Genomic DNA, 72,089 nt, shown 5'->3' with positions numbered 1-72,089 from the left:
GATAAGGATCGCCTTGATAGCAAAACCAGAACGAAGGAGCCAAAATATTAAAAAATATATAGAAAAATTCTGTAGGCCAACTTTTCTGATGAACATAGATGCAAAAATTCTCAGCAAATATTAGCCAATCAAATTTAACAGCACACCAAAAAAATTATACACTATGATGAACTGGGATTTATCTCAGGGATGCAGGCAAGGTTAAACTTATGCAAACCCATAAATGTCATACGTAACACCAAGAGAATTAAGAAAACAAAAATTTTGTATGTCTTAAAAAGAATCTTCTAATATACAACAGAACGATTTTAAACAAAATGCCATATAACCAAGATAGGGCAAGCTTGAATGGGGAGTGATTGTCTAATGTGTATAAACATCCTTTTAGGTTGGTGACAGTTCTGGATCTAGATTGAAGTGATAGTTACACAATACTGTGAATGTCACTGAATTGTTCACTTTTAAATGGTTAAAATAGTACATGTTATTTTATGTAATTTTTCCCCAAATATTAAAAAAAAAAAAAAACATGTATACATGTAGCTGACCAAATTTTGCCCAGAGGACCCAATTGATTTGTCAACCCTTGGTTAATTAAATTATAAGAAATTTAATTCTGACATATTTAAAATAGCAAATACTGTCATTTTTATCATTTACTTTTGAAAAATGATACTTTTAAAAATATATGAGGAAATTTAGGTAAGGACTTAAATCATTGTGGAAATTTTTCTGTCTAGTTAATAATTATTATAATTAATGCAAATTTAGTTTGCTACATACAGCAGCTGTAGTGCTTTAGCAAGTTAATGCATCCGGCCTTTCATCAGCCACATGAGGTAGATAATGGCATTACTTCATCTCCGTTTCACTGATGGAGAAGTTGAAGCATAGACGTGAGACAACTTGCCAAATCCCACATAATTCTGTAGTGGTTTTGCAGGGACTTGAATCCAGGCTAACTGGATCCAGGGTGCAAGAGCTCTTAACCACCATGCTATGCTGACCACCCTTTTGAGTTACAGTTATTTTCAAAATGCTACATTTGTAGTTTTCATTTTCTTGCCTCTATATTAATTGTTTATTATTATGAATGTATAATTACATTTTTAGAAATATCATTTTAGTTATCTATCACCTCATAACCAACTACCCTCAAATGTGGGGACTTTGAAAAACAATAAACATTTTATTAGAACTCTCATAGCATGAGTGTTGGGTGGGCTCAGCCAGGTGGTTCATACAGAGTATTTCTCAGGTTGTTACTTTCATATGGTAGCTGGGGATGTAGTCATCTGAAGGTCATTCATTCACATACTTAGTGATTGACGTCAAAAGACTGAAACTCCTTTTTGACTGAATAATCCTGACTTTCTAGTCTCCTCTGTGCGCCCCTCCCCAAACTGTCATTTATCATCAAGACTTTGGCTGTAACACAGGGCTCCAAAGTGTACAGAGGGAGAAAAAGAGAGAGAAGGACAGAGAGAGAGGAAGAAAGAGATATAAGTAAAAACCAAGATAGACAGACAGAGACAAGGAGACAGACAGAGATAATGTACTGCGTTTTCTAACACAGTCTTCAAAATGACGCTGTCACTTCTACTATATTTTCTTTGCTGAGACAGCCACAAGCCTTGCTAAAGTGCAAGGGGAGGGACCATGGTTTGATTAGAATGTCAAAGTATTTGCAGTCATGTCTCTAAATCACCAGAATATAAGCTGTTGAGTTAGTCAACAGAAGTCACTGTGTAACTAGCAAATTCATTATATATTGAAAATAGAAACATAGTAAAATCATAAAAGTGTGTGAATTTAAAATTTTACAACTATTGAAACCTTTATTATGCATTCTAAAATATTTATTCATAGATATTTTAAATATAAAATAGGTTTCCTATGAACAGGAATCAAATTAATCATACGGCATAGAATACTGAGGTTATCATAAGTGGCTCAATTCTTTCCCATTTATTCTACTGCAGACACATACACATCTACAAGAAAAAATGATATACAAAAACATACGTAGCCTAGTATAAAATGATGGAAGATCCAGGCATAGTGGTTCATGCCTGTAATCCCAGCACTTTGGGAGGCCATGGTGGGCAGATCACCTGAGGTCAGAAGTTCGAGACCAGCCTGGCCAACATCTCTACTAAAAATACAAAAATTAGCCAGATGTCATGGCGGGCGCCTGTAATCCCAGCTACTTGGGAGGCTGAGGCATGAGAATTCTTTGAATTGGGGAGGCAGAGTTTCTGGTGAGGCGAGATTGTGTCCCTGCACTCCAGATTCCTCATTAGAGTAAAAACAAACTAACAAACAAAAAATGAAGGAAGGATGTTTACCGATTGTTAAAATCAGAGGGAATTCTGTGAATAGATGCTTGTAAGAGCTGTGACAAAGTGACTTTTGGGAGGAAGACTAATGAGACATAGTCTCTAGAAGCAGGGAAAAAAATTTACTCTGCAGGATGCAGTGACATCCTGTTAAAAAATAAGTAGGGAAAAAATGTGTGGAACTAGAGATCTCCCTAGACTGCAGCAGAGACAATTGAAAAAATTGTGAAGGGATGCTCTTACAATACAGAACATGAGGGATGTTGCAGAAAGCAAAACCTGTTGAAGATTTCCCCAAGAAAACTACATGAGGAACTAAGCAGAAATACACAATTGGAAGATTTGCACTCAACGATTCTAGATAGAGGAAACTATCAGAATGAGATTTTGATTTTTGATTTTTATATTTATTTTTTAAGGCCTTGCTCAGTCGTCGAGGTTGGAGTTCAGTGGTGTGATCACGGCTCACTTCAGCCTCAACTTACTAAGCTGAAGTGGTTCTCTCACCTCAGCCCCCTGAGTAGCTGGGACCACAGGTGCATGTCACCACGCCCAACTAATTTTTTTATTTTTTGTAGTGATGAGCTCTTGTTGTGTTGTCCATGCTGATTTCAAACTCCTGGGCTCAAACAATGCTCTCATTTCAACATCCCAAAGGGTTGACATTACAGATGTGAACCACCGTAACTTTACAAAATGAGATTTTCAATAAGCATGATTCAAACGTTCAGAGACGAAAGAGTCACTAACATAAAACAAGAATGGGATGAGGTGAGGATGAATATAAAAATAATTAGGTATTCTTGAAATCAGAAACATTCTCCCTAATTATATGAAATGTTGTTTGATTACATAAAATAAAGTGGAACTGAAAGATTGACTGATACAGCCCCCAAGAAGAATCACTTAATGACCTCGAAATTACCAGTAAACTGATTAAAATCTAAAAGTGTTGCTTGTTAACACCTTCTGTTAAAGCTTTCCTGATTAGTTTTTCTTCCAAAACTCTCTTGTTTCTAGTTGTTTTCTTGGTCTTAACTACCCATTACATGCTTTGTTGAAGTATTTATGCCCTGTTTCAATGTGATTGTCTCAATTTTTATTTCATTCTGTTCTACCTCTTGCAACCTGCATGTCCTCATTATTATTGATCAATCCAACTGCAAAGTTCACCTTATCTAAGGATTATTCATTAATTTTTACTTGTTTATCTGACCTTTATGAATTTTGTCTCTTTGCCAGTCACTCTGAGCCATGGTCATGATGACTTAGGATTCTGGATCTCTTATGAATACAAATTTATCCTTAATAAAGTCTCTATACTAAAGAAGAATCTGATGAAAAATATCACTTGAAAAAATGAGTGCAGTACATGAACAAGGTTCTGACTGGATCATAAACACAAAAAGTGATTAATCAGTTTATTAGTTAGGGAATAACAATGAAATCAATTCTATATCTTCATATACTTTGGATTGGAAAAATTAATATTTATCATAGGTAAAGCACCACATAACTGGCGACTCCAGTGCTGGTTTGTTGGGAGTATGAATAAAGTGGTGATAGGTGAAGGGCATCCACGGGCCCAGCACAACAAGAATCCCCTCTAACTAAGTCTGAGCCAGCAACTACTGAAATAAAAAATCCAACCTACTAGTATCGCAATTTTTAATATATATTTGGACATTAGGCAAGTGACCACCAGTGGAACTGCGGACTCAGTGTGCCAGCTCTAAGCTCACCTTTGTCTGAACCTCTATATGCCCCCAGATTCAGAAATGTTATTTTCAAAAGAAAGTCATGTGTCTTACTCATCTGAACTTTACCAAGATTCAGTGTCCTAGGGTACAACTTTAAAATAAAAACAAACGAGAAATTTGAAATTTTATGCTCCACCAGTTTTCAATTTACTGTAGCTCGGATCCAAATATAGCTTTATCATACTGAAGCAGGATCCTGTAAGCATTCCTCCTTTGCCAGCTGGTTGAAGGTTAAGCTTCATCAGTAGAGGACACTCGAGTGATGGTGAGGTGCTTCATACAGGAAGGTGCATCCCTTCCAAGACTGACACTTTTGTTATTCAGGAATGTTTATCATTAATATTGAAATTTAAGAATATGAATGTTAAAGAATATACTTAAGAATACTAAAGAATATACTTAAAGAATGTAAGAGGAAAACTTCTAATAGCATATTTATCTTTTAAGAAATATTGCATTCTGCATAGAAATTAATTCAGAAAACTCCTACATAAACCATTTGTCCTTGACATAGATAGATTCAGCTTCATATGTTATTTTAAAGATTAAAATTATAATTATGTTATTTTTGTGTTTAACTTCTGTGGTGCTTGAATATCCCTGTCTTTATGCAGCATATGCAAAATTAAAAAAAAGAACATCTCAAATTTGAAGAATGTTATTTCAATTATATCATTCTATGTGATTGCTTAGAGTTTCTGTGCTTAAATTTTTTTAACTGCGGAGATATATAACAGCTTGTAGAATCAATCTCCAAGAAGCAGACACATCATATTATTGCAATTTTTGTAATCCAATTTACTATGGAATTTTTATGACTCTCCATCAAGCATACCATCGTGTTCACATATTTTCCTAAGTATATATGTACATATCACTTTATGTAAAAAGGCTTCTCAGAATTAAACTAGTGAAAGTATTATGTGTTCACTCATGGATAGACATAGATATATGTATCTGGATATATGGTCTAAGAATTTCAAAGAAGATCTATTTTAAGAACATACTTTACTAGGAAAGTATATTCTGATATATTCCGATACATTTTCAGAAGATACTTCATTAAGAAAATATAAACAGACTAGAATTTAGCTTTTGAAGTACATGCTGAACATCATTATTGCCTCAGACCAATACTTATCCATGTTTCTCCTTATTTTTTTTTAAAAAAAGACATGACTATAATTAAAGCGCACAAATGCATTACTTTTTTCCTTTCTTGCACTTTGTTATTTTTTTCTTTCTAGTGGCATGATTATATGTTCAAAGTTTAATAAAATAAAATATTCAGTGTATATTTCTTTTCTAGACATTAAAATAATTTGTTTTGTAACCAATTGTTGCTAAAAATATTTTTTTCATAGAAAAGAGTACTATAAAAAACCTTTTCATGTGTTAGAATGATCATTATGCCTCTCTTCCATCTGATTGTTCAGGCACATCTCTTGTCAGACAGAAGAACTGCTCTAAGTTGGTTTTGTCCTTCTCTGTGATTTGCTTTGCAAACCTTTTTCTGAATCCAGATGCTGTAATGACCAATATTTAAAGGCAGGATTTAGAGAGCTTTTGCCATTTATTATGCTTTCTTGAACATAGATTTTAAAAATTATTGTACAGGATATTTGGCTCTTTATTCCATCTACAATTTATTTTTCCATGTTATAAGGGGAGAATAAGTAAAATGATTATATATATTTCTGGTTTGTGTATCCTCAGTATTCCAGGTATTAAAAAAGTTGGAAATGTCTGACTTGACAAGTTAAGGCCAAGAAATAGTGAGATATTATTTCAGGACAGAAATCATGTAACATTATAATCTAGAGGGACTGGACTAAACTTTCTGAACCATATCTATAATTCCTAACTAAAGGGAACTAGCCTTGCATTTTATTTTTTGTATTATTATCCAATTACAAAGGGTCATTACTAAAGTGAAAATAATAACTCAAGCATACTTCAGGCCTCATGTGGAAAACATCTTTTGTCTTTCTAACCAAGGATTTTACCAGGTTGCATAGTTTTGGATAGCAAGTCAGTTACAACCATCAATAATTTTGAAATGAAGCACATTCCCATTAACAAATATTTTGTATTTCATGAAGGACTTGAATTTTACACTCCCGTGTAACATAACAGACTTGCATAAACACCATGTTAAGAGACTTGGCCAAGTTTAGCTTAGCTTATATGTGCACTAGGTCATGAATTTGCCTTTAAAGGTCACCCTAGCTTCCATGGCAGGTCTTGACTCAAAAGAATGTGATGCTGCCTGACTGCAAAACATACATACACTGCCTAATCCACCTTGTCTAATAATTTTCAATTATTTCCCACTAATTTTTTATGTAATTTTTCATTTTCACATATCCCACCAGCTACTTTTTGTTTTCCTCATTTTTATTCATATCACTTTTCTCTTTAAAAGCCTCAGTTACCTTTGTCTTAATTAAAGTTGAGCTCAATTTATACTGTAGTCTCTATCTCCTACTTCATTAGTAAGAAAAAAACGTGTCTCGCCATTTTTAAGAAGGATCTTGCTCTGTTTTTCTTGACAGGGACACATACAACCCATATTATTATATTTGTTTATACAGAATAGTTTTCTTTACCTCTGTAACAAACCTGCACCTCTTGCACATGTACCTCTGGAATTACAATAAATGTTGGAAGTAAAAGATAAAATAAAATAAAAATAAAAAGGGGTTTTTTAAAATGCACAATAGAAATACACTATTCCTCATCTTCTCAAATAGCCTGAGTTTTCAGTGAATCTCATTTTTTTCAGTTTAGAAATATACATAAGTAAGCATTAAAATTGAGTTATTTTAGGATTTCTGAAATTAAAATTGTATTTTACTTAATGTTTATTGAAGAGTAAAATATTTGAATAAATCAGAAAGTCATAAGTCTTGTGAAATATGGAGGAGAATTTTACCACACCCTGATGAATATTGGTGGCATTAAATGTCATGACCTTCCCTATCATGGCTGCCTGCCTTAGATCTCAAACAGTGCTACTCTCTTTTTCTTTCTTGTCTTAACAAACTTTTGATAATCAAACCAGCAAAATATTATGACAAAGAGAGTAAAAATTGCCTCGCATGCCAGCAGAACCAAAGAGCAGTACTGGAACAATGTGAGACTGTTGGCAGGTGGCAGCAAGTACTTGGCTCCTTTGTGGCCCATGACCAACTTGATCCAGAAGACTGTTTGGTCTGTGGGCTTCATAAGCTGATCATAATGAGTGACTGAAACCATATAACATTCTCTTTACAGTTAAAGAAAATCAAATAGACATAAACTTACAGAATATAAAATAGAAATATGTGAAATTTTTGTGTAGATGTTAAAAATTAGTGCCACATATAAGTGGGTGCAAAATAAAATATTTTATTTCCTGTTGGTTATAGAGATTTTGGTTTATGGGTTAGAATTTGTTGGATGCGTAAGATTTCACGATGTGAAAAGAGAATTTAAGAGAGAACAAGTGTTTCTATGCTAGAAATTAAAATTAGTTAAGTCCAAAGGATAAAAAGAAATCATTTGAGAGTACAGAGGTTAAATTAGTCATTAATGAAATTGTAATGAACCTGGTGTGCAAATTTCAGAATAATATCAAAGTCTAGAGATAGGAGACAAATCTATGACAAAGTTCAGGTCCATGTCAGGGCAAAGCTGATAAGAAGTTGGCATTGATCAGAAATTAGTATTGACATCATATGAGTGAATTAGTGATTAAAAGTGTAAAAGTAAATGGCCTTAGTTTGAATCATGACCTGATATCTGCTGGCCCTTTTTCATTTATTTATTTTTTTTGAAAAGTATCTGTTCCTAGTTTTTTGTTTTTAATTGTTAAATTGAATCAATAAGAATGGTATCTTTCTTATCTGAAGTAGTAATGATTCTTAGGATACTTGGTAGAATTATTCTCATCATAAAGAGACTCTAAGTAAATGTTCACTATTGTTACTGTTTTTCTTACATTGTGATTTTAAAATCTAAGTAGGGCTTAATATTTTACTTTGAGGCATTGTAGTTCCATTTATTAACAGTGCTGAAATAACTATGGACTATTAAATAAGGAATAAGGATGAATGTAAGCATAAGCCTTACCAAGTGGAAACCAAAGGGTGCTAAAGCATGGCACTGTAGCAATAGCAATGGAGGTAGCTTCTCTTTTTGATATTTAAAAAACAGAGTGGGAAGACTATGTATTTCAGAGGAGGGAATTAAACCTGATATATATTTTTAATACAATTGGGAAAAATTATAACCAAGAATTTGCATAATACAAATTACCAATATAATGCATGTCATTTCATATACAGTCAATAGTTATCAACTAATTAAAAATTATCTTTATTTTTCAACACAGCATTATATTTATTAAAATTTATAATATTACCAATTTAATAGTAATAGCAAAACTGAAATTAATGTATGCACTGAAATAACTTAGAAATCCTATATTTCTGGTTTCAGACATTTTGGTTATTAAACAGGAATATTCCAAACTATCTCTTTCAAGCCAATTATTTTTCTATTTTATAAGTCTTCCAAATAAGCAAAAGCAACCACAACCATAAGAACAAAGAATATGGCTACATTTATATAGTATGTTCTTTTTCCAATAATTTGTAAAGGCAAATTTGAAAGCTCTAGTTGTTTACAAGTTATCAGTGATGAGATAAAAATGTTGGCATAAAATTTTGGAAAGCATTAAATACAATAGGAATTAGAGATTGATTATGTCATGCTGATTTACTGAAAATAAATTACAAGAGTTTTAAAAACAAGGAAAAAAGGGTAACTAAAGTGAGATGATGGACATGTTTATTTGTTTCATTATGGTAGCCTTTTAACTAAGTATTTGTGTCCCATACTATCACTTTCTATACCTCCAATAGACAAAATAAAATTTATTTAAAGACTAATATTTGATGAGATCTCATCCTAAAAGACCCTTATAACTGTGCTGAAAATTAGTCAGTGCTGTAATAACATTTATGCTTCTTTTCTTCAACTTTGTTCTCAGTCTTCCTTATAATCCTTCTGTTACCTTATTCAGCATTTCTTCTTATTTCACTTTTTGGCTATTTTAAAACTTATGCCCTATCCTAAAACCGCTGACAAATGTTTCCACTGAAACCGCCAAAAAAACAGGTTGTGATACTCACAGTGGTTTATTGATGATTTCCTTTAAGCATTACCAAAAAAAAAAAAAATGTACTCAGCATTGTGGTCAAGTTTAGAGTCACTGCTGCTTCCTTGGCCTTCATGTGAGAACTTATCAATACATGCTATGTAGTTAAGAAAATTGCATTCATGAAGAGTCATTAATGACTGCTTTTAATGCATTGAGCAAATCTGTAGCTGACATTGTTTTTGAGTCTACTCTAACAGCTTCCCCCTTAGTCTTCATGTGAATAAACTTATCGGGTTGATCTACAAACAAAGGAAGTCCCACCATAGGGATGCCATGGTAGGTCCTCTCACAGGTGCCATTGGCTCCACCATGAGGTATAAAAGCTTTGGTTTTTAGATGACCTGGGATTCGATAAATGTTTGAGTAATTATTCGTGATGAGTCTTAGAATTAAAATGAGCAATGCTCAATAGGAGGCAATGAAACGGGCAGTTTTCTCTAGATAACAAATTAGTGTAACCATAAAACTGCATTAAAATTACTTTCAGATCTCAGAGAAAGAAGCACTAAGTCATCTGGGGTGAGAAGTGAAGGATACACATTGAAGAAATGGTATATGACTTGAGACTTGAAGAATAAATACAAGATTGTCAAGTGGACAAATAGAAAGAGCACACTGTGGATAAAGAAAACTGCATATCCCCTACTGCAGCCCCCCAAAAGTAGGATGCATGCTAGAACATGTTCTCTTAGAGAAATAGTGGAGTCAGTGATGTGATAGGGCATGGTGTCCACGGCAGCAGGGAATAGGGTGGTGGTGATGCTTGAATAGAGGAAGGACAGGCCACGCTCCATCACAAAATGTGTTACCACTTCATAATGAAGACTGGGGATTTATTTGCATCAAAAATGCAATTGCTGGTAATAAAAGATGGGCTGTTATTTTTCAGTTGCATTTGAAATATCTAGCTATTAGGAGAAAAGGGTAGGTGGAGCATTTGAATTAGTAGACAGACATCCCAGAAAATTATTGAAAAATTATTCATGAGAAGTAACTACACTAGAAATAAAGGTAGCCTGTTTCTGGCCATAAGAAAATGACTGTGTATAACAAATGCCAACTGTTGTAGTTTATTATATTTTTCCCCAGGACTGGAACATAAACGACAAGAAGTTGAATTTTATTTTTGAGTTTTTAAATAATAAATGGTGAATCAGAAATTTTCTGTGGGACTATTTTCATCCTGATTGGCTGTTACTCAAGTTTTCAAAATTTATTCTTCAAAGTCGTACCAAGAAAGTTATTCTGGACCACCCACTTGTACAGCTGAGTAATTGTACTAAGGTATCTGATTTCCTGTCATCAAATTTCCATAGATCCATATAGATAAGTGAACCTACCCATGAGAACACATGGACACATAGAGGGCAATGACACATACTGGGACCTTTCAGAGAGCAGAGGGTTTGAGGAGGAAGAGTGTTGCGGGAAGTCAGAAACCCCAAACAGAGGGACCAGCTGAAGCCATGGCAGAAGAATATAAATTGTGAAGATTTCATGGACATTTATTAGTTCCCCAAATTAATACTTTTATAATCTCTTACACCTGTCTTTACTGCAATCTCTGAACATAAATTGTGAAGATTTCATGGACACATCACTTCCCCAGTCAATACCCTTGTGATTTCCTATGCCTGTCTTTACTCTAATCTCTTAATCCTGTCATCTTCGTAAGCTGAGGAGGATATATGTCACCTTAGGACCCTGTGATGATTGCCTTAACTGCACAAATTGTTTGTAGAGCATGTGTGTTTGAACAATGTGAAATCTGGGCACCTTGAAAAAAGAACAGGATAACAGCAACGTTCAGGGAACAAGAGAGATAACCTTGAACTCTGACCGCCGGTGAGCCAGGTGGAACAGAGCCATATTTCTCTTCTTTCAAAAGCAAATGGGAGAAATATCACTGAATTCTTTTTTTCAGCAAGAAACATCCCTGAGAAAGAGAATGTATCCCTGAGGGTAGGCCTCTGAAATGGCCACTTCGGGGGGCGGCCGTCTTTTATGTTCGAAGCACTGTAGGTATGAAATAAGCCGCAGTCTCTCATAGTGCTCCCAGGCTTATTAGGATGAGGAAATTCCTGCCTAATAAATTTTGGTCAGACTGGTTGTCTGCTCTCAAAGCCTGTCTCCTGATAAGATGTTATCAATGACAATGCGTGCCCAAAACTACTTTAGCAATTTTAATTTCGCCCCAGTCCTGTGGTCCTGTGATCTCACCCTGCCTCCATTTGCCTGTGATATTCTATTACCTTGTGAAGCACGTGATCTCTGTGACCCACACCCTATTTGTACACTCCCTCCCCTTTTGAAAATCACTAATAAAAACTTGCTGGTTTTATGGCTCAGGGGGCATCACGGAACCTGCCGATATGTGATGTCTCCCCCAGACATCCAGCTTTAAAGTTTCTCTTTTGTACTCTGTCCCTTTATTTCTCAGACTGGCCGATGCTTAGCAAAAATAGAAAAGAACCTATGTGAAATATCGGGGGTGAATTTCACCTGCTTTCTGGCTGAATTTCCCCCGATAGGAGAGAATCAAGAAAAATAACTAATGGGTACTTGGCTTAATACCTGGGTGATGAAATAATGTGTACAACAAACCCCCATGACACAAGTTGACCTATGTAACAAACCTGCAATTGTACCCCTGAACTTAAAACTTCAAAAAAAAGAGAAAGTACTTTGTTTTATGAGTCAAATTCAAATTAGAGCATGTCTGTTGGAATTCTAAAAAGGGAACGGGCACAGTGGCTCACGCCTGTAATCCCAGGACTTTGGGAGGCCGAGGCGGGTGGATCACGAGGTCAGGAGGTACAGACCAGCCTGGCCAAGATGGCAAAACCGTGTCTTTATTAAAAATATAAAAAATTTAGCCAGGCATGGTGGTGGGCACCAGTAATCCCAGCTACTCAGGAGGATGAGGCAGAGAACTGCTTGAACCCAGGAAGCAGAGGTTGCAGTAAGCTGAGATCACACCACTGCACTCCAGCCCAGGCAACAGAGAGAGAATCCGTCTCAAAAAAAAAAAAAAAAAAAAAAGAATTCTAAAAAGATGGGTCACCTACTTAAATGCTTTCCATATGGCTGACAAGGAAATGAGGACAAGGCAGGTTAAGTAATGAGAACTGCCAGAAGACTGAAGTGAACAGAACATCTACATTTCCTTGACAGGATTTTATATTGAACCAGATTAAATAAAATCATGATGTTTTATACATAGTGAGTTAGATATTGAGATAGTAAATGAAAAATTCAAATATTTAAGTAATCATTAGACAGACATAATTCCAGTGTAAAGAAGAGTAAGAAATTACTAATGGTCCACACCTTTTATTATTATTATTATTATACTTTACGTTTTAGGGTACATGTGCAGAACGTGCAGGTTTGTTACATATGTATACATGTGCCATGTTGGTGTGCTGTACCCATTAACTTGTCATTAAGCATTAGGTATATCTCCTAATGCTATCCCTCCCTACCCCCACCCCACAACAGTCCCCAGAGTGTGATGTTCCCCTTCCTGTGTCCATGTGTTCTCATTGTTCAATTCCCACCTATCAGTGAGAACATGCGGTGTTTGGTTTTTTGTCCTTGCAATAGTTTGCTGTGAATGATGGTTTCCAGTTTCATCCATGTCCCTACAAAGGACATGAACTCATCATTTTTTATGGCTGCATAGTATTCCATGGTGTATATGTGCCACATTTTCTTAATCCAGTCTATCATTGTTGGACATTTGGGTTGGTTCCAAGTCTTTGCTATTGTGAATAGTGCCACAATAAACATACGTGTGCATGTGTCTTTATAGCGGCATAATTTATAATCCTTTGGGTATATACCCAGTAATGGGGTGTTTTAGACATGAAGTCCTTGCCCATGCCTATGTCCTAAATAGTATTGCCTAGGTTTTCTTCTAGGATTTTTATGATTTTAGGTCTTCTGTGTAAGTCTTTAGTCCATCTTGAGTTAATTTTGTATAAGGTGTAAGGAAGGGTTCCAGTTCAGTTTTCTGCATATGGCTAGCCAGTTTTCCCAGCACCATTTATTAAATAAGGAATGCTTTCCCCATTGCTTGTTTTTGTCAGGTTTGTCAAAGATCAGATGGTTGTATATGTGTGGTGTTATTTCTGAGGCCTCTGTTCTGTTCCATTGGTCTATATATCTGTTTTGATACCAGTGCAATGCTGTTTTGGTTACTGTACCCTTGTAGTATGGTTTTAAGTCAGGTATCATGATGCCTCCAATTTTGTTCTTTTTTCTTAGGTTTGTCTTGGCTCTGTGGGCTCTTTTTTGGTTCCATATGAAGTTTAAAGTATTTTTTTTCCAATTTTGGGAAGAAAGTCAATGATAGCTTGATGGCAATAGCATTTAATTTATAAATTACTTTTGGCAATATGCCCATTTTCACGATATTAACTCTTCCTATCCATGAGCATGGAATGTTTTTCTATTTATTTGTGTCCTGTCTTATTTTCTTAAGCAGTGGTTTGTAGTTCTCCTTGAAGAGGTCATTCACATCCCTTGTAAGGTGTATTCATAGGTATTTTATTCTCTTTGTATCAATTGTGAATGGGAGTTCACTCATGATTTGGCTCTCTCTCTTTTTTTTTATTGGTGTATAGGAATGCTTGTGATTTTTGCACATTGACTTTGTATCCTGAGACTTTGCAGAAGTTGCTTATCAGCTTAAGGAGATTTGGGGCTGAGACAGTGGGGTTTTTCTTAACATATAATCATGTCATCTGCAGAGACAATTTGACTTCCTCTTTTCCTATTTGAATACCCTTTATTTCTTTATCTTTCCTGATTTCCCTAGCCAGAACTTCCAGTAATACGTTGAATAGAAGTGGTGAGAGAGGGCATCTTTGCCTTGTGCCAATTTTTAAAGGGAATGCTTCCAGCTTTTGCCCATTCAGTATGATATGGTCTGTGGGTCTGTCATAAGAAGCTCTTATTATTTTGAGATATGTTGCATCAATACCTAGTTTATTGAGAGTTTTTAGCATGAAGTGGTGTTGAATTTTGTCAATGGCCTTTTCTGGATCTATTGAGATAATCATGTTGTTTTTGTTTTGTTTTTTGTTCTTCTTCATTGGTTCTTTTTATGTCATGGATTAGTTTTTTGATTTTCATATGTTAAACCAGTCTTGCATCCCAAGTATAAAGCCGACTTAATCGTCGTAGATGAGCTTTTTGATGTGCTGCTGGATTTGTGTTGCCAGTATTTTATTTAGGATTTTCACATCGATCTTCATCAGGGATATTCACCTGAAATTTTCTTTTTTTGTTACGGTTCTGCCAGGTTTTGCTATCAAGATAATGCTAGCCTCATAAAATGAGTTAGGGAGGATTCCCTCTTCTTCTATGTTTGGAATAGTTTCAGAAGGAATGGTACCATCTCCTCTTTGTACCTCTGGTAGAATTCAGCTGTGAATCCATCTGGTCCTGGACTTTTTTTGTTGGTAGGCTATTAATTACTGCCTCAATTTCAGAACTCTTTTTTTCTTTCTCTTTTCTTGATGGCTCTTAGGGGTTTAATTATGAAATAAGATGAATCCAGTTGACTATCTTTGATTGTAGTCCATTCCTGGGTTTAGAGGAGCCCCTTCTGATTACTTTCTCCAAGCCTGTGTGTCTTTTGTTAAATGTTCTGGCCATGGGTCTTCCTCAGGTAGGGGCCATAGTTGGCACACAAAACCATACCTTTGACCTATCAGCCCTAATCTGCTGTCTTTGTGCTTCCTGAAGTTCAAATGAAAGTGGGAATGCTAGGTGGGTTGGGTTGGAAGCTCTTGCAGATGTGACCCATCTGGCTGTGAAAGGTGGGGACAAGTGAAGTTATTTGCCCTGCTGTCAGTGTGTTACCGGGGCAATAGGAGTCTGCACCGCCTGGTGACAAGTGGCAGTGGGGGGTGGAATGTCACACATCCTGCCATACTTGGGTTTCCTGGGGTAATAGGAGGCTGCACAATCTACCTGAACTCACACAAAGCAAGACTACTGGGCTGGAAGCTCTAGGAGGTATTACCTGCCTGGTTACTGGTGACAGGTTCAGGTGGAGCATGGTCTGCTGTTCAGGTGTTTCCTGGGACAATAGGAAGCTGAGCCCTCCAGCTGAGTTCACACAAAAAGGATGCCACTTGGCTGGAAGCTCTAGCAAGCATTGCCTGTCTGACTAACATCAGCAGAATGGGTGAGGTTGTGTGCCATGTCATCTGGGTGTTTCCTGGGACAACAGGAAGCTGCACCCTTCTGCTGCATTCAGACAGAAGTGAGACTGCTGGAAAACAAAAAATATTCTGAAATATGAAATATGTGATCCTTTCTCCCTCTCTCAAAAATTCTGTCTGCCAGGTGCAGTGGCTCATGCCTGTAATCCTAGCACTTTGGGATGACAAGATGTTTGGATCACCTGAAGTCAGGAGTTTGAGACCAGACTGGACAATGTGGTAAAACTCCGTCTCTACTAAAAATACAAAAATTAGCCAGGCATGGTAGCACATGCCTGTAATCCCAGCTACTCAGGAGGCTAAGGCACAAGAATTGCGTGAACCCAGAAGGCAGAATTTGCAGTGAGCTGAGATCGCGCCACTGCACTTTGGCCTGGGCAACAGAGCAAGACTCCGTCTCAAAAAAAAAAAAATTCTGTCAATGACTACATTTCCAAATTTGCCTGTGGTTCTCTTCTTAGCAAAATGAGACTATTAAAGTTGATCAGGGTTTTAAATAGCATTCCTTTGACTTTCTAAGAACCTATTGAAAAGTCTCAGCTGAAGCATAGCTTCATCTAAAAAATATTAAATGCAATTGGCTTTCTGTACTAAACATTCTTCTTTACACACTCCTCACCAAGGAATATCTGTAATGGAGCCCTTTCTTTAATATAGAAATAAATACCATTCAACTTGTTTAAATATAAACATGTGAGCTACTTGAGCACAGGAACTATATCACATTCTCTTTTATTCTCTACATACCACTAATGAGTGGATTAGGTAAGTGCTGTAAATTGTATATTAAATGTGTAACATAAAAAAACACAGAAGCATAAATAGCTGAGTAGATAGATAAATTATTATCTAATTCGTATCTTGAAATTCTATCACTTTACCCAACAATGAGTCTCCAAGGAAGTTATAATTATTTACATAGAGAAGTATTATTACTAAATTAATCACCGAAGAAAAACAAGTTGCAGAAAGATCATAATTTTCTCAAATGTAGCATTCATTTTTTGTATCATATTTTACCTAATTGCATTATCAGTGTTTTGACCATTCAGGTAGAAACCACATCATTGTCTTTGTTGATACAATACTTTCAGCATCAGATGTGGTCAGTAATCACAAATTCAAATAATATTCCTCACATTTACTATTATCAATGCAAGCCACAGCCCTATAGTTTCATACTTGGTTTCCTAATATATACTTTTAGTTATTTTTCCTACATTTACAGTCTTCTGTTTACTTGCCAATCTTTTTTTAGCTGTCAGAGTGGCTTGCTAAAGAAACAAAACAAAAATGAACTTTTGACTGGCTTTCCTTAAAACTAGATTAAATTATATTGCCCGTAAATTAAAATAGAAACCTCTATACATCACACAAAGCTACACAAGGCCTCCAATTTCAACCAAAATTTTTCTTTTATAATCTCTGGTATACAATTTACTCTAAAATTCATACTTGTGGGAATTATTTCCAAATATCAGGACTTCTCTCATTCTGTGATTTGTTTCCTTTAGCCACTCTGTCTAGAGTCTACCAAAGCTTTCATCTCACCGTATATGTGATCTGTCACACTAGCTTTTTCTGATTGCTCCATAGATGGGTAATGGTTTTCTCTGGGTTTCTGATCATATTGCACCATTTACATCACACATCATAATATTCTTCAGAGTAAAAGCATACCTTATTTTATTGCACTTTGTTTTATTATGGTTAACACATATTTAGTTTTTAGTTTTTTTTTTTTTTTACAAATTGTGTGTTTGTGGCAATTGCACATCATGCACGTCTATTGACATCATTTTTCAAATGGAAAGTAATGAATTTATATCTCTGTGACCCATTTTGCTAATGTTCACAAAATTTCAAGAGTTTTTGCTAATATTATAACTGTCATGGTGATCTGTGATTGGTGATTTTTCATATTACTATTGTAATTGGTTTGGGGCATCACAAATTATGCCCATATAAGATGTCCAACTTAATAAATGGGTGTCTACTGAGTGCCCCACCTACCAGTTGTTTCCTAGTCTCTCTCCCACTCCTCAGGCCTATTTCCTGAGACACAACAACATTGAAATTAAGCCAGTTAATAAACTTATGAAGGTCTCTAAGTAGAAGAGAGAGTACCACACCTTTTACTTTAAATCAAAAGCTAGAAATAATTAAGAAACATGAGGAAGGCATGTTAAAAGCTTAGAAAGACTTAAAGTTAGGCCTCTTGCATCAAACAGCCAAGTTGTGCATTAAAAAAAAAGATAAAACAAAGTTGATAAAGGAAATTAGAAGTGTTACTCCACTGAATGCCCAAATGGTAAAAAAGTAAAACCACATTATCATTTATGTGAAGAAGTTTTAATCTGGATATATCAAACCAGCCACAATCATACCTTAACCCTAACCCTAATCCAGAGGAAGACCTTACCTCTTTTTAATCTATGAGGGCTGAAATAAGTGAGGGAGCCACAAAGAAAAATGTGGAAAGCTAGAAGACGTTGGCTCATGAGGCTGAGAAAAAAAAAAAAATCTATCTCTATAACAAAGAAGTACAAAGTAAAGTAGCAAGTACCAATGTAGAAGCTGCAGAAAAGTATCTAGACAACCTAGCTAAGATCATTGATAGTGGTGATTACACTAAACAACAGAATTTGAATGTTGACAAAACAGTCCTTTATTGAAAAAATATGTCATCTGAGACTTTAATAGCTAAAGAGGGGAAGTCAATGCCTGGCTTTAAAGTGCTAAAAGACAGGTTGACTCTTTTGTTAGTGGCTAATTCAGCTGGTGACTTTAGTTGAAGCCAATGTTCATTTATTATTTTGAAAGTTCTAGAGTCCTTGAGAATTATGCATTGAGAGCCCTTGAGAATCTGCTTTGCCTGTGTACTATAAATAGAAAAGCAATGCCTAGATGACAGCACATCTGTTTAAAGCATGACTCACTGAATATTTTAATCTGAATGTTGCGATCTACTCCTCAGAAGATAAAATTTATTTCAAAATATTACTGCTTAATGACAATGCACATGGACACCCAAAAGTTCTGATGGAAATGTACAAAGAGATTAATGTTGTTTTCATGCCCACCAACATTACTTCTATTCTGCAGCCCACTAATAAAGGTGTAAATTTACTTTCAAGTTTTATCATTTAAGAAATACATTTTATAATGCTATTGTTGTCTTAGATTGTGATTTCTGTGATTAATATGGGCAGAGTAAACTGTAAACCTTCTGTAAATAATTTACCGTATTAGAAACATTTCTATGTGAATTATTTCTGATTCATAGGAGCAAGGTCAAGATATCAATATTAACAGGGGTTTGGAAGAACTTGATTCCAATCCTCATGGATGACTTTGAGGAGTTTAAGACTTTATAACTACAGATGTGTTTTCTTCCATTTCTTTCATCAATGTTTTATCATTTTTATTGTAAAGATCTTATATTTTCATGGCTAAATCTATTCCTACATATTTCGTTTTTGTAGCTTTGTAAATGTGATTTATTTTTTTCACTTTTTTTTACATTTAGATATTGGAATACAGAAACACAACTGATTTTTGGGTGATGATTTAATATCTTCTGACTTTACTGGATTTGTTGATCAATTTTAAGAGCTTTTGGTGGAGTCTTTAGGATTTTCTGTGTATAAAATCATGTCATATGCAGAGAGGGATAATTTGATTTTCTCCTTTCCAATCGATGGCCTTTATTTCTCTCTTGGCTAATTGCTCTGGGTAGAAATTCTAATGTTATATTGAGTAAGAGTGGTCAACGTGGACATCTTTGTCTTGTTCCAGATCTTAGAGACAAAGCTTTCCAACTTTCCTTTTTTAGTCTGATGTTACCTGTGCATTTGTCATATATGGCCTTTATAAGTTTGAAGTGTTTTTTTAGTATACTTTACTTGTTGAAAGTTTAAAGTTTTCATCATGAAGAAATGTAAACTTTATCAAATGCTTTTTGTGCATCTACTGATAAAATTATATGTTTTTTTCTTAATTCTCTTAATGTAGCGTATCACATTTATTGGTTTGTATATGCTTAACCTTCTCTGCATCCCTGGGATCAATCCCAGTTCCTCATCATATATAATCTTTTTGATGTGTTGTTGGATTTGGTTGGCTAGAAGTTGTTGAGTATTTTTGCATCTATGTTCATCAGGATTATTGGTCTATAAATTCTCTCTCTCTCTCTCTTTCTCTGCCTCCTTCTTTCTGGTTTTACTATCAAAGTAATCATACTCTTGAAAAAGATATTTTTAAAGCATTTACTTCTCTTTAATGTTTTGGAAAAAATGGATTAATTTTTTAATTATACTTTAAGTTCTGGGATACATGTGCAGAACATGCAGGTTTGATACATAGGCATACATGTTCCATGGTGGTTCGCTACACCCATCAACCAATCACCTAGGTTTTAAGCCACACATGAATTAGGTATTTGTCCTAATGCTCTCCCTCTTCTTCCCCCCCCAACCCACGACAGGCCCCAGTGTGTGATATACCCCTCCATGTGTCCATATGTTCTCATTGTTCAACTTGCACTTAGCAGTGAAAACATGAAGTGTTTGGTTTTCTGTTCCTGTGTTCGTTTGCTGAGAATGATGGTTTCCAGCTTGGTCTATGTCCCTACAAAGGACATGAACTCATTCTTTCTTATAGCTGCATAGTATTCCATGGTATATATTGCCACATTTTCTTTATACAGTCTATCATTGATGGGCATTTGGGTTGGTTCTAAATCCTTGGTATTGTGAATAATGCTGCGATAAACATACTTGTGCATGTGTCTTTAAAACAGGATGACATATAATCCTTTGGGTAGATGCCTAGTAGTGGGATTGCTGAATCAAATGGTATTTCTAGTTCTAGATCCTTGAGGAATCGCTATACTGTCTTTCACAATGGCTGAACTAATTTACACTCCCACCAACAGTGTAAAAGCATTCCTATTTCTCCACATCCTCTCCAGCATCAGTTGTTTCCTCACTTTTTAAAGATTGCAATTCTAACTGGTGTGAGATGGTATCTCATTTTGGTTTTGATTTGCATTTCTCTAATGATAATGATGATGAGCCTTTTTTCATGTTTGTTGGCTGCATAAATGTCTTCTTTTGAGAAGTGTCTGTTCATATCCTTTACCCAGTTTTTGATGGGGTTTTGTTTGTTTTTGTCTTGTAAATTTGTTTAAGTGTTTTGTAGATTCTGGATATTAGCCCTTTGTCACATGGATAGATTGCAAAAATTTTCTCCCTTGCTGTAGGTTTCCTGTTCACTCTGATGACAGTTTATTTTGCTGTGCAGAAGCTCTTTAGTTTAATTAGATCCCATTTGTCAATTTTGACTTTTGTTGCAATTGCTTTTGTGCTTTAATCATGAATTATTTGCCCATGTGTATGTCCTGAATGGCATTGCCTAGGTTTTCTTCTAGGGTTTTTTATGGTTTTAGGTTTTACATTTAAGTCTTTAATCCATCTTGAGTTAGTGCTGAAACCATCAGTTCATGGTTTTTTGTTTTTGTTTTTTGATGTGAGTTCTTATTACTGCTTCAGTCTTGTTACTCACCATTTCCCTGTTCATGTTTCTATTTCTTTTTAATTCATTCCTGGTTGGTTGTATGTGTCCAAAAATTTTTCTATATCCTTTAGATTTTTTTAATTTGTTGGCATGAACTTGTTTATAATAGTATCTTATAATCCTTTGTATTTCTTTGTATCAGTTGTTATGTATCCTTTTCATCTCTCATTTTATTTATTTGAGTCATCTCTTTTTATAGTTAATCTAGCTGAAGCTTTTTAAATTTTATGTATTCAATAAACGTTTTGTCTTGTTGATTTTTAAATATCTTAAAAATCTCTATTATTTTCCACTATAATCTTTGCTATGTCCGTTTTCTACTATTTTTTAGTTTAGTTTCTGTTTTCACATTTCTTGTGGTGGTATAGGTTGTTTATTTAAGATATTTCTGCATTTTTAATGAAGGCATTTATTGGTATATATTTGTTGTTTTAGAACTTATTTTTTCTGTATCTTCTAGGTTTTGTTATATTGTCTTTCCATTTTTATTTTTGTCATATATTTTTAAATAATTTATCTATAGACTCAATGGTTGTTTATGAGCACATTTAATTTCTGTATAGTTGTACATGTTCCCATATTTTCTTTTATTGATTTCTGCTTTTATTCCATTGTGGAAAAAAATTGACATCATTTTGATTAAAAAACAATTAAGACTTATTTTGACCTAAAATATGGTCTACTCTAGAAGATGTTTCATGTGCTGTTGAGAAGATTACATATTCTGCAGCTGTTGGGTGGAATGTTCTGTAAATGTCCGTGTTAGGTTTATCTTAACTAGAGTGCATTTAACTCTGAGGTTTCTTCATTGATTTTCTGTTTGAATTGTATTTTTATTATTCTAACTAAAGTGCCGCAGTCTTCTACTATTATCACATCACAGTCAATCTCTCTCTTCAGCTCTATAAATTCTGCTTTATATATTTGGATGTTCCAGTGTTATGACCATATATATTTACAATTTTATTCTGTTGCTCTATGGAGCTCTTGATTATTATATAATGGCCAACTTCTTATCAATCCTGACTTAAAATATATTTTAACTAAGTATAGCTACTACTGTAATTTTTTTTATTGTTTACAATGACATGAAACAAATTTTTCTATTTCTTTTCTTTTCATCTGTGTACACCTTCATAGGTGAAGTGAGTTTCCTGTGGTGACAATACAGTTGAGTTTTAATTATTTATCCATTCAGTCACTCTATGTCTTTTACTTGGATCATTCAATCAATTTCGTTCGTAATATTACTAATAGATAAAGATTTACTACCTCCATTTTGTTAACTGTTTTCTGGGTTAGTTTGTGTATATCCTTTCTCTCTCGCTCTGTCTCTCTTTCTCTGTCTCTCTCTCTCTCTCTCTTTGTGTCTTCCATTATGGTTAAGTAATTTTCTCTAGTAGTATTTTTGATTCCATGCCATTTGTGTTTGTTGTGTCTAAGTTTGGCTTCTTGGTTAATGAAAGATTTACAAAAATATTTTATTGTTAGATATTTTAAACTGATGACAATTATGAGCACAAAGAAAAATAAACCGAACTTTGTATTTTGACATAATTTTGTCTTCCACATATTGACTTTTTGATGTCTCAATTTATATCTTTTCATATTTCCATCTCTTAAACAATTGTAGTTATTTTCTTTAATAACTTTGTCTTTTTATCTTCATGATGAAGATATAAATGGCTTATATACCACAATTATAGTATTAGAGTATTCTTAGTTTGTCTTTATAATTGCTTTTACTAGTGCTTTTTATGCCTTCAGATGTATTCTTATTACATATGACTGTCCTTTTCTTTCCAATAAAACAATTTTCATTTGTATTATTTCTTATAAGATTGGTCTGGCGTTTATGAATGCCTTATCTTTTGTTTGGGAAAATCTTACCACTCTTTCAGATTTGAAGAATTGCTTTGGTAGGCACAGTATTTTTGCATGGTAGATTTTTTTTTTCAGCACTTTAAATGTATATCTTATTGTCTTCTTGCTCACAAGTTGATTTATTTTTTTTTTGAGAAATTTGATGAAACTTGAATTGGGACATTGTTTAATATGGTATAAACCTTTTCTTATACTGCTATCACTACTCTTTCTTTGTATTTGCCTTTTAACAATTTAAATAGGATGTGCCTTTGGGAAATACTCTTCGGATTAAATTTGATTAGGGTACATGGATACTGTCATCTTTATCTAGATTTACAAAATGTTCCATCATTATTTTCTTAAATATGTTTTCTAGACATTTTATTTCTTATCTCCTTTAAGAACTCCTATTATATGGAGATAGTTTGCTTAATAATGTTTGATACTTTCCATAGGCCTACTTTACTAATTTTAATTATTTCTCTTTTTTTGCTCTTCTGATTGGGTAATTACATATGTTTTATCTTTAGGATTGCTGATTCCTTACTCTGTTTGGCCAAGTCTGCTGGTGAAGTTTTCTAATGAGTTTTTCAATTCACTTCATGTATTTTTTATTAATTGAATTTCTTTTTATTTTTAAAACATTTCCACTTCTTTGCAAAATTTATCATCATTTTCCTGGATTATTCTCTAAAGTGTGTTTTTTTTCAACTTTCTATTCATATGTGCTGTGATTTCTGAACTTTTAAAATTGGTGTGTACTGAATTTCTTGTCAAAAATTTTATGGAGCATCTGAACTTTAACTCTGCACTGTAACTTAAAACCAGACTTGCAGTGATTTCTAGGTCTGGGAGAGACTTAAGCAATAACTGGAGCTTAATCTCAAACGTTATACTTGTTTGCAGGTCATAGAAAAGCTCCATATGAGTACCTGGGAATTACAAAAATAGCTGTCAAAGATTCAGGCCTTTCTTTGGATTTTGGCCCCTGCAGTGTTATGGAACTGGTCAGACTCCTCAGCGTGGCATTCCTGCTAATAGGAACACCAAGTAGTTGCTGAGATGTGTGTGCCTGTCACTGTGATTAGTACTCCCACTCTTGTTTCCAATTCACCCCAGGTCATTCAACCCTATAGCCACTCCTAATGCCTCTCCTGGGGTAGGACAAAAGTGGGCTTCCCAAAAATATTCACACATCCATGAAAAAACTGAACATTTACTTCAAATTTCCTCCTCTGATCTTGGTAACTGCAGGTAAAATAAAGTTCTCTCACAGTGGTGTCTTCTTGGTGTGTGGAAGGGGTGTCATAATCCAAAAGAATTATACATGAGTTTTCCCATGTCTGTGAGTCTTGGGATTTTCTTCTTCTCTTTTTAGCTCTGGTGAATTCAGAGTGGCTTTTTGTATTTTTGTGTGGGAATTAATGTTGGGAGGTGTTATTTCATCATTTTAGTGACATTAATCCTCAAGGAATATTTTCATGAGTTTGCAAACCATTATGATTTTAGAATTAGATATCTACCAAATATTAAAAGAGCTGTATATAATTTAAGTGTTTTGTATAATTATTTGGTTGTGTACTGTTTCTAGTAAATAATTACTATGTATTGAAGCCATGTGTTTCTAACACAAACTTTCTTGTAGAGACTGGAAGTACATGGCAGAATATAGGGAAAATATAACTATATAATATATAATATATCTCAATTTCTTCAGATTTTTATTAAAGCATAAGTAAACTATATTATTCTACATGATATTGCATCTTTATGATGCAGAAATTATTTTCTTTGTAGGAAATGGGAGCATTTCTCCAGATCTCTGTCAAAGATGGCACTGTGGTGTTTTCTCTGGGGCCAGTTGTGCAAAACCTTATAGAAGAGAAGGCTGATCTCATTGCTCCAGACTTGGCCCAGGTTCCACAGAAGGTGAGTACAACCTCCAATCCTTATAAGCAGCCATTTACACAGTGAAGAAAATGTGGCTTTCCATTTGGAACTTGAATCTCATTTTCTGCTTTGCATTAACAGGCACTACTACAAAGAATAATTTAAAGCATTATAGTAGCGTATGTGGGCTCAACTAATCATTTGCCTATGAATTCTTGAAGTTACTTTGGAAATACTTCTCTTTGTTGTCATTTGTTTGTGACAAAATGAAAATAAAATATTAAGTTCCTATCTCACATTTTGGGATTTTAAATCTTAAGTCCTGTGCTGACTACTCAAAAACAAACAAACAAAAAACCCTGAAGTGTACTAACTCCAAGGAACATAAAAAGGGAGGGATGATATTACAAAGGTAGAGAAGAATTATGCCCAAGAAAATCCTCAACATATTTGATTGCATAGGAACTCCATTCAGTGTACTTGGGTATAAAAGTAGAAGCTTAGACTCATGTAGTCTTTCTTATGAATTAGACTTTTCTAGAATTAAATGGCAATTACAATTTTGATATTATAGTCTAGTAGTCAGTTAATTTTAACTTTCTTATTATTGCAATTCTAGATTTCCACTCTTTAGGTAGTACTATTTATACACTATCCAATGAATTTTTAAAAATTTAATGTTTAATTAAATTTCATAAACCTCAATAATAGCATGTATGCTAATTAGGATTGTGAAATTAGTTTTGCTTGTGAAATTGGAATATCTATGTATTCCTATGTTTTCAAATGCAGGATTTTCATATAGCTTTCCCATAAAAAACAAATTATGTGACAAAAGGCATAAAGACAAACAAAATTCAACATTGAACAAATTCTAAGTAACTTTTTCTTTTTTAATTAAAAATAAATTAATATATAAAATCAAGGAGCAATAGAGACATGAAGAAAAGCAGGAAGTAAAGACAACTAACTATCCAAAAACAAACAGCAAAGTCTAAAGCAAAGTTTTTCTATGAAGAGAATAGCATGGAAAAGACTCATCCCCATGATTCAATTACCCCCATCAAGTCCCTCCTACAACATGTGGGAATTGTGGTAGTTATACTTCAAGATGAGATTTTGGTGGGGACAGAGACAAACCATATCAAGCCATTATGATCTCCTGTTTTGGTTACAAACACACATTTTTAATAATCCTTTCTAATTTTAAGGTCTTGACTTTACATGCCAATATTAGTTGACACAGTTGCTTGCTAAGGGAAAATCTTGATTTCATAACTGTCATTCTTTAAAAGTTGTGTAAATAAATTTTGGTCATGTATTAAAATCCAAATCCATAGTATGACAATTAAGACTGCATAAGGTCTTCATTCCAAATTAACTGTCGTTTGTAATCGCTTGCCCTCAACTTTCTCTGTGATCCATACACATTGGGTTGCTCTTCATATATCCACGACCTTTACTCATTCTGTTCTTTATTGGAAAATCCCTTCTTTGACACACACTGCCTAGGTCCAGTCAAAGCTTTCATCTCATATCATATGTTACCTGCCTAATTAAGTTTTTCTAATTATTTCATGTAGAAGTACTTGTGTTTATTCTCTGGAACTCTAAACACATCTTGTATTACTCATGTGATTCATATCAAAATGGTCTTTATATTATAGCTATTCAATGTATTATCAGTTAATTAGTGGGGGGTCCACATAGGTGAAGCAATGTAAAATATTTGTTTTCCAAAACCACCTTGTGCCTTTGGGCTTTGTGTGGAATGAAAGAAAATGTGTGTATGTTTGTGTTTTGTCTGAATTAGAAACTTTAAAGATTGTATACGTTTTTTTTCTGTCATTGAAAATATAGATGAGTACAGTTATATTTCATGTATTTTTATTTTTTAAAGGTTGGAGCAAACTGTCTGGATACATTATTTTTTGATTACCATAATAAACATCAAGTTTCAAAATAAACAGTGGCCATTAATATCTAATATTTAATTTTTAACACCTGTGTATATTTATTTCAATTTCAAGCCCTGTAAACTCTCAATCTCTGTAAGCAGTGTGTCTTGGAGCTACCATCATGGTGTCTGAGAAGTGGGCTTCAAGTATTCTGCACCTGCAGCTCTGCTGTGCTGGTTGTGCATTCTGTGGGAAAGTCCTGGTTGGCCTTGTGACATGAGCTATTAGCTTAATGTCAAAAACATTCTAGAGAAACTCATGGAAAGGGGCCACAAAGTAACAATGTTTACTTACTACAGGCTTTTCTCATTGACTACAAGAAGCCTTCTTCATTGAACTTCAAGGAGGTCCATGTGGCACATGACAAAGATAATCTTGAGAATGCAAATGATGAATTTTTTGATCTAGCTTATTATTTTATTTTATTTTCTCTTTGAGACAAGGTCTTGCTCTGTCACCCAGGCTGAAGTGCAATCATGGCTTGCTTCAGTCTTGAACTCTCAGGCTCAAGTGATTCTCCCCACCAAAGCCTCCCAAGTAGCTACGACTGTAGGCACACCCCAGCACACCTGGTCAATTTTTTTGTAAAATGTTTGTACTGAGTGGGTCTTGTTATGTTGCCCAGGCTGGTCTCAAACTCCTGGCCTTAAACGATCTTCTCACCTTGCCTCCCAAAGTTCTGGGATTACAGGTTGAGCCATTACATTTGGCTTGTAGACCCAGTTCTCAATATCTTCTCTGGCTTATCATCTGGTAATTGAAGGTAAAACTAAATATATTCTTTAATTGAATTGGGTGGAATTTTTAAACCACTATGTGAGTGTTGTCTACAGTCAGGCACTCATGAAGCAGCTGCAGGAAATGAATCATTAGAGTGTAATGGCTTACTGACCCTATAATTTTCTCTGGGGAGCTAGTGGCTGAGTTGCCTGCAGTCCCTTCTGTGCTCACACTTAGGAGGCAATAGGGAGCGATGCTTCGGGAAACTTCTAGCTCCACCTTCCTATGTACCTGTGCACATTGTAGGACTAACAGACAGAATGACCTTTCTGGAAAAAGCAAAATATAAAATATAAAAAGTAAAACATAAAATATGAAAAATGTAAGTTTTCTTTACCTTTTGTATCCAGGATTATGACTTTCATTTTTGGTAATCATTTTATAGTGAGACATTAGATAAGTGTCTTTTATTTTAAACGAGTTATCAAAATAAATAGAAAAGAATTCAATGAAATCTATGTAAATATAAGTAATACATTTTTATATAGCTACCCTACATGCAAAACTCTAACAGTGATACCAATGAAAGAATAATCAAAATCTAATTGGGAATAGAATACATTTCTTAAAATAGTTACACTTTCTTTACAGTCAGTTAACCATTTTTCTTGATACTTGTTAGAGTCATGCCAAAAACAATACCCCTACCCCAGAAAAAAAAAAAAAAAAACAGTATTAATACTTTGGAAGACATATGGTTTGTCATACATAATCTCCAAAGCCCACAGGCTGGAATTGCTAAGTCGCCCAAACAGTAAAGATGGCGGCCCATATCTCTGTGAGCTCTGTCCCAGAGAGTTTTCAAATCTCTGTGGGTCTAAGAACAATGGTGGAAATGACTGGAGTACCCCGTTGGGAGGTCCCACCCCGTGAGATGGAACAGGATCTGCAACCTACTTGAAGAAGCAGTCTGGCCATGTTATGGTAGAGTAGCTGTGTTGTGCTGGGTAATTCCTTCCTTCCGTGGTTGATTTGGAGACTCCAAAGCTCAAATACCAGAAGAGCTAAGTTGCACAAACAGCAAAGATGGTGGCCCACCCCACGCGGCTGAGAGTTCCATTCCAGGGAGGCCCAACACTGCTATCATGGCTGGTTGAAATTCCAAGCCAGTGGATCTTATCCTGTGAGGTGCTGTGAAAATGGGGCCCGCAGACTGTCACTGCTCAGCCCCCGAATTCAGCCTGCCACTTTGCAATTCTAATCTTCCACTTTGCAAGAGCTACAGCTACTTTTGCCAGGAAGACCTGAAAGCCAGAATATCTAAAGGCACCACATCTCTACACGTGCCTGAGTGGCTGCTCTACTGAGACTCCGCATACCTTTGTGTGTCAGACTGAAGGATCTGGTTGAGTGGGTTCATGAGGGGATCTCGTGACCTGAGGGTTACAAAAATCTGTGAAATAAGCATGTTACTTGGGGTAGCACATTCACTTACCACTTCCCTGGGTGAGGAAATTTTCCTTGGTTCTGTGTCGCTTCCAGGTCGGCAGTCATCCTGCCTTGCTTTTCTTCGTTCTCTGTGAATCAAGTTGTTTCCTTAAATAGTCCCAATGCGAGTGCCTGTATGTTTCAGTTGAAGGGGCTGTATTTACTAACCCCTTCTGTTCATCTTTGTGAGAGTCATGCATATTACCTACTTCCGGTCAGTCATCCTGGCCACTCCTCCAACTTAATATATTTTTAGAGTATATCTCATATTAAGTGTTTTCACTAATACAAGGTATACTTCTGAGATGTTGCAGATTTGGTTCTAGAATACTACAATAAAGCAAATACTGCAATGAAGCAAATCACACAATTTGTTTTGGTTTCTAAGGCATATAAAAAGCTATGTTTACACAATGCTAGAGTATATTAAGTCTGCAATAATATGAAGTCTAAAAAAGTACATGCCTTAATTTAAAAACAATTGCTAAAAAGTGGTAATGATCATCTGAGTCTTCAGTCAGTGCAACTTTTGTTGATGGAGATTCTCACATCAATGTTGATGGTTGCTAACTCATTTTGGTGGTGGCTGCTAGTAGTTGTCATGGCTGTGGCAATTTCTTAAAAATAAGACAACAATGGCATTTGCCACATATATTAACCCACCCTTTCACAAAAGATATTTTTATCATGCAGTGCTGTCAGATAGCATTTTACCCATAGAAGATCTTCTTTCAAAATTGGAATTAATCTTCTCAAACTAATGCTGCTTTATAAAGTAAGTTTAAGTAATATTCTAAATCTCCTGTTGTCATTCAACAATGTTCATAACATCTTCACCAGGAGTAGATTCCATCTCAAGAAACAAGTTTCTTTGCTCTTCCAAAAGAAGTAACTCCTCAGTTATTTGTTTTATCATGAGATTTCATCAATTGTTACATCATTAAGTTCCACTTCTAATTCTAGTTATCTTTCTAGTTTTATTATATTTGTAGTTACTTATTCCATTGAAGTTTTGTTATAGGACTAACAGTTTCATGTTCTTACTGTCCAATAATAGTCCAATTACACTGAGACGTCAGATTTGGCAGCAAAGAAGGAGTTTAATGATTGCAGGGCACTGAGCAAGGAGATAAGAAGAGAACCCCAAATCCAGCTCCTCAAGGAGTTCTGGGCTGGAGGTTTTAAGGAGATCATAGATGGTGATGGGCTGGAAAATTTGGGTAATTGATTAGTCAGGGTAATAGGTGTAAAGTCATCAGAAAAAGAAACTACATTATTTGCTGAGTCAGTTCCTTGTGGGGTCCTCTAGATCAGCTGGCATCAGTGAAGTCCCTCAGATCAGCTAACATCAGTGAGATCCTTCAGATCAGCTGAGTCAGTAGTTTCATCAGTATGCTGGACATGAAGGAATACCTCAAAAGGAGAGTTGATCATTTCATAATGTTTAAGTTAATATTTATAGACGAATTAAGAGGAACTATAGTCTTGAAACAGTGTCTGCATAATTCTAGGACAACAGCCAAATAACTGTGAGGAAGTGAGTCAGAGAACAAGCTAACCTAATGATTAATGCTGAATGTACTACGAGGTGGTTTACTTTTCTCTTTTTCTCTCTTTATCTTTGATTACTTTAACAGTTTATAAAGATAGTGTCATCTTGAAACTCTCAATATCTTACATGATGGTTGTAAGAATCAACATGTATATGCTATATCATAAATGAACCTTTAAAATATTATGTTACATAAAAAAGCCAGTCACAAAATACCACATATTGTATGATTCCATGCATTAAAAATTTTCCAGAATAGGCAAATCTATAGACATAGAAATTCAATTAGCAATTACCCAGAACACGGGAAATGCAGAAACTAGGGGTGGAGAGAAAAAGGCTAAAGACTATAGGGCTTATTTTGGGGAGATAAAAGGGCTCTCCAACTGATATGGTAGATGCACAATTCTGTGAATATACTATGAAACATTAAATTTTACACAATAATTGATAAATAGTATAACATTTAAATTATATGTCAACAAAGTTTACAAAAATATGTGGACCATGTTTAGTCATTTTATCTTTAGTTTTGTGTCAAATGGACTGCAGAAACATGATCTTTCACTGCTACTGTTCTGGACACTCTTCTAAAATATATTGCATAAGACAGATGACATGTCCATACAAGATCCTTGATATTAGCTGAAGGATAGCACTCATAAACATGAAAGGGAAATTAATCACATCTGTGTGAACAGATCATTTACCTTCATTTGTCTCCTTGCCATTCACATGCTCAGACTGTTGATTTAATGATATTGCATGTACTTTGAATTATAAGGGTTACATTTTAACTTCTTGGCTAATTTATCTTTGGATATAACCATGAGAAATGACAGAAAGGAACAGCAACTGGAAAACAAGCATTGCATTGCACCAGGATGTCTGTGAAATGGACTTCAGTAATTTTGCTAATACAACTGAGCTTCTACTTTAGCTCTGGGAATTGTGGAAAGGTGCTGGTGTGGGCAGCAGAATATAGCCATTGGATGAATATAAAGACAATCCTGGATGAGCTTGTTCAGAGAGGTCATGAGGTGACTGTACTGGCATCTTCAGCTTCCATTCTTTTTGATCCCAACAACTCATCCGCTCTTAAAATTGAAATTTATCCCACATCTTTAACTAAAACTGAGTTGGAGAATTTCGTCATGCAACAGATTAAGAGATGGTCGGACCTTCCAAAAGATACATTTTGGTTATATTTTTCACAAGTACAAGAAATCATGTCGACATTTGGTGACATAACTAGAAAGTTATGTAAAGATGTAGTTTCAAATAAGAAATTTATGGAAAAAGTACAAGAGTCAAGATTTGACGTCATTTTTGCAGATGCTATTTTTCCCTGTAGTGAGCTGCTGGCTGAGCTATTTAACATACCCTTTGTGTACAGTCTCAGCTTCTCTCCTGGCTACACTTTTGAAAAGCATAGTGGAGGATTTATTTTCCCTCCTTCCTACGTACCTGTTGTTATGTCAGAATTAACTGATCAAATGACTTTCATGGAGAGGGTAAAAAATATGATCTATGTGCTTTATTTTGACTTTTGGTTCCAAATATTTGACATGAAGAAGTGGGATCAGTTTTATAGTGAAGTTCTAGGTAAGTATTTTTTTCAATCGGTAACATGAAGATCTAACTTATTTGTGTCTTTGAAGCGGAGCTTGTACAAAGCCATAAAGTCAGGGTAGTGGGGTTTTAGTAAGTGAATTTATAAAATGAAAATACAAGATGATCTATCAATCTCACAAATATAGAAAAGCTTAAATTACAGGGTCAGTTAAAACCCTGTCGCCATCACTCACACAGAACACCCCAGGAAATCATAAACCTATATATTAGTGCATCTAAGACTTTAAACAATTACACTTCTGTTTTACTATACATTGTTTTACATCGTAAAAACAGTAAAATCCATCAAATAACTTCTTACTGAATGCATAGGTTTAGAATAAGTAGTTACACTTTTTTCTACAACTATCTATATAACTGCAGAAATTGTTTTTTCTTGTAAACCTGTTTTCTTATTTAGAAATCAAAAGATGTTCCCATGTTACCAGAAGATTTACTTCACAGTAAAGAGAGATAATGTCTATATCTCAGATGCAAAAATCAATAAGGGCAATTTGAAGTTTCTAATGTTTCTACACTCTTTCACTAAAGAATTGGAAATCATTCAAAGTCCAATCATCTTGTTGAAGTGTGAAGTTTGTTATATCTACATAGTTTTTTGAAACTATGTCTCTTTATTAAAAAATATGAGACAGATTAACATTGAGTACAAATTTTTATTTCAATAATTTCTCAAAAATTTCTAGCTATAATGTACAAATATATTTACTTAAAAATATTATTAAGATCTTAGCTTGAATCTAAAAGAGTAGCTGGTACAAGGATTTCAGCCATACTCTCAACATAGTCCACAGTTCACTTGAAGAACCAAAGATAAAAGAATTAGCTTAATGAGTTGTGTAAACTAGACTATTTCTTAGAAAATTATTTTTATGGGTACAGTAGAATTTATTAATTATAGAGCTTAAAGAGTTGTTTAAATGTCCATATGCTACTACTGAAGCTTTAAGAGAATTTTCTGTTTAATTTTCTGTGGCTTATTTTAATAATTGTTTATGATTGTGAGTATACTGATGTGACATTAGAGATGTAGCTTAACCTCACAATTCTCCTACTACTTTGTCTTTCTTATAAATACACGTGGGCAAAATATATAATACATTAAATTATGTCTATATATGAATATGTGTATATATTTTTCAAAGCACAGATATTTGCCTACATTTTTGCCTACATTATTCTAACTCCTTTCAGAAATTTACCTAAAGTAATTATCTTGTGTCATCCACCTTTTCTTTTTTTTATTCCTGTCAGGAAGACCCACTACATTATCTGAGACAATGGGGAAAGCTGACATATGGCTTATTCGAAACTCCTGGAATTTTCAGTTTCCACATCCACTCCTACCAAATGTTGATTTTGTTGGAGGACTACACTGCAAACCTGCCAAACTCCTGCCTAAGGTAAACATACTTTCGTTGGTTTTATTTTGTTGGCTTTGAATTTTCAGTAGAAATGATTCTATAGTCTTCATTTAGAGTGTTTGACTTACACTAAAAGAAAGATGGGAAATGGGTGGGTAAAGCAGATACCAATTAGAAACTCATGTACATGTTAATACCATCACACGTATGTGAGTTTTATGAGTATTACAAATAGAGAGGAATACTAAGGAGACTTTGAAAATAGGGTTGGTTAAATTAAAATCTTCATTATGTAATACCTAAGAAGGTATTGGTCATCCATTCAAATAATATTTACAAAAGGATTAGCACAAAACACAGGTAAGTGCAGAATTTTCAGAGAAAAATATACGCACAGTTTCTGTCCCCACATACCTTACATTCTACTTCAAAAGATAGAATATGTGCAAGTAATACAAATTATATAAAAACTATTATCTGAAGGAAAAACCCAATGCCAAGAAAGCATCAGTGGAGATAATAGAAAGTATCCTGCAGTCACTGATTAGTAAGATGAGAGCTAAACAATATGCAGGAATAGGTAAAAGAATGATGGGGAGAGACAGACAAAAAAGAAAAAAAAAAGAAGCAGGTAAAGTGGTCAGGACAGTTCTCAAGTCTTCAAGTTTAGTTTTCAGGGAGAGACTAAGAATCAGATGATGCTGAGAGGCAAATTAGAGCCAGATACGTATTAGGAGTTGAAATATTTATTAAGCACATTGAAAAACTACTAAAAAGAGTTAAGAAATAAAAATATATGAAAAGATTCTCTTTTTAAAGGAGAGCTTTCAAGATATTCAATGGATTAAATTGCAGGAGGGCCAGACTGTAAAGAGCCAACCATTCAGGAAATTTTGCATGGATTCAGGTAGCAGATGATGGAAAAGTGGACTAGAATGTTGATAGAAATCATTATGCCTACATTTACAAAAATAGTGCCAACTTCATATTGTGTTGAGTGGAAAAATATTAACACAGACAAAACACTTGAAGTGTCTCTGGAATATAGTCAGGGACTCAGAAATATTAATTTTGCAATTATGATTATTTTGTTATTATTACTAATACTACTAATTACTTAACATGCACAGGTCACTTGAGATATCATTCTTCATTAGAACCAGACTGTTCAGTACATCAAAGTTATATTCTCTTGCAGAGTCATAGTTGACAGATACCCTGTGGACTTGATTAAAAGTAGACGTATCAGTTTTGACAGTAAGATGAGCTAGTTGAAATTCTAAAATTCTACCATAGGTAATAAGGATCTTCACCAGTATTGCAGCTTAAAACACTTCCTCAACAATAGAAATGTGTTCCTTTAGTATTTGCAGACAAACTTAGTGTTCACTTGATCTTACTAAAGCATTTAAATCATTCTTCATTGAGACCCCAGAGGTTTACATATGACAGCATAAACACACCCTATGAGAGCAGATGATTTTTGCCATATGACAAGCAACTTATTAAAGCTTCCTGTGGCAACTCGTCTCAACATCATAGCTGCCTGACAGAGAAGCACAGAGATAATGAACAATGCATGTATAATAAAGCCCAAATAATTTATACCACTTGTATCTGAATGGCGCCCTTAGTTTCGATTCCAGAAAATTCTGTCAGCATATAAGATTATATTCTTTATGAAGGAACCCAATAAACTCATATATTTTAAATTAATATCACACTTTTAAGACATATCACACTTTTTTAAATTAATTTTAAAAAATTTTTAAATTAATTTTTAAATTATTATCACACTTTTAAGACATAAGACAAAGCAAGCATTCTTTATTATATTATTAGGTAATCTCTTAAAAGATCATTTTTGTCTACATAAAACTGAAATTTTATTCCATTGTTAAAACTGAATATCTATGTTGAATGCAAATTGTATGGGCTTTATATGATAACTTTCTCAAGAGACAAAAGCTGAGGTAAGACTAATGAAAAATCTATGCCACCCTACCATACTCTTGAAAAATTTCCCTACCCACACTAAGGGAAATCGATAATGTCAGTAGGAGGGGGAAGAGAGTAGGAGGTGTAGAAGGACAAGAAAAAGGATGACTAGTACTAAAATAGTGATAATTACTACTACTAGCTGTTGTTATTAACTTGCAGAAAGATTTGAATGCAAGTCAATGGTTGTGAAACCGGTTCTTCGTTTATTATGTAAAATAATTGCTAACCCAGGTTGCTTTCATTTCAAGTAAGTATTAAATTATAAGATAATTTCTTATAAGAGAATAAGACACTTGACAAAATGTATCAGGTGTTTTAAAAATGAATATTGCTATTAGTTTTATAATACATTCACATGAAATCATATTGAGAAAATTAATCAAGGTGTACCTATTAAACATTATGGAAAATATTCATAAAATTAACATTGGAAGTGATCCAACATCTTAAATGAAGGAATGATTAAAAACTTATACTATGTGCATACAATAGCATTACAATAATTTTATCAATGAAATATTCAATTACACTGTCAGCCATAATACAAATAAAGTGAGTTAGAAAATGATAAATATAACAAGATGACAAGTTTTTACAGGAGGAAATGTATATACAATAAGATTAAAATTATCTAAATAAGTGTCACATGTGTACATTAAGCTATATAAGTAGCACAAAAGCCATGATGAAAAAATATATCTTACATAAATAATATCACAACATAAAAATTTTAGAAAAATTTTATTTAAAATTTTTTTCATGCTTTTATAAAATTTCTCACATTAGTCTTAAATTATTTTTATTATGTTATCACAGAAGAAGAAACAACCAGTCCATATCAGTGACGAATCTGTAAACAGGCTCGATTCCTTCAACACTCGGTGAATAAATAAGGCTCTGGGCATCAAGCTAGTGAGATGAAACACTGAACACCAGTTAGATTAAATGTGGCTACAGGCAACTGCAATCACACACAATACCTAGATGCCCCAAGTATTACCTGGAATAGCAGTACAATGACTCTCATGTTAAGATTAAAAATCATATTTTAAAATACTCTCTGTAATATGTGGTCTGCACAGTTAACATTTGGACTTTTTTTCTTTGTTTTGTTAAGAACACTTGGGAAAAGTTTTACCCCAATCATTAAATCTGTAAGTATTTAAATTTAAATATTGGCATTTATTGGGGAACGCAAGTCAGAATAATTCTCAATCAATTGCAGCCAAACACATCTTCTCCAGGAGTGTAATGTGGTGTGTGTGAACTACTCAAAAGAGAGACAAGATCTCCCCTGCAGAAAGGCCTGGTGGCCTCTTCTATTCTGGTGCAAATGCTGCCTCTGAGACACAACAAAGTGATGATGAGAGTTCCTCACATGCAGTTATAAATAGCACATCAATTTAACAGTGTGATTTCAGGGCAATAGGTGCTCCACCTAAACAATAATCTGAAAAATATGATCATTCAACTATGTAACTATATACTGTACCATTCTGTATTATAAATGAGACTCCTGGACTAATTCATAGAAATTCCAAATTACAATACCAGACTCCAGAATGTCAGCGGTTCTTAACCTCCAGCTTTTATTTTTTTTTAGCTTTTGAAAAACTACTGGAAAACTCTGACAAACTTTAAGTGAAGTATAAAGCATTGTAGAGAAACATAAATGTAGTTATAAAATTATCCCAACTGTGAGTAGCTTATCCTCAGAGCTCACAGTTAGGGAAGTAAACCAGTAACGGCTTCCAACTAAGAGAATTCTACAGAAAACCTGCCTGAAATAAACACAAGGGATTTAGTAGAACAACAATATAGAATTAAAGCTGAGTGGTCCCACTTTCCAAGAACCTGTATTAGTAATTTTAGTATTCTAAGAGAAGAGTCTGTGTATAATATTTTTAACATTATCCCCCTGACTACAGTGTAATAGCTCCATTTCTTTTCTCCCTTAAACACATGCACACAAATACGTACACATACACACATATTTACACAAATATCCTTAACAGAGTCCACCTGTCTCATATTATACATCTACTTGCAAAAAAACTGAGTGATTGGGTCAGTTAAAAAATATTATTTACTCCAATAATTCCTCAAAATACTTGATTTTCTCTCTTTAGTAATTTGTACCAATTCTTTCAGTAGTGGCCGCTGTGCTAATACTCTTTTGTGATGAAACCAATTCTTTTTTCACAGGAAATGGAAGAGTTTGTACAGAGCTCTGGAGAAAATGGTGTTGTGGTGTTTTCTCTGGGGTCAATGGTCAGTAACATCACAGCAGAAAGGGCCAACGTAATTGCATCAGCCCTTGCCCAGATCCCACAAAAGGTAAGATGAAGTGCCTTACTGGTGTGGAAAACTACTGAAAGAGGCTGTTAAAGTTTGAAACAATCCAATTATAGAAACTTCTGACAAATGTGAAGTTGGCCAAAAGTTGAAAAATTAGAACAAGGATAATCTTGGAGAAACTGTGGTAAGTTTGAAAATTGTGGTTGCACTTTTTTTTAAATGGTGTTAAGTGTGAACATTCCCCTATGTAAATATGCTGATGATAAATTATATGGAGAAAGGTATTTAAAAAGTGTTTGGAGACTTCTCACCTCCTGTCCATAAAATTTTGAATTGTGTATGTGATCTACATAGAAAGAATATTAAAGACTAGATTGAACTCTTTATAGTCGAATACAGTCTTAAGTATGCTTGTATAGCATCCACCGACAGAAGTAATAGTTGTGCCTCAGACTTAGGGGTTGCATGTGGCCCTGGGGGAGTTACTATCCTTGGTATGCATGAGTGGTTCCTATTAGCATCAGTGGGAACTCAGTACTCCATATGTCTCCACAAAAGGCAACTTGAGACCCAAAGTTATTTTTAATTTCTGATATTAACACTCATACATACTGCTGAATTTAACTCAATATATTTCAAGTAAGTGAAAATGGTGCTTAATGCAGTCTTTAGAATGACTTTCCGGTGTTTTCACAACAAATGTATATCCAGAACTGTGTCCTTTTGGAAATACAAGTAAAACTTATGATAATTAGATTCAAAACAGTTTTCCTAATCTCAGCGGTATCCAATAAGTGAAGAATCTTGACTGACTCTTGGGTCACTTCTATTGCTTATTGTACTCTGGAAGCTCTTGGTGAATGTTTACAATTATGGGATGTAGTATTTCTATTTGCACTTTAAGTCAAATGCTTATATAAAACACATGACAAGAAATGGAGAAGATTGTCTCTGTTAGTAGTTATGTAGTATATTCTCTATTTAAGGATCTGTGCTAGTATAACATGATCGAATGTTATTAATTTAGGAATAATAACCGCCACATGTGGGGAATAGGGGACTAAGAATGAATTCCAATCCTGTGGTTAAAAGTGTAAACTATAGGCCAGGCACGGTAGCTCACGCCTGTAATCCCAGCACTTTGGGAGGCCAAGGCTGGCGGATCACGAGGTCAGAAGTTCGAGACCAGCTTGGCCAACATGGGGAAAACCCGTCTCTACTGAAGATACAAAAAATTACACAGGCATATTGGCACACACCTGTGATCACAGCTACTCGGGAGGCTGGGGCAGGAGAATCACTTGAACCTGGGAAGCAGAGGTTGCAGTGAGCCAAGATTGTACCATTGCACTCCAGCCTGGGCAACAGGGCTACACTCCATCTCAAAAAAAAAAAAAAAAAAAAAAAATGTAATCTATAGACTCTACTGTAGTATATTTCAGGATCTAGAAGTTTTATTTGTGTAAAGATGGAGTCTTGAAGATATTGCTAATGTATTTTACTTCAACATCGGGAACAAACTTTTTAAGTATATTAATAAATATTCCCGTATGGTTAGTTTTTTACATTTTTTAAAATAAACTTTATGGATATGACAAATTAAAAAAAAGAAACTTCTTGCCTAAAAATTTAGCTGTTGAGAAAGCAATAATTTTCTCAGATATTAGTTCAAAATCAAAAATATACATGAACGATGCTAAAATAATACAGAGGGTGTTTTTCATTGATAATAAATTTTGCATTAATAGTATGATCAGGAATAAATTTATTCAAGAAATGTACATGAAGTTTTGGTATTATCATGATATTGGGGTCAGGTAAGAGATGTCACCAAATTCTCCCCCTGTCATTTGACCCTTTTGTTTAAGAATTCCTGAGGGCACTGTACACACTACAGGTGTTATCAGAAAAAGTTACATTTTAATGAGTAACTTCACTAGCACAATATCAATAGCAGGTATTTCAAAAAGTCTGACATGCATCATGCAATTTAGGCTTGGCATGTAATCCAACCTCTTGTTCTTCCTGTACATTTTGGAAGAGGTGTATCTGAGTAATGTTCAGGGTACCATTCAGAGACAGAACAGCCTAGGCTGACAGACAACTATTCCAAGTACCCACATAGCCAGATAGATTCAGAGAAAGAGAAATGGCAGCCTGCCCTGCTGGACTGCGCCCAGCCAGTGTCTGAAGCAGGAAGATGAAAGGGTGGAGACGGATTCTGCCCTGAAGGTGGACTCTGTGCAGTATAAAATGTGGCCCCACAAGGACTCTGCACTATCAGATTAACAACTCCTCCCAATGGAGGAAGCAGAAGGAAATATAGAAGGGAGTCAAACAGAAGGAAGCCAGGCACAGAAACAACTTCAGATGCCCCCTCTATAAAATATAGTAGAAATTTGTTTTCTTTTATATAGAATAAGCCAGTGACCTTTGTGTATTTGTCAATTACTTTTTACTTTCCTGCCTGATAAAGCTTTCTTGTAATGACCTCTTCCAACTTTTTGCTGAAACCTGAGTTACTTTAACACTGATGTAGCAAATAAAAGTTAAACACTGTAAATTATTGTCGAGTTTATGAGGATTGCTTGGGAGTTTCAAAATTAGCAGCTTAAACATAAAATGTCCTGGCTATAGCAGAACACATTAATCACTATTTTCAAAGCTTTGTAGCACGTTGTCTCGGTGTTAATAATCAGTTAACCAAATTCAGCAAGATACAATTCTGAGTTTATTCAACAGCTGTGTTTTTATTCATGACACCAACAGGTTCTTCATTTCTATGCTGAAAAATATCCAAAATTAGAAATGCTGATAATACTCTGAATTTGTGTCAGAAATAATCACCTGAAATTTATTTTGGAAGTAGTGCTTGATAATTTATAATTCCAATGAAGTTATACATAAAACCTTTGCAGCATTAATCTATTTCTTATAAGTAGCTTATTTATGGACTTGCTATTTTGTCAATCAAAGGACAACAGGCTCTAATATAATAACCTACACACAAGTAGATACATGTGAATTACTTCCCAAATTACTCAAAAAGAAATGAATACATTAAAATTAAATTTGGAAAATGAAAACTAATATAAAGTACATAAAACAAAAGCACATAGGTCATTATGAAATTGTTACTGTTTTTTACACTAGAATTATAAGGAATAGCTAAAATTTTTTATACATTTTTAGAATATTTTTAATTTAAAAAAATTAAATTAATCTAACTTTTATTTGTAACTTTTAAGTTCAAGGGTACATGTGTAGTTTTTTTACATAGGTAAACTTGTGTCATGGGGGGTTATTGTAGTGATCGTTTCATCACCCAGATACTAAGGCTAAAATCAGTTAATTTTTTTCCTGATCCTCCCACCCTCCACCCTCCAGTACACCACAGTGTATGTTGTTCCTGTCTATTTGTCCACATGTTCTCATCTTTCACCTTCCACTTATAAGTGAGGACATGCCATATTTATATTTCCATCCCTTTGTTAGTTTGCTAAGGATAATGGCCTCCAGCTCCATCCATATCCCTGCAAAATACATAATTTTGTTCTTTTCTATGACTGCATAATATTCTGTAGTATGTATGTACCATATTTTCTCTATTCAGCCCATAATCGATGGGCATTTAGGTTGATTCCATGTCCTTGCTATTGTGAAGAGTACTGCAATTAATATACCTGTGCATGAGTCTTTATAAAAGAACCATTTATAGTCCATTGGTTATATACCCAGTAATGGGATTGCTGGGTTTCATGGTATTTTTGCCTCCAGGTTTTTGAGGAACCACCAGTCTTCCACAATGGTTGAACTAACTTACATTCCCACCAACAGATTATAAGCAAGCCTTTTCTATACTACCTCACCAGTATCATGATATTTTTTGAGTTTTTAATAATAGCCATTCTGACTGGTGTGAGATGCTATCTCATTATGGTTTTGATTTGCATTTCTCTGATGATCTGTGATGTTAAGCTTTTTTCTTTTTTTCTTTTTTCATATGATGGTTGGCCACACGTAGGTTTTCTTTTAAAAAGTGTAACAATTTTTTAAATCCTTGAAATTGTCATTGATAATCTGATTTCTTCTAAGGTACTATTTTGGAAAATCATGATTTCCCTATATACCTAACTAATTATAAAAGTTGGGAAAATTAATGTGAGTATTCTATTTACATCAGTCTTTGAGTAGTTCTTATTTACTAACATCCCTTGATCTCATTCCTACTCTTTTTACAGTTCTAACATTCTATAACTATTGAATTCCACTCATGGAACAAAATACTTTCTTTATTGTAACAGGTTCTGTGGAGATTTGATGGGAATAAACCAGATACCTTAGGTCTCAATACTCGGCTCTACAAGTGGATACCCCAGAATGACCTTCTAGGTAAGACTCTGGTGAACAAATACTGAATATATTAGTAACAGCACATTAGAGTGTTAATAGTTAGTCATGAAACAAGCTTATTGAATATTTGTTAAGGAAAAACAAAATGTAACTTCTTTATATTGATTTTCCAGTCTTAAGGGGGAAAGAATACATTATAATTTTTGGCATTTTACGATATACACCCACATTCTTTATGGTCTGAATCAGGAAGAATCTTTATTTCAGGTGTTATTATATCTCACAAAATTTTTCAATAACTTCCTGGGCTGTCTCTCTGTCTCCTATTTCTACAACTTTACACCTGTTTTTTTCCTCTCCTGCAGTTGTTTCAAATGCCACTAAAAATAATAGCTCTTCTATCACCAGTGACTCTGTATTTTGTGAAGGATTAAATTGCTAACCTTAATCATAAAGTGATGACACATTTCATGATGAAGTGTGATCTGTCCTTTCTCAATCCTAGCACCACCACCAACCCACTACCTGCTGCCTTGCCCACCCCACATATCACACTCTGTGACTGCACTTAAAATAAGAGTTCACTTCATGCCCATCTCTTTGCTGTCTTCTTTTTTTTGCACATTTTTAAAATCTAGAATGCAATTTTTTGTTAGCCCAACTGGAAATCTTGTATTGTTTTGCAGTCTGAAGTCACACACACCATATAGCCTTCACTTACATACCCGGTACAAGTACGTGTTTTTTCCTCTAAAGTCTGAAACACGATTTTAATTTAGTTCAATGTTTTAGCTAGAAAACACTGTCACTTTCAGAACCTTTCATTTTATTCTGATGAATAATTTTGCTAAAATTCATCCAATCCTAGGTCATCCGAAAACTAGAGCTTTTATAACTCATGGTGGAGCCAATGGCATCTACGAGGCAATCTACCATGGGATCCCTATGGTTGGGATTCCATTGTTTGCCGATCAACCTGATAACATTGCTCACATGAAGGCCAAGGGAGCAGCTGTTAAATTGGACTTCAATACAATGTCGAGTACAGACTTGCTGGATGCATTGAAGACAGTAATTAATGATCCTTTGTGAGTAGAACGATATTTTTCACTAGGTGGTATTTACAGATAGCTTCTCTTGTCAATAGTGAGTGTGAGTTTCATCCTTTTTAGGAGACTAATTTTGAAAGAATTTAAATGATTTAACCAATCTGAAATCTGCTTTTATTTTTATAAGTTATTTAAAAATTGAATTTGAAACACTTACATCTAAAGAATAGCCAGTTAGTGAAACAATTTTCTACACAAAAATAATTTTAAAAGGATATAGATAATACAAAAAATACATTTCTTAAAAATTTGACATAATGAATCCATAGAAGAAAGGAAGAATAAACCTGAAATAATATAATAAAATATTTTAATTGGATATCTAAAATGACTCAGAGTATAACTATTTTCTTGCTGAAAAATTAACTTTTATTAGTATCATTATTGTAACGGACTTGAAAATGAGATTTAATTTTGATAGCATAAAACCCTCCTGTTTATGCTATAAAATCCAAATATATTTAGTATGTTTACAGAGCCATGAAGCCATCACTATTACATAATTTTAGAACATTTTTATCAACACAAAAGAAACTGCAATGACAAAGAAGTCACTTCCTATGACCGCTTAGCCCTAGTCTAACTAATTTGTTTCCTTTCTCTATAGATTATTCTCTTTAGATATTTCATATGAATGGAATCATACAGTTTAGGGTGTTGTGTAAATGACATTTCACCTAGCCTAATTTTGTTTTTCTGGATTTAGTTTTATTCATGTTGTTGTGTGTTTTAATACTTCATTTCTTTTTACAGCAGTTTAATATTTTTTAGTAAATATATGTCATATTTTAGTTGTTCAATTATCAGTTCATTGGCCTTCTGATTGTTTTCAGTTGTGGCTGCTAAGAAGATTGCTACACATGTTTTTGCATAAACATGTTTTCCTTTCTTTAGGGTTGATACTATAAGTGGAAATGCTGCCTCATGTGGGAACTGTATGTTTATGAAGAACTGCTAAACTGTCTTCCAAAGTACTTGTTTCATTCATGACTACTACCAGCAGTACAACATGGTTCCAATTCCTCCATACTTTTGCCAAACCTGTTATTATCTGACTTTTTGTTACAGCCTTCTTAGTGGGTGTAAAATGATCTTTCATCCTGGTCTTGGATTGCATTTTCATTATGGCTAAAGATGTTGAGAATCTTCATACGTGCCTACTGATCATTCATATATCTTCTTTGAAAACATGTCTACTCCAATCCTTGGAACATTTTTTTTTTTTTAAATTATAATTTAGGTTTTAGGGTACATGTGCACAATGTGCAGGTTTGTTACATATGTATCCATGTGCCATGTTGATTTCCTGTACCCATTAACTTGTCATTTAGCATTAGGTATATCTCCTAATGCTGTCCCTCCCCCCTCCCCCCACCCTACAACAGTCCCCGGAGTGTGATGTTCCCCTTCCTGTGTCCATGAGTTCTCATTGTTCAATTCCCACCTATGAGTGAGAACATGTGGTGTTTGGTTTTTTGTCCTTGCGATAGTTTACCGAGAATGATGTTTTCCAGTTTCATCCATGTCCCTACAAAGGACACGAACCCATCATTTTTTATGGCTGCATAGTATTCCATGGTGTATATGTGCCACATTTTCTTAATCCAGTCTATCGTTGTTGGACATTTGGGTTGGTTCCAACTCTTTGCTATTGTGAATAGTGCCGCAATAAACATACGTGTGCATGTGTCTTTATAGCAGCATGATTTATAGTCCTTTGGGTATATACCCAGTAATGGGATGGCTGGGTCAAATGGTATTTCTAGTTCTAGATCCCTGAGGAATCACCACACTGACTTCCACAATGGTTGAACTAGTTTACAGTCCCACCAACAGTGTAAAAGTGTTCCTATTTCTCCACATCCTCTCCAGCACCTGTTGTTTCCTGATTTTTTAATGATGGCCATTCTAACTGGTGTGAGATGGTATCTCACTCTGGTTTTGATTTGCATTTCTCTGATGGCCAGTGATGATGAGCATTTCTTCATGTGTTTTTTGGCTGCATAAATGTCTTCTTTTGAGAAGTGTCTGTTCATGTCCTTTGCCCACTTTTTGATGGGGTTGTTTGTTTTTTTCTTGTAAATTTGTTGGAGTTCACTGTAGATTCTGGATATTAGCCCTTTGTCAGATGAGTAGGTTGCAAAAATTTTCTCCCATTCTGTAGGATGCCTGTTCACTCTGATGGTAGTTTCTTCTGCTGTGCAGAAGCTCTTTAGTTTAATTAGATCCCTTTTGTCAATTTTGGCTTTTGTTGCCATTGCTTTTGGTGTTTTAGACATGAAGTCCTTGCCCACGCCTATGTCCTGAATGATATTGCCTAGGTTTTCTTGTAGGATTTTAATGGTTTTAGGTCTAACATTTAAGTCTTTAATCCATCTTGAATTAATTTTTGTATAAGGTGTAAGGAAAGGATCCAGTTTCAGCTTTCTACATATGGCTAGCCAGTTTTCCCAGTATCATTTATTAAATAGGGAATCCTTTCCCCATTTCTTGTTTTTGTCAGGTTTGTCAAAGATCAGATAGTTGTAGCTATGCGGCATCATTTCTGAGGGCTCTGTTCTGTTCCATTGATCTATGTCTCTCTTGTGGTACCAGTACCATGCTGTTTTGGTTACTGTAGCCTTGTAGTATAGTTTGAAGTCAGGTAGCATGATGCCTCCAGCTTTGTTCTTTTGGCTTAGGATTGACTTGGCGATGCGGGCTCTTTTTTGGTTCCATATGAACTTTAGTTTTTTCCAATTCTGTGAAGAAAGTCATTGGTAGCTTGATGGGGATGGCATTGAATCTATAAATTACCTTGGGCAATATGGCCATTTTCACGATATTGATTCTTCCAACCCATGAACATGGAATGTTCTTCTATTTGTTTGTATCCTCTTTTATTTCATTGAGCTGTGGTTTGTAGTTCTCCTTGAAGAGGTCCTTCACATCCCTTGTAAGTTGGATTCCTAGGTATTTTTTTCTCTTTGAAGCAATTGTGAATGGGAGTTCACTCATGATTTGGCTCTCTGTTTGTCTGTGATAGGTGTACAGGAATGCTTGTGATTTTTGTACATTGATTTTGTATCCTGAGACTTTGCTGAAGTTGCTAATCAGCTTAAGGAGATTTTGGGCTGACACAAGGGGGTTTTCTAGATATACAATCATGTCATCTGCAAACAGGGACAGTTTGACTTCCTCTTTTCCTAATTGAATACCCTTTATTTCCTTCTCCTGCCTGATTGCTCTGGCCAGAACTTCCAGCACTATGTTGAATAGGAGTGGTGAGAGAGGGCATCCCTGTCTTGTGCCAGTTTTCAGAGGGAATGCTTCCAGTTTTTGCCCATTCAGTATGATATTGGCTGTGGGTTTGTCGTAGATAGTTCTTATTATTTTGAGATACGTCCCATCAATACCTAATTTATTGAGAGTTTTTAGCATGAAGCATTGTTGAATTTTGTCAAAGGCCTTTTCTGCATCTATTGAGATAATCATGTGGTTTTTGTCTTTGGTTCTGTTTATATGCTGGATTACATTTATTGATTTGCATATGTTGAACCAGCCTTGCATCCCAGGGATGAAGCCCACTTGATTATGGTGGATAAGCTTTTTGATGTGCTGCTGGATTCGGTTTGCCAGTATTTTATTGAGGATTTTTGCATCAATGTTCATCAGGGATATTGGTCTGAAATTCTCTTTTTTGGTTATGTCTCTGCCAGGCTTTGGTATCAGGATGATGCTGGCTTCATATAACGTGTTAGGGAGGATTCTCTCTTTTTCTGTCGATTGTAATAGTTTCAGAAGGAATGGTACCAGTTCCTCCTTGTACCTCTGGTAGAATTCAGCTGTGAATCCATCAGGTCCTGGACTCTTTTTGGTTGGTAAGCTATTGATTATTGCCACAATTTCAGAACCTGTTATTGGTCTATTCAGAGATTCAACTTCTTCCTGATTTAGTCTTGGGAGGGTGTATTTGTCGAGGAATTTATCCATTTCTTCTAGATTTTCTAGTTTATTTGCATAGAGGTGTTTGTAGTATTCTCTGATGGTACATTGTACTTGTGGGATCAGTGGTGATATCTCCTTTTTCATTTTTTATTGCATCTATTTGATTCTTCTCTCTTTTCTTCTTTATTAGTCTTGCTAGTGGTCTATCAATTTTGTTGATCTTTTCAAAAAACCAGCTCCTGGATTCATTAATTTTTTGAAAGGTTTTTTTTGTCTCTATTTCCTTCAGTTCTGCTCTGATTTTAGTTATTTCTAGCCTTCTGCCAGCTTTTGAATGTGTTTGCTCTTGCTTTTCTAGTTCTTTTAATTGTGATGTTAGGGTGTCAATTTTGGATCTTTCCTGCTTTCTCTTGTGGGCCTTTAGTGCTATAAATTTCCCTCTACACACTGCTTGGAATGTGTCCCAGAGATTCTGGTATGTTGTGTCTTTGTTCTCATTGGTTTCAAAGAACATCTTTATTTCTGCCTTCATTTCATTATGTACCCAATAGTCATTCAGGAGCAGGTTGTTCAGTTTCCATGTAGTTGAGCGGTTTTGAGTGAGTTTCTTAATACTGAGTTCTAGTTTGATTGCCCTGTGGTCTGAGAGACAGTTTGTTATAATTTCTGTTCTTTTACATTTGCTGAGGAGAGCTTTACTTCCAACTATGTGGTCAATTTTGGAATAGGTGTGATGTGGTGCTGAAAAAAATGTATATTCTGTTGATTTGGGGTGGAGAGTTCTGTAGATGTCTATTAGGTCCACTTTGTGTAGAGCTGAGTTCAATTCCTGGATATCCTTGTTAACTTTCTGTCTCGTTGATCTGTCTAATGTTGACAGTGGGGTGTTAAAATCTCCGATTATTATTGTGTGGGAGTTTAAGTCCCTTTGTAGGTCACTCAGGACTTGCTTTATGAATCTGGGTGCTCCTGTGTTGGGTATATATATATTTAGGATAGTTAGCTCTTCTTGTTGAATTGATCCCTTTACCATTATGTAATGGCCTTCTTTGTCTCTTTTGATCTTTGTTGGTTTAAAGTCTATTTTATCCGAGACTAGGATTGCAACCCCTGCCTTTTTTTGTTTTCCATTTGCTTGATAGATCTTCCTCCATCCCTTTATTTTGAGTCTATGTGTGTCTCTGCACGTGAGATGGGTTTCCTGAATACAGCATAATGATGGGTCCTGACTCCTTATCCAGTTTGCCAGTCTGTGTCTTTTAATTGGAGCATTTAGCCCATTTACATTTAAAGTTAATATTGTTATGTGTGAATCTGATCCTGTCATTATGATGTTAGTTGGTTATTTTGCTCGTTAGTTGATGCAGTTTCTTCCTAGCCTCGATGGTCTTTACAATTTGGCATGTTTTTGCAGTGGCTGGTACCAGTTGTTCCTTTCCATGTTTAGTGCTTCCTTCAGGAGCTCTTTTAGGGCAGGCCTGGTGGTGACAAAATCACTCAGCGTTTGCTTGTCTGTAAAGTATTTTATTTCTCCTTCACTTATGAAGCTTAGTTTGGCTGGATAGGAAATTCTGGGTTGAAAATTCTTTTCTTTAAGAATGTTGAATATCAGCCCCCACTCTCTTCTGGTTTGTAGAGTTTCTGCCGAGAGATCAGCTCTTAGTCTGATGGGCTTCCCTTTGTGGGTAACCCGACCTTTCTCTCTGGCTGCCCTTAACATTTTTTCCTTCATTTCAACTTTGGTGAATCTGACAATTATGTGTCTTTGGGTTGCTCTTCTCGAGGAGTATCTTTGTGGCATTCTCTGTATTTCCTGAATCTGAATGTTGGCCTGCCTTGCTACATTGGGGAAGTTCTCCTGGATAATATTTTGCAGAGTGCTTTCCAACTTGGTTCCATTCTCCCCGTCATTTTCAGGTACACTAATCAGACGTAGGTTTGGTCTTTTCACATAGTCCCAAATTTCTTGGAGGCTTTGTTCATTTCTTTTTATTCTTTTTCTCTAAACTTCCCTTCTCGCTTCATTTCATTCATTTCATCTTCCATCAGCGATACCCTTTCTTCCAGTTGATCACATCTGCTACTGAGGCTTCTGCAATCTTTGCGTAGTTCTCGAAACTTGGCTTTCAGCTCCATCAGCTCCTTTAAGCCCTTCTCTCCATTGGTTATTCTAGTTATCCATTCTTCTAATTTTTTTTCAAAGTTTTTAACTTCTTTGTTATTGTTTTGAATTTCCTCCCGTAGCTCAGAGTAGTTTGATCATCTGAAGCCTTCTTCTCTCAACTCGTCAAAGTCATCCTCCATCCAGCTTTGTTCCGTTGCTGGTGAGGAACTGCGTTCCTTTGGAGGAGGAGAGGTGCTCTGCTTTTTAGAGTTTCCAGTTTTTCTGCTCTGTTTTTTCCCCATCTGTACATCACCATCATCAAAGACCAAAAGTAGATAAAACCACAAAGAACTTAGAACATTTTTAAACTTTGCTATTTGTCTTAAGTTTTAAGAACTATTTATACATTATGGGTCATGTCAGATATATAACTTGTAAATATTTTGTCCCATTCGGGGTGCACTAAATTTTACTTTTGGATGATGGTCTTTGAAGCACAAAAAATAGAATTTTAAGTTAAATTTTTAATAATTGATTTTTTCAAACCCAAAGATATCAATGTGCAAAATTCCTTGTGGAGTCCAGCTACCATCAATTCAGCATTTACAGCTCTATCAATAATTTTTTTTATATAAAGAGGGTATCATCTAAAGGAATACTTGAAACATACTTTATCACAAAAAAAGAAGGATAATGAATGATAAAAATACCTTTAAGGAAGATAGGAAATAATTGAAAAAGAACACAAACCAGCTTGGACAAATAGAAAAATATATATAAAGCAAGTTGGTAGATTTAAATATGATTATACAAACATTTTCACTCCATCTAAACAGAATTAAGAAAATAGCAAATAATTAGTAAAGACATAAAACATTTAAAGAACACAATTAACAAATGGAATCTTATAATGTAAATTGATACACACAAATGCACATACATACATACACAATAAACATATATGTATCATATATATCAACTTGAAGACACATTTTCCTAGAGAGTGTCGGATAGTTATTTGAAGTGATATGTGATGGGGAATAAATCAAGATTTAGTACATATAATAAGGTTCAATATCATAAAGACTATATGATCCAGCCATAGTGGAATAGTGGAAGTAAGGGAGGTTATAAAAACTATAACTAACATCTTTAAATTTTAGAGATCAAGAGGTGAATCACAACTATGTCTCCACTTTTATCTCAGCAATTCTACTCCCAATTATATACCCAACAGATATGTATAAATATATAAATCTAATACCATATAGAAGAATGTTTATGACAGAATTACCAATACTGTCCAAAAATTGTTAGCAACCCAAATGTCTATTAATCATAAAATGAAGACATAATCTGTGCTTTATCAATCAACAGAATACTACACAGCAATGGAATTACCCAACAACTGCTGCATTAAAAAAAAAGACACTAATGAGTACGTATTATATAATCAATTACATAAACAAGCAAACTAATGTATGCTATTCGAAGTCAGGCTAATCCTTAGTTGGTGGACAGAAGTGGTGACTAAATGGTTCAGAAAAAGAGAGTAGTTATTCTAGGCAGGTTGTGATAGCCTATACCACAATCTGAACAGTAGGTAAATCGGTATCTTCACCTCAAGATAATGTTCAAGATGATCTTACATTTTTGAACTATTCACTTAGTGTATGAATATTTATCTTTTGTATTTAATATTTAATTGTTTATTTTATGAGATATATAATGCATTTTAAAATTCTAGGAATCAAATAGCAAAATAAGCACAGAAAGGCCGGGCGCAGTGGCTCACACTTGTAATCCCAGCACTTTGGGAGGCTGAGGCAGGCGGATCACGAAGTCAGGAGATCCAGACCACAGTGAAACCCCGTCTCTACTAAAAATACAAAAAATTAGCCGGGCTTGGTGGCGGGCACCCGTAGTCCCAGCTACTCGGAGAGGCTGAGGCAGGAGAATGGCGTGAACCCGGGAGGCGGAGCTTGCAGTGAGCCGAGATCGCGCCACTGCACTCCAGCCTGGGCGACAGAGCGAGACTCCATCTCAAAATAAATAAATAAATAAATAAATAAAATAAGCACAGAAAATAGAGAAAATCCTAGCGGTTCCATCATAATGTGGCCAATAAAAGCCTCTCTTAGAGGTAATGTTAGAGGGAAGCCGCAAGAAGGGAGAGAAGTATGCCTTGGGTTGTAGCAAGAGAGAACACTCCAAGAGCGGGAGAGAGGGGAAAAAATGTGTAAGGTGCTAAGATGAGAACACCTTTGGGACCTTAAAGAAAAATAGAAGGCCAATCTAGAAGACGGTGTGCAGGGGAAAAGTGTTAGGAAAAGAGCTTGCCCGTGTCTAAAAATGTAGGGTTCTGTAGACCAAATAACAGAGTTGGATTTTATTCTTAATATAATGAGAAGCCAGGCAAAAGTCTTAATCAAGGGAGTGCTTTAAACTGACTTTAATTGCAAAAAATTGTTCTGGCTACAGGGTGGGAAAGAGTAGGAGACAAAAGAGTGATGTAGAAGCAAAGTGACTAGCTATGAGGCACGTCACTCACCATGACAATTACTTTTTTGGAACTTATAGATGATAATTCTCATATTGCATTTTCACGATCTTTCTCACAGCACTTAAAAGGGTTCATGATATTGAGTACATTCTCCATATGCCTGTTTGAGAACTAAGAGTGTAATTGGATTGTTCATAATACAAAGGATAAATGCTTAAGGGATGAATATCCTATTTTCCATGATGTGATTATTTCACATTGTATCAAAACATCTCATATACCACATAAATATATATACACTTAATATGTACCCTCAGAAACTTAAAATTAAACAATTAAAAACAAATTAAAAATCCCTTATATTTTCTCTGCTTCAAAAAATTAACTTTCTCACCTAACATTCAATTTCTACTTTAAAAATATTTGTCAATGAGAAAAGTCCAATTTAAAAGCCAAACTTTCTATGATGACTCAAATTAAAATACACAAATTCGATGTCAATTCTTTGACATTTACTTTGAACTATTTGGCCCTTTAACAGCTTTTCATAAACTTGATATGGACAGGCAAATTAACTTACTTTCAGTGTTAGTAAGGGAGGAGACCACCCTTCATATCGTCTTATGCCCAATTTCTGCCTCCAAAGAAAGAAGTAAAAACTAAAAGGCAGAAATGAAATCCACAAGCAGACAGCCTGGTGCCACACCCTGGGCCTGGTAGTTAAAAATCACCCCCAACCTAACCAGTTATGTTATCTATAGATTCCAGACATTGTATGGAAAAGCATTGTAAAAATCCCTGTCCTGTTCTGTTCCATTCTGATTACCAGTGGTGCATTCAGCCCCCAGTTATGTACCCACTGCTTGCTCAATCGATCATGACCCTCTCATGCAGATCCCCTTAGAGTTGTGAGCCCTTAAAAGGGACACGAATTGCTCACTCAGGGAGTTCAGCTCTTGAGAGAGGAGTCTTGGCGACGCTCCCTGCCGAATAAAACCCTTCCTTCTTTAACTTAGTGTCTGAGGGGTTTTGTCTGCAACTCTTCCTGCCACATTAGTATCTTTATTTTTATCTTTCAGATACAAAGAGAATGTTATGAAATTATCAAGAATTCAACATGATCAACCAGTAAAGCCCCTGGATCGAGCAGTCTTCTGGATTGAATTTGTCATGCGCCACAAAGGAGCCAAACACCTTCGGGTTGCAGCCCATGACCTCACCTGGTTCCAGTACCACTCTTTGGATGTGATTGGGTTCCTGCTGGCCTGTGTGGCAACTGTGATATTTATCATCACAAAATGTTGTCTGTTTTGTTTCTGGAAGTTTGCTAGAAAAGGAAAGAAGGGAAAAAATGATTAGTTGTATCTGAGATTTGAAGCTGGAAAACCTGATAGATGAGACTACTTCAGTTTATTCCAGCAAGAAAGGTTGTGATGCAAAATTTCTTTCTTCCTGTGACAAGAAGAAGAAAAAAAAATCTCTTCAAAATTTACCTTGTCAAATAAAAATTTGTTTTTCAGAGATTTACCACCCAGTTCATGGTTAGAAATATTTTGTGGCAATGAAGAAAACACTAGGGAAAATAGAAAATAATATAAAGCAATATGAGCTCGTATTGAAATTTGTTGAACTTATATTGAAATGTGTTGTTCTAATTCACAGTATTCACACAAAAAATTTTACTCAGCTTAACTATATTTCACACATTGTACATAAACACAAGAACATTAAGAAGTCCACTGAAAGTATCAGTACTGTTTTGCACATACTCAGAATAATTTGGCTTCATTTTGAACAGGATTGTATTGTTTTAACTGCTGCTAAAGAAACTATTACACAGTTAAATTGTATAGAAAGTCTCTCTTCCTTTTGATCTTTTAAGATGAGTAGTATCGCGTGGCTTTTATAATGCATGCACTTTATTTTCACATTTTTCCTAAAATTTATGGCCAAATGTTTACTGTTTTAGAACTTAAGTCATTTCTCAGTGGAAATTATGGGGAATTAGAAATATAGCAACTCTTACCTTCTTCCTACTGTAAAATCGAACTATTTTGTAATGTCTTTGGTTTCATGAGCCAATTCTATTTTTTCTAGATATTTAAAAATATTCGGCCGGGCGCGGTGGCTCAAGCCTGTAATCCCAGCACTTTGGGAGGCCAAGGCAGGCGGATCACAAGGTCAGGAGATCGAGACTATCCTGGCTAACATGGTGAAACCCCATCTCTACTAAAAATACAAAAAAATTAGCCGGGCGTGTTGGCGGGCGCCTGTAGTCCCAGCTACTCGGGAGGCTGAGGCAGGAGAATGGCATGAACCCAGGAGGCGGAGCTTGCAGTGAGCCGAGATCGCGCCACTGCACTCCAGCCTGGGCAACAGAGCGAGACTCTGTCTCAAAAAAAAAAAAAAAAAAAAATTCATCTGGTTGACTTTATTCTCATATTTTTAATTATTTCAATAGTTATTTGGGAACAGGTGGTGTTTGATTAGATGGATAAGTTCTTTAGTGGTAATTTCTGAGGTTTTGGTGCACATATCACGTGAGCAGGGTACCCTGCACTCAATGTATAATCTTGTACCCCTCACCCCCTCCCACCCTCCCTCTGAATCCTGAGAGGCTATTATATTTTTCTTGTGCCTTTGCATCCTCATAGCTTAGCTCCCACTTATAAGTGAGAATTTATGATGTTCAGTTTTCTATTCCTGAATTACTTCACTTAGAATAATGCTCTCCCACTCTTTACGAGTTGCTGTTAATGCCATTATTTTGTTTCTTTTTATGGCTTAGTAGTATTCCATGGTGTATAAATATAGTATGTATATGTGTGTGTATACACTTATGTATATGTATATGTATATGTATATGTATATGTATGTGTGTGTGTGTATATATATATAATGTATGTATACCACATTTTCTTTATCCATCTGTTGGTTGATGGGCATTTAGGCTGGTTCCATATTTTTAAAATTGCTAATAGTGCTGTTGTAAACATGTATGTGCATGGGTCTTTTTCGTATAAAACTTCTTTTCTTCTGGGAAGATACACAGTAGTGGGATTGCTAGATCACATGGTACTTCTTCTTTTAGTTCTTATAGGAATCTTTGTATGGTTTTCCATAGTATTTGTATTAGTTTGCATTCCCACAGCAGCATAAAACTGTCCCTTTTTTTCCACATCCATGCCAACATTGTATTAGTTTCGGATTTTTAAATTATGGCCATTCTTGCAGGAGTATAGTGGTATTGCATTGTGCTTTTGATTTGCATTTTACTGATAATTAGTGAAGTTGAGTATTTTTTCATATGTGTTGGCCAATTACAGATCTTCTTTTAAGAATTGTCTATTTATTACCTTAGCCTACTTTTTGAAGGGTTTTGTTTTTCTCTTGTGGATTTGTTTTAGTTCTTTGTAGATTCTGGACATATTGTCCTTTGTCAGATGCATAGCTCATGAATATTTTCTATTACTCTGTGAGTTGTCTGTTTATACAACTGATTATTTCTTTTGCTGGCAGAAGCTTTTTAGTTTAATTAAATCATAACTGTTTATCTTTGTTTTAGTTGCATTTGCTTTTGGATTTTTGGTCATGATGTTTTTGCCTATCCCAATGTCTAGAAGAGTTTTTGAAATGTTACCTTCTAGAATCTTTTATTGTTTCAGGTTTAGATTTCATTATGTGATCCATCCTGAGTTGATTTTTATAAGGTGAGAGACGAAGATGCAGTTTCATTCTTCTACATGTGGACTGCCAATTATTTCAGCCCCATTTGTTGAATAGGGTGTCATTTCCCCACTGTATGTTTTTGTTGGCTTTGTCAAAGATCAGTTGGCTGTAAGTATTTGGCTTTATTTCTGAATTCTCTATTCTGTTCCATTGATCTACATGCCTGCTTTTATACCGATAACATGTTGTTTTGGTAACTTTGAATATGCCTTTTAATATGTTGAGAGGAGGTGCCAGCTGGGCTTCCTGGGTCAAGTATGGACTCAGAAAGCTGTGAAACTCACTCATTTACTGCATGAGGACTTACCTCGATCCTGGATGAGTAATACTGAAGATATATGCTTAAAATATTCCTAACACCAGGATTTGTGCATGTGTTTTCTTCCCCAAGAAAGCTATAAAAAATGAAAATTTTGATGTAAGTTTCCCTGTGTCCTCTCTTCCTCTCTCCCTTCCCCATTCCCCAAAACTAAAATGGAAGAAATGTTAACTGCCTGTTTTTCTGTAACCAGTGGGCTTTATCTATACTCCTAATTCCAGTTCCTTGTAAACATCCTTTGTAAAGTCCTGTAAGATCCTGTCTCCTTTGCCATACAGCTGCAAGGTCATAAAGTAGATAAAACCTAAGTTGCAATTCTGGTTTTCCTCAAGATCTAAGACATGTTACAAAGAGCTAATTGTCTTTGTTTCTCCCTCTGGTAACATCTACCCACTGCACATATTTCCCACCTTAAAAAGTTTAAAAGGCAATCGTATAATCCAACTCTGGCTACCCTTTCGGGACCCCTTCCACACTCTGGAAGCTTTGTACTCTTGCTCTGCTCAATAAAACCTACTGCTCATTCTCGGTCTGAGTCTCTATCACTTGCCGTGGTCAGCTGCCACACCAGTTTTTGGTAAGAACCTTAGGCGTTACAATGTGGTGACCCCAGATTTGTTCTTTTTTCTTAATCTTGCTTTGGCTATGTGGAGTTCAAAACTGAGAAGCAAATAACAACTCATCTATTTTCACAATAGCTGCAAAAAAAAAAAAAATACTTAGGAATATACCTAACCAAGAATGTGAAAGATCTCTACAAAGAAAAAATACAAAACATTGCTGAAAAAAGTCATAGATGACATCAACAAATGGAAATACAGCCCATGCTCATGGATGGGTAGAATCAATTTTGTGAAAATGAGCATATTGCCAAAAGAAATCTATAAATCCAATTCAATTCTCATTAAAATATCATCATCATTCTTAACAGAATGAGAAAAAACAATCCTAAGTTTCATATGGGTTTTATTATCATTTTTGACCTTTAATAACAATTCTAAGTCCTTAATTTTAGGTTGTGATAATATAGAAATTGCACTTTAAAGGGACTTAGTGAATTTTCAATCTTGCTCAACATACATGTACATATACATGTCCATTTCTTTTAAAAAAAGACACAGCATCAATTAACTAGCTAATGGGTATGTTGTGAAATTCAATGTGTATTTTGAATACAGCTTGAAATAATAATTATTATTCTACATAACTATACTTTAAATAATCATATCTTTTTTTTATTTTCCACAAAGCCTTTTGATTCATCTCTCCTATAAATATAATTTGGACATATAAATTTTTAGCATGTTAAAAAATATATACGAAGCATAAAAAAAGTTTATAAATTTTGTGGAAAATAGCTAAATCAAGTTATAAATCTCCTTTAATCTACACATCAGGGAAGCGCTTTATGATCAAACTAGTCCAGATTGACAGAAATCTACTTGTCTTTGTCACTAAAATGTCTTACCATTAACCAATTCTCACAAAAAATATTCTCCAGGTTAAGGTTTGATTAAAAACAAATATATATGTATATTTATAATTTTATACACATAGATAAATCATGTAATATATAGACATATACACACTAAAACATTGACGATATAGAGAAATTATAGAAAATTTCATGCAAATCATCCAGGAATTAATACAGATATAAAGAAAAACAGAACTTATATAATGTCAAAGATTAATAATGTTGTCTTATCATGCTTATAAACCTGAATTAATTCACATAAAATCTATCCTATAACACACATAACAAAAGATTGGTATCCATTGTTCAGTGAGAACTACAAATCACCAACCAAAACAGACAATCTAATAAAAAATTGATGAAAATGTGAAGAAGCAATTCAAAGTAAAAATGGCCAATAAGATATAAAAGACTAAAAAGCTACTGATGCTCAGAAAAATAGAATTAATGCCAACAAATTAATGCCATAGAGAAGATTTGCACCCCATAAAAACCTGAGAAATCTATTTTTGAGGGAGTATAATTTGAAATAACACTCTTAAATAAAATGTAAATATGCCATTTGAAACTGAAGTTTTACATGTAGAAATCTGTCATGCAGAAATCCTTGCATATAAGCACATGAATGAACCAAATTTCTCCAGCACTTAAATGTCTTTCAGTCAATGAATATGTGTCCCTCCAACAAATGTTTGAATGTAGCCATTGCAGAGAACAGGCTGATTATCACATTACTAAACAGAAAAAGTAGTTTCCAGAAAAACAAATTAGTATTTCTTTGTAATGAAATAAAATATCTGTAAGCTAGTACAAAGAAGAATCTCGAAAAATACATGTGATTCCAAGGATGAGAATTTAAATTTTTATTCTATGCAATTCTGCAATGTTTAACTTTATACAATGTTTTCATGTATTAATTATGAGATTTAAAATTTAATTTGTGGAATAAACACATTAATTCAAGACAGGAAGTTCCAAAATGTAATATCATATTATTAATTCACTAGTGTCATTCAAAAACTTGATAATGTTTCTCATATATCAGCTCTTTTATCCACTTCTAGCTTGTTTTTAGGACATTTGTTCTATTTTTTAAAAAATGTATGAATAAATATGATACAATGTTTAAAAATTGCAATAATTGTGGAAATCTAAATTCATGTAATTTTAACATTTTTCTTTAATTATTTTTAATATTTTATGATCATACAATAGTTTAATAACTTCTGCCTTCTTAGAAAGATTTTATTTGTTGTTATTTTGAGACATGACTATAAATCCATTGACAATTTTCCTATCAAGTAATATCCCCCCCTTTGAAGTTTGGCAAACTTTGTAGCTGTCTCAACACAAAGAATGTAATGGAAATAATGCAGCTAAACATTCAAAGCTCTGGTGGAAACACAGCATGTTCTCTCTCTATTTCTCTTTCTCTCTTTCTGTTTCTTCTTTTCTTGTCTTTTTTTCTCTCACTATTACTCAACAACTCAATCTGTAGTCCCCATAACAAATGACAATTTTGTAGAGAGACATAAATATATGCCTAAGAAATCCTGGTAGCCCACTAGCACTCTGAGCCTTTCAACATGAATCACTAAGTGTGTTAAGTGAATGATCTTCAGACAATTATAGATCCAGGCACCATAGAAAAGTAGCTACCTAAGAAACTCTGTGGAAGGAACACACAACTGAGCCCACCTAACACAGAGACTCTGAGAGGTGACAATAAAATGATTAAATTTGTTTTAAGGCCTTACATTTGGAAACTATTTGTTATGCAGTGATACATACCTGGAATAACAATTCTACGTATTTTAAATTATACATTTATAATAAAATTACAATTAATATATATCTACATGAGTGGGAAACTGTGATACTACACTTTGAAAATATCTGCACTCAGAGTAAGAAAGTCAACATAACATGGTGGTTAAGAGCTCGCACTCTGGATCCAGATGGACTTGATTCAAGTCTTAGAAACCACTATATAATGACGTGGGGTTCAACAAGTTATGGAGACTTCATTTGCCTCAGCTCCCTCACCAATGAAATGGCAATGGTTGTCATCGCATTATCAATATCATGGGATTGCTGAAAGAAAGAAGTCATTAATATTGCAAAGCACTAACAATTGTGTGTACAGCAAAATAGAATTTGCAATACTCTGATTAAACAAATAAAAAAAATTCCACAATAATAATTTTAGTGTTCATATAATTGCATAATATATTATAGTTTCAAAACATGGTCTGTTTCTAATGTAAATGATAAAAATGACAGCACTTACTATTTCAAGCATATGGCAATTAAATTTGTAGCATAAACCAAGGGCTAACAAACTATGATCTCTTGGTCAAATCTGGTCAGCCACTTGTTTATTTAAAGAATAATTGACATAGGAATTTTACACCACAAAATTATACAATTAAACCATTTAATGTGCATTGTTCGTTGGTATTTAACACATTTGCCAGTACCACTACTATCTAGATCCAAAGTAATTTTTTCACTTCGAAAGGGAGCTTTATACCCATTAGACAGTCATGTCACATTCTCCCATTCTCCATGCCTTGCAGCCTAGCATTATGTGTTGGCATCATTCTATAGCCTATTGGGTAATACTTTTTAAAACATGCAAATAGGTATATAACTTCAACAAAGTGTTTTATTTTTTCTTACTTCTAGCATGTCCTATTTCTTTCTAAATAGCAATTCTATGATGTATAAAATTAAGCTTTTATTTCTAATTGATCTGTTATTAAACATATTCAGAGGTGTTGTGATTTATATTGTTATGAGTTCTTTCCAATTTTATATTGAAGTCTCTTTCTTGAGAATGGCCATAAACCAAGATCCTGGAAAGCTCTGATGGAGGTGAGGAAATGAGTTTCAGATGTATGAGTCAGGTAAAATATATTGAAATGAGAAAGGAAGAACAAAATGCATAAAATAGAAGAAATGTATTACTCATAGTTCGTAAGTGACGTTAGGGATGATGATAAGAAACTGACAGAAAGTCCAGAGGTGGCAGAGAGCTCAACCAGCTGTCTGGAAGTGGAAGGGGGAACCCCTGTGGGAGGACTTTTATTAAGGACCATGGATACTATTTCCTAGGCTTCCCTGCAGGAGTAGAAGAATGGCTGGATTAAGGGAATACACATGAAGAGGAAAATTATTATATGACTCTGGTACTGATCAATAGGTTATATCACGGTCATCACCTCTGTGATATGTTGCATTTCTGGGTCATTAGGATGAGAAACAAATAGACTCTATCTCAAACAACTACATGAGGAAGGGAAGCTTTAACAAAGCAAAAGTGACAAGCTATGACTAGGTCTTAAACAACTTATGTTAAGCCTAAAAACGAATGCTGAGGCAGAACAAACTTATGACATGAAGGTAGACAGACATTTTAGAAGAAAACATGTCCTAGCCAATTCAAGATTGGTAGCATAAAATGAATCAGCTCCAAAATGTAACAAGAATAAATAGTGAAAATTGTTTTTAGAGACAACTATTTAATCATATTAGAAGAAGTTGACTGCAGTGGCATGCACCTATATTCCCAGCTACTCAGGAGGCTGAAGAAGGAGGATTACTTGAGCTCAAGAGTTCAAGGCCAGCCTGGGAAAATTTATGAAACCACATCTCCTCACCATTTTCCAGTTTAGGAAAAAAAAATAGTGCAGTTCACAGCCAGCACTCATCTAATTTTACATAAATACACTCTTTGAGGCTGAAACAAATCTGACTCATTGTCAGTGCAAACATACATTATAAAAACTCTTCTTGGAGTTATTTCTAAACAGAGCTAACATCAGAATCATCTGAATCATCTATTTTCAAAAAATTGAATTTATCAAATTAATCTTCAGCCAACAACTGCTCGAGAACAATGTTAACACCCTGCTATATTTTCTAGGATTTGACATCTTCAACAATCGAAAATGTCTATATTCTGTAAATGGAAATAGCACTAATACAATAGAATGCTAAATATTGAATGTTTTTTTTTGTTTCCAAAGTTGGTATGCTAAATCAATGAAAAAATAATAACGAAAGCTAGATATTTTGTGACAAAATTATCTTGTAAATGCTGCATCTGCAAGTACTGCAGGAGAGTATTATCTGGGCAAACAGAGAAAGGGTTTACAAAATAAAATTAATTAACAAATTTAACAATATACTGGGAATTGCCCTCAAAACATGCAGCAAATAAATAAACATTTATTAAGGAACACACTAAGGGTTGTTTAAAACAGCAAGAGCTTGTGGCATTAAACAATGACTTGCTTGCTAGCCTACACTCCCTTAGTGCGACAGAAATTTTACTGCAAGCTGGCAGGGACAAGACCATGAGACTCACCCTCTGTGAAACTACTACAAGAGGGCTATATTATCTTTTTGGGAGGGAATAAGCTTCCTAAATTTTTAACACACAGACACCTCACCTATGTGTTACAGAGGCTAAATTTCTGGCAAGAGAGGCGAAAAAAGTTTCACTTCTTTCATTTAGCCATTGTTGAAACACAGAAGTTTTACTCAGGCACAGTGTACTAAACACCCTGAGTACCAAATAGTCATTACCATAGTTTTTTTTTTTTTGAGATGGAGTCTCGCTGTCGCCCAGGCTGGAGTGCAGTGGCAGGATCTCGGCTCACTGCAGGCTCCGCCCCCTGGGGTTCACGCCATTCTCATGCCTCAGCCTCCCAAGTAGCTGGGACTACAGGCACCCGCCACCTCGCCCGGTTAATTTTTTGTATTTTTAGTAGAGACGGGGTTTCACCCTGTTATCCAGGATGGTCTCGATCTCCTGACCTCGTGATCCGCCCACCTCAGCCTCCCAAAGTGCTGGGATTACAGGCGTGAGCCACCGCGCCCGGCCACCATAGTTCTTTTAGAGGATGGAGTTTCCATGAGAGAAGAAGCAAATTAAGACTATAGGCTAGCACCTTACTCTTAGTGGCACAAACAGAAGTGTGCCCCTGCCTGTGGCCCTAGCTCTGGAGCAAAGGTTGATGATACCTTTTTCCCAAGGAAAGAGGCAGACCATTAAACAAAGAGTTCTAAAGCTTTCATGAGAGTAATTCACTTTATATGAAAGAATGTGAAGGAAATTCAAGCCTAAGCATGTTGTCAAAATATGAAGGGTTTTTTGGTAACAGTTAAAGAAGTTGGTAATTTCATGAGTGATGCAAATGAGACCATAAGAAAGCTAATTAATCAGAAAAAAAGATAAAGATAGAAAAAGAACAGTGTTTCCTGTGTTCATAACACCCTGAAATGCCTCAGCATCTATCACGGCAAAAGTGCCTAAATGCTATTGGATCAGAATATGAAGTAATTTATGCCCTAAGGGCAACACCAAAAGAAAAAGATCAATCAGCTAATAATTTGTGAAGATTAAGAGGTAGACTGGGCATGTAAAACAAACAAAAAAAACAGAAAAGGGTCAAAGAGTGTTCCTGTTAAAACCACTGTTATTCTAGAGTTTGTGAAAATGACCAAGGGTGCACTTTCTGAGTGGAAACACCAAGGAAATAACACTGCAAGGTAAACAGACTTCATTAAAATAATCCGTCTCCTCACCAAACAAGTTAACAATTAGAATTAAAAGAAGATGGGGGTATAATTTCCAGAGTAACTATAATATATTGTCTAAAATATTGAGGGTTTAACAAATTTTAACAGTAGGCTCCCTTATCTATATGGATCTATGGAAATTCGATGACAGGAAATCAGATACCTTAGTACAATTACTCAGCTGTACAAGTGGGTAGTCCAGAAAAACCTTCTTGGTAAGACTCTGAAGAATATATTTTGAAAAATTAGGTAACAGCTAATCAGGATAAATATAGTACAACAGAAAATTTTTAATTCACCATTTATTATTTAAAAACTCAAAAATAAAATCTTACTTTTTTCATTTATGTTCCAGTCCTGGGGAAAAATATAATAAGCTACAACAGTTGGCATTTTATTATACACAGTCAAATTTTTTATGGCCTGAAAAAAAACTACCTTTATTTCAAGTTTAGTTATATCTCACGAATAATTTTTCAGTAATTTTCTGGGTTGTGTGTCTCCTAATTCAAATGTTACACCTACCCTTTCTCCTAATAGCTAGATATTTCAAATGCAATTGAAAAATAACAGCCCTTCTTTTATTACGAGTGACTGCATTTTCTATGGGAATAAATTCCCGGTCTTTATTATGAAGTGGTAACACATTTTGTGATGGAGTGTGGCCTGTCCTTCCCCTCTTCAAGCATCACCACCACCCCACTCCCTGCTGCCCTGGACACCATGCCCTATCACACTCAGTGACTCCATTATTTCTCTAAGAGAACATGTTCTAGCATGCATCCTGCTTTTGGGGGACTGGAGTGGGGGATATGGAGTTTTCCTTATCCACAGTGTGCTCTATTTGTTCACTTGGCAATCCTGTATTCATTCTTCAAGTCACATACCACTTCTTCAATGTGTAGTCTTCACCTATCACCCCAGAGGACTTGGTGCTTCTTTCTCTGAGATCTGAAAGTAATTTTAATGCAGTTTTACAGTTACAGTAATTTGTTATCTAGAGAACACTGCCCATTTCATTGAGCATTGCTCATTTTAATTTTAAGACTCATCACGAATAATTATTCAAAAATTTAATCTTAGGTCATCTAAAAACCAAAGCTTTTATACCTCATGGTGGAGCCAATGACACCTATGAGAGGATTTACCATGGGACCCCTATGGTGGGACTTCCTTTGTTTGCAGATCAACCCGATAAGTTTGTTCACATGAAGTCTAAGGGGGAAGCTGTTAGTGTAGACTCAAAAACAATGTCAATTACAGATTTGCTCAATGCATTAAAAGCAGTCATTAATGACTCTTCATGAGTGTAATTTTTTTAACTACATAGCATGTATTGATAAGTTCTCACGTGAAGGCCAAGGAAGCAGCAGTGCCTCTAAATATGAATACAATGCTGAGTACATTTTTTTTTTTTTTTGGTAATGCTTAAAGGCAATCATCAATAAACCATTGTGAGTATCACAACCTGTTTTTCTGGTGGCTTTAGTGGAAATATTTGTCTGAGGTTTTAGGATGGTGCATAAGTTTTAAAATAGCCAAAAAATGAAATAAAAGGAATTGCTGAAGATGGTAACAGAAGGATTATAAGGAAGACTGAGAATAAAGTTGAAGAAAAGAAGCATGAATATTATTACTGCACTGACTAATTTTCAGCACACTTACGAGGGCCTTTTAGGATGAGATCTCATCAAAAGTTAGTCTTTAAACTTTTTTTTTTGTCTATTGAAGGTATAGAAAGTGATATTATGGGATACAAACACTTAGTCAAAAGGCTACCATAATGAAGCAAATAAACACGTCCATCATTTCACTTTAGTTACCCTTTTTTCCTTGTTTTTAAAACTCTTGTAATTTATTTTCAGTAAATCAGCATGACATAATCAATCTCTAATTCCCATTATATCTAATACTTTCAAAATTTTTATGCTAACATTTTGATCCCATCACTGATAACTTGTAAACAACTAGAGCCTTCAAATTTGCCTTTAAAAATTATTGGAAAAAGAACATACTTTATAAATGTAGCCACATTCTCTGTTCTTATGGTTGTGGTTGCTTTTGCTTATTTGGAAGCTTCATAAAATCAAAAAATAATTGGCTTGAAAGAGATAGATTGGAATATTCCTGTTTAATAGCCAAAATGTCTGAAACCAGAAATATAAGATTTCTAAATTACTTCAGTAGATACATTAATTTCAGTTTAGCTATTACTATTATATTGGTAATATTGTAAATTTAAATAAATATAATGCTGTGTTGAAAATAAAGATAATTTTTAATTAGTTGATACCCATTGAATGTATATGAAATGACATGCATTATATTGGTAGTTTGTATTATGTAACTTCTTGGTTATAGTTTTTCCCTATTGTATTAAAATATATGTATATCAGGATTAATTCCCTCCTCTCAAAAACACAGTCCTCACACTCTGTTTTTTAAATATCAAAAAGAGAAGTTACCTCCATTTCTATTGCTATAGCGCCATGCTTTAGCACTTTTTGGTTTTGATTTGGTAAGCCTTGTACTTGTATTCATCCTTATTCCTTGATTATTAGTCCATAATTATTTCAACACTCGAAATAAATGGAACTGCAATGCCTCAAAGTAAAATACAAAGCACCAGGTAGATTTTAAAATCACAATGCAAGAAAAATAGTAATAATAGTGAACATTTACTGAGAGTCTCTTTATGATGAAAATAATTCTACCAAGTATCCCAAGAATCATTACATTACTACTCACAATATTCACATAAGAAAGATATCATTCTTATTCATTCAATTTAACAATAAAAAAAAAAGGAACAGATACATTTTCAAAAAAAAAAAGACCAGTAGATATCAGTTCATGATTCAAACTAAGGCCATTTACTTCTACACTTTTGATCACTAATTCACTAATACAGTGTCAATACTAATTCCTGATCAATGCCAACTTCTTATCAGCTTTGCCCTGACATGAACCTGAACCTTGTCATAGATTTGTATCCTTTCTCTAAACTTTGATACTATTTTGAAATTTGCACACCAGGTTCATTACAATTTCATTAATGGCTAATTCAACCTCTGTACTCTCAAATGATTTCTTTTTATCCTTTGGACTTAACAAATTTTAATTTCTAGGATAGAAATACTTGTTCTCTTAAATTCTCTTTTCACATCTTGAAATCTTATGCATCCAACAAATTCTAACCCATAAACCAAAATCTCTATAACCACCAGGAAATAAAATATTTTTTCATCCACTTTTATGTGGCACTAATTTTTAACATCTACACAAAAATTTCACATATTTATATTTTATGTTCTAAAAGTTTATGTCTATTTGATTTTCCTTTAGCTGTAAAGAGAATGTTATATGGTTATCAATCATTCATTATGATCAGCTTGTGAAGCCCATGGACCAAAAAGTCTTCTGGATCAAGTTTGTCATGGGCCGCAAAGGAGCCAAGTACTTGCTGCCACCTGCCAACCACCTAATCTGGCTCCAGTACTGCTCTCTGGTTGTGCTGGCCTGCGAGGCAATTTTTACTCTCTTTGTCATAATATGTTGCTTGTTTGATTATCAAAAGTTTGTTAAGACCAGAAAAAAAAAAAAAGAGTAGCACTGTTTGAGATCTAAGGCAGGTATGCATGATAGGGAAAGCCATGACATTTAATGCCACCACTATTCATCAAGGTGTGGCAAAATTCTCCTCTATATTTCACAAGACTTGCACCCTCCTGATTTATTTACATATTTTACTCTTTTTTAAACATTAAGCAATATACAATTTTAATTTCAGAAAACCTAAAATAACTCAATTTTAATGCTTGCTTATGTATATTTCTAAACTGAAAAAAAATGAGATTCACTGGAAACTCAGGCTGTTTATTTGAGAAGGTCATGAGTAGTGTGTTTCTACTGTGCGTTTTTAGAAACCTCTTTTTATTTTTATTTTATTTTATTTTTTATTTCTAATATTTATTTTAAGTTCAGAGGCACATGTGCAAGATGTGCAGGTTTGTTACATAGGTAAAGAAAACTCTTCTATATAAACAAATACAGTAATATGGATTATACGTGTCCCTGTCAAGAAAAACAGTGCAAGATCCTTCTTAAAAATGGCAAGACAAATTTTACTCTGACTACTGAAGTAGGAGATAGAGACTACAATACAAATTGAGCTCAACTCTAACTACGATAAAGGTAACCAAGGCTTGGCTTTTAAAGAGAAAACTGATATGAATAAAATTGAGGAAAACAAAAAGGAACTAGTGGGTTATATGAAAATGGAAAATTAAATAAAAATTAAGTGGGAAACAAATGAAAATTATTAGGCAAGGTAGATTAGATGTTGTAAGTTTTTCAGTTTGGCAGGATCACATTATTTCGAGCCAAGACCTACCATGGAAACTAGGGTGACGTTTAAAGACAAATTTATGACCTAGTGCACACATAAACTAAGCTAAACTTGGCCAGCTCTCTTAACATTGTGTTTATTCAAGTCTTTTGTGTTACATGGGAGTTTAAAATTCAAATCCTTCATGAAATACAAAATATTTGTTAGTGGGAATGTTCTCTCTTTCAAAATTATAGATGGTCGTGACTGACTTCCTATCCAAAACTATGCAACCTGGTAAAATTCTTGGTTAGAAAGACTAAAGATGTTTTCCACATGAGGCCTGGAATATGCTTGAATTACTATTTTCACTTTAGTAATGACCCTTTGTAATTGGATAATAATACACAAAATAAAATAGCAGGCTAGTTCCCTTTAGTTAGGAATTATAGATATGGTCCAGCAAGTTTAGTGCAGTCTCTCTAGATTATAATGTTACATGATTTCTCTCCTGCAATAAGATCTCACTATTTCTTGGCCTTAATTTGTCAAGTCAGACATTTCTGACTTCTTTAATACCTGGAATACTGAGGATACACAAACCAGAAATATATATATAATCATTTACTTATTCTCCCCTCATAACATGGAAAAGTAAATTGTAGATGGAATAAAGAGCCAAATATCCTGTGCAATAATTTTTAAAGTCTATGTTGAAGAAAACATAATAAATGGCAAAAAGCTCTCCAAATCCTGCCTTTAAATATTGGTCATTACAGCCTCTGGATTCATAAAAAGGTTTGCAAAGCAAATCACAGAGAAGAAATAAACCAACTTAAAAGCAGTTCTTCTGTCTGACAAGAGATGTCCCTGAACAGTCGGATGGAAGAGAACCATAATGATCATTTCTAACACATGAAAAAGATTTTTACAGTAATCTTTTCTATGAAAAATATAGTTTTAGCTACAATTGGTAATAAAACAAATTATTTTAATATCTAGAAAAGAAATATACACTGAATATTTTACCTTATTAAACTTTGAACATATAGTCATGCCACTAAAAAGAAAAAAATAACAAAGTGCAAGAAAGGAAAAAAAGTAATGCATACATGGGCTTTGATTATAGTAATGTATTTTTTTAAAGCGGGAAAAACATATATAAATATTAGTCTGAGGCAATAATGATGCTCAACATGTACTACAAAAGCTAAATTCTAATCTGTTTATATTTTCTTAATGAAGTATCTTCTGAAAATGTATCAGAATATATCAGAATATACTTTCCTAATAAAGTATATTCTGAAAATAGATCTTCTTTGAAATTCTTAGACCGTATATGCAGATACATGATTCTATGTCTATCCATGAGTGAACAAATTACTTTCACTAGTTTAATTTTGAGAAGCCTTTTCATATAAAGTGATATGTACCTATATATTTAGGAAAATATGTGAACATGAATATATACTTGATGGAGAGTCATCAAAATGTCATAGTAAATTGAATTACAAAAATTGCAATAATATGATGTGTCTGTTTCTTGGAGATTGATTCTACAAGCTTTTAAATATCTCAGCAGTTAAAAACATTTAAACACAGAAACTCTAAGCAATCATATAGAATGATATAATTGATATAACATTCTTTTTATTTGTGATTTTTTAAAATTTTTGAATATGCTGCTTAAAAACAGGGATATTCAAGTACCACAGAAGTTGAACACAAAAATAAAATAATTGTGCATTTAATCTTCAAAATAACATATGAAGCTGAATCTATCTATGTCAAGGACAAATGGTTTATGTAGGAGTTTTCTGAATTAATTTCTATACAGAATGCAATATTTCTTAAAAGATAAAACAAATGTGCTATTAGAAGTTTTCTTCTTACATTCTTTAAGTATATTATTTACTGTTCTTAAGTATATTATTTTACATACATATCCTTAAATTCCAACATTAATGATAAAAATTCCTGAATAACTGAAGAGTGGGTCCTTGGAAGGGGTGCACCTTCCTGCATCAAGCACCTCACTATCACTCCAGTGTCCTCTATTGATGAACGTTAACATTCAACTAGCTGGCAAAGGAGAAATGCTTACAGGATCCTGACTCAGTATCATAAACTATATTTGCATCCAAGGGACAATAAATTGAAAACTGGTGAGGCATAAAATTTCAAATTTCTCATTTGTTATTATCCTAAAAGTTGTACCCTTGGGGACTGAATCTTGGTAAAATTTGGATGAGTAGGAGGCATGACTTTCTTTTGAAAATAACGTTTTTGAAAGTGGGGGCATATAGAGATTCTGACAAAGACGAGCTTAGAGTTGGCACACTGAGTCCACAGTTCCACTGGTGGTCACTTGCCTAATGTCCAAATGTATAATAAGAATTGGGATACTAGCAGGTTGGATTTTTGATTTCAGTAGTTGCTAGCACAGACTTGGTTAAAGGGAGTCTTGTTGTGCTGGGCCCATGCGTACCCTTCACCTATCACCACTCTATTCATACTCCCAACAAACCAGCACTGGAGTCGCCAGTTATGTGGTGCTTTAACTATGATGGATATTAATTTTTACTAATTCAAAGTATATGAAGATATGTCATTGATTTCATTGTTAGTCCCTAATTATTAAACTGATTAATCACTTTTTGGGTTTATGATCCAGTCAGAATCTTGTTCATGTACTGCACTCATTTTTTCAAATGATATTTTTCGTTAGATTCTTCTTTAGTATACAGACTTTATTAAGGATAAATTCGTTATCATAAGAGAGCCAGAATCCTAAGTCATCATGACCATGGCTCAGAGTGACTAGCAAAGAAACAAAATTAATAAAGGTCAAGTAAACAAGTAAAAATTAATGAATAATCCTTAGATAAGGTAAACATTGCAGTTGGATTGATCAATAATAATGAGGACATGCAGGTTGCAGGAGGTAGAACAGAACAAAATAAAAATTGAGACAATCATATTGAATCAGGGCATAAATACTTTTAACAAAGCATATAACATGTAGTTAAGACCAGGAAAACAACTAGAAACAAGAGAGCTTTGGGAGAAAAACTAATCAGGAAAGCTTAAACAGAAGGTGTTAACAAGCTACGCTTTTTGATTTTAATCTGTTTACTGGCAATTTATAGAGCATTAAGCAATTCTTCTTGAGGGCTGTATCAGTCAAGCATTCAGTTCCACTTTATTTCATGTAATCAACTAACATTTCATAAAATTAGGGAGCACATTTCTGATTTTAAAAATACCTAATTATTTTTGGATTCATCCTTCTCACCTCATCCCATTCTTGTTTTATGTTAGTGACTCTTTCATTTCTGAACATTTGAACCATGCTTATTTAAAAATCTCGTTTTGTAAAGGCACAGTGGTTCATATCTGTAATCTCAACACTTTGGGTTGCTGAAATGAGAGGATTGTTTGGGCCCAGGAGTCTGAAATCAGCATGGACAACACCACGAGAGCTCATCACTACAAAAAATTAAAAAAAAAAAAAGTAGTTGGGTGTGGTGACATGCATCTGAATTCCCAGCTACTCAGGTGGCTGAGGTGAAAGAATCACTTGAGCTTAGTAGGTTGAGGCTGAAGTGAGCTGTGATCACACCACTGCACTCCAACCTGGACAACTAAGCAATGCCTTAAAAAATAAATAAAAAAATTGAAAATCAAAGTCTCATTCTGATTGTTCCCTCTATCTACAATCCTTGAGTGCAAATCTTCCAATTGTGTACAACTGCTTAGTTCCTCACGTGGTTTTCTTGGGGAAATCTTCAACAGGTATCGCTGTCTGCAACATCCCTCATGCTCTGTATTGTAAGAGCATCCCTTCACAATTTTTTCAATTGTCTCTGCTGCAGTCTAGGGAGATCTCTAGTACCACACATTTTTTTCCTTATTTATTTTATAACAGGACTTCACTGCACCCTGTAGAGCAAATTTTGTTCCCTACTTTTAGGGACTATGTCTCATAAGTTTTCCTCCCAAAAGTCACTTTGTCACAGCTCTTACAAGAATCTATTCACAGAATTCCCTCTGATTTTAACAATCAGTAAACATTCTTCTTTTTTTTTTTTTTTTTTTGACAGAGTCTCACTCTAATGCTCTAATGCTCTAATGCCCAGGCTGGAGTGCAGGGGCACAATCTCTCCTCACTGCAACCTCTGCCTCCTGGTTCAAGTAATTCATATGTCTCAGCGTCCCGAGTAGCTGGGATTACAGGCACCTGCCACCACATCTGGTTAATTTTTGTATTTTTAGTAGAGACAGGGTTTCACCATTCTGGCCAGGCTGGACTCAAACTGTTGAGCTCAGGTGATCCGCCCACCATGGCCTCCCAAAGTGCTGGTGAAAGGAGGGGCCAGGAGGGCTTCCTTGGTCCAGTAGGGGCTCAGAAAGCTGTGAAACTCACTCATTTCCTACATCAGGACTTACTTTGGTCCTGGATGAATAACATTGAAGATATAGGCTTAAAATATTCCTAACATCAGAATTTGTGCATGTGTTTTCTTCCCCAAGAAAGCTATACCAGTGAAAATTCTCCTGTAAGCTTCCCTATGTCCTCTCTCCATCTCTCCCTTCCCCCTCCCCTAAAACTAAAAGGATGTTAAAAGCCCATTTTTTTTTGTGACCAGTGGACCTTATCTATGCTCCCAATTACAATTCCTTGTAAATATACTTTGTAAAGTCCTGTAAGATCCTGTCTCCTTTGCCATGCCGCTGCAAGAAAGTAGATAAAACCTAAGTT

General features: G+C 34.7%; 1 protein-coding gene across 4 annotated transcripts; it reads left to right on the top strand.

Annotated features, from left to right (window-relative positions):
• The first annotated feature begins 31,429 nt into the window (after positions 1–31,429).
• Positions 31,430–53,487, top strand: LOC116467239 (UDP-glucuronosyltransferase 2B7). Of its 4 annotated transcripts, XM_032150838.1 has the most exons (7): positions 31,477–31,786; positions 32,138–32,197; positions 33,482–33,630; positions 37,798–37,929; positions 42,195–42,282; positions 43,112–43,331; positions 52,966–53,245. In XM_032150838.1, the coding sequence occupies exons 1-7, from the start codon at positions 31,477–31,479 to the stop codon at positions 53,243–53,245; spliced, it is 1,239 nt and encodes a 412-aa protein (XP_032006729.1). The 4 variants fall into 4 exon arrangements, with proteins under 4 accessions (XP_032006709.1, XP_032006737.1, XP_032006729.1 ...); XM_032150818.2 differs by having other exon boundaries at positions 31,430–32,197; positions 52,966–53,487; XM_032150826.1 differs by lacking the exon at positions 32,138–32,197 and having other exon boundaries at positions 31,477–31,945.
• The last annotated feature ends 18,602 nt before the right edge of the window (positions 53,488–72,089 follow it).

The sequence above is a fragment of the Hylobates moloch genome, unplaced genomic scaffold (assembly GCF_009828535.3).
Source record: "Hylobates moloch isolate HMO894 unplaced genomic scaffold, HMol_V3 SCAFFOLD_2, whole genome shotgun sequence".
NCBI classification, from domain to species: domain Eukaryota; kingdom Metazoa; phylum Chordata; class Mammalia; order Primates; family Hylobatidae; genus Hylobates; species Hylobates moloch.
Note: the sequence above shows the minus strand (reverse complement) of the source record. Positions and strands in the feature narration are given on the sequence as shown.

Excerpts from the sequence above, each read along its gene's own strand:
- LOC116467239 (XM_032150818.2), top strand. The coding sequence starts at position 31,477 with ATGTCTGTGAAATGGACTTCAGTAATTTTGCTAATACAACTGAGCTTC. Across the intron at positions 33,631-37,797 it reads CTGCCAAACTCCTGCCTAAG|GAAATGGAAGAGTTTGTACA; the intron begins GTAAACATACTT and ends CTTTTTTCACAG. Across the intron at positions 43,332-52,965 it reads ACAGTAATTAATGATCCTTT|ATACAAAGAGAATGTTATGA; the intron begins GTGAGTAGAACG and ends TTTATCTTTCAG.